The sequence below is a fragment of the Protopterus annectens genome, chromosome 15.part0 (genome assembly GCF_019279795.1).
Source record: "Protopterus annectens isolate FY-2018-M chromosome 15.part0, PAN1.0, whole genome shotgun sequence".
NCBI lineage: Eukaryota > Metazoa > Chordata > Ceratodontiformes > Protopteridae > Protopterus > Protopterus annectens.
Window position 1 is genome coordinate 554,663,967 of NC_056749.1, and position 72,089 is coordinate 554,736,055.

Consider the following 72,089-nt stretch of genomic DNA (forward strand, 5'->3'; position numbering starts at 1 on the left):
CCAAAAGCCAAACAATTGTGTCAGCTCTCAGAGGGCATTGTCATGATTTTGACACCAGTTATTGTTTGGGACAAACCTTCCTGCATGATTTTCAAGTCATTTGAGGATTCAGTAACTACTCCTAACTTGCAGTCATCTCAAACTTAGCTGGCCAAAGCCATTTGGTATTTCCTTTTACTTTTGAGATGTATATGCCAAACAGAAAAAGTCTCAGCACCAAACCCTGGGGGACTCCATTGATGACTGGTCTCTTCCCCTATTTTGATCTCCTGCATCCTGTGAGCAAGTTGGCAATCCAGCTACTGAAGCAAGTGTTTGCTCCTCCATCATTCATCTTTTGTACTGCACCTGAGTAGGGGATTGTGTCAAAAGGCTTGGCCAGGTCAAGGTAATGTGTGAACTGTTTTACCTTCATCCATTGCTTTGGTAACAAGAGTAAAGCTTAACCTTTGCCCATGACTGAGCCCTTCACACTTTCCTCCAGGCTGTTTTCAAACATTTTAGGGTCATGCATACATGTATGCATTCTTTGATTCACCTTCCTGACAGTATTAAATTATATTCCTTGTATAATACAGCACCAGTTGTTATACTGTGTTTTAAATTTGTACTTTTGAACAGTCTTCTAGTAAGCAATGAAACAAAATGTATGAACCAATGACAAAACTACCCATTTCAGAAAATTTCAACTATAAAAGGTCACTCAAAATTCTGTCATTACAATCCACCATTATCAGTAAATATGCAAAATCTCTGCAGAAGTCACTCATCTAAATAATTAAACATTAAAGGGATCTTTAACTAATGAAGAGGTTGCTTCTAGGAAACAGCTTTCAGTATCAGCGATCCATCTGCATAATCTGGGAGTAGAACCCACAGCCTTGTGAATCAAAAGTAAGGCTACAATCTGCCTAAGAACAATGCCAACAGACTCTGAATAAGTAGCACTAAACTTGTCTTCCTCTGAAGCCCTCAGTATTTTTTTTATTTAACATTTGGTTACCAGGAAAGTCCAACTTGGAACAAAACCAATTTTCAGCAGAGGCCCAGGGAAAAATGCTCCAGACGCATGTCTTTGTAACATGGGAGGAAATCAGAGCACCAAGAGGAAACCCACACGAACATAGGTAGGATATACAGACTCCACACAGAAGGCACCCCAGCCAAGAATCAAACCAAAAAACTCTTGCTGTGAGGCGACAACACTACCTCTGCACCATCCACGTGACACAAGTAAATCTCTCAATTTCACAGCAGAAGAAATCTGGAAAAAGACAAAATTTATTTTTTTTGGGGAAGGACAAAGGCCCAAAACCAGGGACGCATTTTAAATATGGTTTGCATAATCTTGGAACATTGCTAAAACAGTGTTTTGTGTTACTACTATGTGTTTCCAAAACAGATAGGAAGACTAAGACTGAAACTTAAAGGGCTATCATTATAGTTCTCAACCAATGAGGGACAAATCCAGAAAAAAATCAGGAACACTTAAATTATTATTTTGATTAACTTGAGGTATTAATAGAATAACAGAATGTGAATGAGTATACATTTCCTGAAGTAAAATAAGTGTGTAACTTTTAATTATTGTCATTATTTATTAAGTATAATTCACTGCATTTTGTTAAAAAGTGTCAGGAGGGATTAAGAGGGGCAGAACTAAAATTTGTGTGAAAATCAGGGAGAGTTGAGAAGTATGACTACAATTATTTAATGAGCTCCATTCTCACTGATTTGCCAGAAAACCACACATTTTAAGAGGAGTATGCAGGCTCCTGTACCTAAGGTACAGAGTTTGATTCCAAGTAATTCTAACCAGCAGTCATAAGTATGAAGAGCTTAGTAAAAAGATAAGCAGGCGTTTCTTTCTTTTCATTCCATGGCTTTATAAAGTACAGACAGATTTATATTAACTAAATCATACTGCATCTATACTGTACCAAGAAAAGTAAGCTAAGGGTTGACTTAAACTCTAGGGGGATGGAGTTTTCCTTTGAGTATAAAAATGCAGTTAACAAGGTCAAAAGAAGAAACCAAGGTAATGTCTATGTTATCTAAGTTGTAAAGATGTCAAGATTTATTAAGTCAGGAAAATCTCCCTGAAGGAAGAAGAACACACACTATAATGGGTTTTATCTTAATTATTGACAACAGGATAGATAACCGACTCAATAAGAAAGCACATAGGTGAGTGTACACATCAGCAGCACACACGCTATAAAAACTAGCTTGTGCACATCCCTGAACTCGACCTGCATGGCATTTAACACCAACAAAGTTAAAACACACAACAAATGCACACATGACAAGGACATTTTAATATTTGGATAAAATGCACACACATCTGTGGAGGCAAGACTCCCTGGCCCATCCAAAACTACTATAACAATTTCCAAGACTGCACATAAATTGGGGCAAAATGTGCTTTGAGACACAGTCACATAATGTCTCTCAAATAGAAACCATTCACACAGCCCAAACAGACTAATAAAAACTTGCCAACACTCACTACATCTCTCTGTACAAAAACACACGCACACACCAACGTCTAAGCACAGAAAACAAAACGGAGCTACTTCTAAGCACAGAAAACAAAATGGAGCTACTTCTAAGCACAGAAAACAAAATGGAGCTACTTCTAAGCACAGAAAACAAAACGGATGTACTTCTAAGCACAGAAAACAAAATGGAGTTGCTACTAAGCAAAAAACTAGAAATGATGCTCCTTACCTCAGCTTCCTTCCAGCAGAGCATGAAAAACATAAATGGGCAGTAGGCTTCGCACGCACTTTTTGAAATTTACGTCACACGCAACTATAGGTTACAGCTGTAAAAGTGGGGGGAGGGGCTCATTCCCCCGCACTCTATGGTTCCGGCGCATATGCAGGAAATCCTTCTGTGTGGCACACCTCATCACTAAGGGCTTTTCATCCAGAAAAAAGGAGGTCATTGTCCCACTGTACTCATCCTTCATTAGACCCATTATAGAATATAATGCCCCATTTGGTATGTACATCACAAGACATCCTCAACAACTGGAAAGGCTGCAGAAATACCTCACTAAAAGAATCACTGGCCTAAAGCAGATGCCCTATGCTGACCGTCTAAAAAAAAAACTCCACCTATATTCCGTCACATATCATCTACTCAGAGGCAATCACTGCTCAACATACAAGGCCATGTCAAACCCAGAGCTGTTGGACATGCTACACTTAAAGAATTCCCAATTCCTCAAAAAGACACAGTCCAGGGATCTAAATCTTGTCATCACAATCAACAAAACATGCTGGAGGGGTAGATTCCTATCCCCAGACTCTGGAATAGACTGCCCATACATGTCAAGCAGAGCACCTCTTTGGCCCTCTTCAAAAGCAACCTTGATGATTGGATGGGAGATGGGAAATTCACACCAGGGATCATGTCAGTCGCCCTGCTAGACAGGGATCCAGGGAAGTAAATACTGTGGGAAAAAATAGCCAGGGAATTGTTATGGCTAGGCTTGTATAGGCCCTAGGGCCGATAGCCTAGTACCAACCTATGAACATGTGAAAATCCACCTCCAGCAAAAGGCCTTCAACTAGTGGTGTCCTACAGAGCTCAGTCTGAAACCTCCACTGTTTGGACTATACTTCCAAGAGGTCAAGGCAAATGTAAATGACCTTTGGCTAACCAAATTTGCTGATGACTGCAGGTTTGGTGCAATTCTTGAATCTCACAAAAATGTAGATATCCTCCCAAAGGTCTAACACAGGCAAATAACTGGTGCCAAAACTATGGCTTAAAACTCAATGTAAAAAAATGCATAATGACTACCCCTGCAAATTACAACACTGATAATACTCCCCTAAGAGTAAACCCAGTAGTAAGGGACTTGGGAAATCAGCTTGACAGTAACCTGAACTTTGATTACCATGTATCCTTGGGAGTAAGAAAATCCTTCTACATGGCACAACTTATAAGTAAAGGCATGGCATCCAGATCTAAGGAGATCATAGTATCACTATACCTCATTAGACCAATAATCAAATACAATGCACCCGACCAGTATTTGTAATAACTGGAGTGGCCACAAAGTTTTCTCACTAAAAGAATACAGGGTGAAAATATGTCTTATGCAGACCACCTCAAAGCTCTCTGTCCCTGTGCTTGGTCTCCTACAGACTACTGAGGGGTGATCTTTGCCTAACTTACAAGGCATTCTATTATCAAGTCCTAATATATCTGCTACACATTCATAAAACAAACCGCACTAGTTACCCAATCTAAGGATCTAAACCTTGTCTGGGACATAAAACATGTTGGAGGGATAGGTAAGTGTCTCAGAGATCACCCCTTCCCTGGAGCAGACTATCCATCCATGTGAAACACAGCTCTTCCCTAAGTCTATTCAAACACAATTTGTAGCAATGAATAGGAAATTGCAAACTTACCCCGGCTTGTTGCCTGTGGCCCTAATGGATAGGGGCGATTTGTCAATGTCACAGGCATATATCAAAGCTATTCTAGCCCAGGGGAATTGATAATTGGATAATTTGGGGCATGAATAGTTAGGCAGAAAAAAAGCTGTAGGGCTTAAGCCTAGTAACCTCCTATGATTCTATGAATAATGGTCTCCACATCAGCCATGACAATGTTTTTTGATGTTTCAAATGGTTCATTGCTTCATCACATTTTGGGTAGAAATACCATATCCTAAGCAAGTTGGCTAATATAAGGGCTGTTCAAAAAGAAAATTACAGTAACAAGTAATTTCACTGGTAGAATTTTTGGCCATGTTGATATGTGCAAGATCTTTCAAAACATTAATTTATTCCTGTTTTAATGAATATGCTGTGCCATGCATAGCAATGACTTCTTCTGCTTGGAGGCCACAAAAGGTTTAGAAATGGAAGTGTTGGCAGACAATCCATTTTCAGCTATGACCAATCCTATTATAGTATGTAAAGTGCGTCATTAATTTTTAATTAGGTGTAAAACAGAAGAATAATTTGGAGAGCTATAAGCCATATGAACTAGATTAGAAACTCTCTGTACTGTAGTTTTTATTACTGAATGTCAACTGTTTTAATCATTCTCTGAAGCAAGATGTTGTTGTTTCTTTAGACATTATTTTAATGTAGTCTTACACAAAGCAAGAATATTGTGTGTCCTGATTTCAGCAGGAAGTTGTTTCCAGATAGCGGGTCCAAGTACAGAGAAGGGTCTTTCACCTATAGTAATTTTAAACAGTTGCTTAAAGAGAGTTAAACTTTCATTTGGATCATCTCTGAAGGCATAAGATAGGTAGCTAAATACCTGAATAGTGAATATTTCATAATTTGTTATAAAGCTTGGCTGCACAGTAAAGTTGCAGGAAAACAAGATGAACTATGACACAGAAGATTATGAGATGGTCTCTGATCCTCTTTATGTGTACAAAAAATTGAAATCCAATAAATTCATTTTGAGAGTAAAGCTTATGAGGTTTATCTTGACATTTGTTTTGGGAAAAACAATATGTTGGTTTGGAAAAAGGAAATCAGATCATTATTTTTGAAAAATGTGGATGTTTACAAGTTCATAGGTTATCATTAGGCTAATGGCTGTTATGGCCTTTACAAGTCTAGTTAAACACTACAAACGCATTTGGGTTCCAAGTATCATGAGCGAATATATGGGAGCAGGAGGTAACTAACAGATATATGGAGAAGGGGTAGGATAATGCTTTTCTTATTGAATGTCAGACTGGGGGTAAATTTATAGTTTCCAATTCAACTGATTGAACAGGGTGTGGGGGGGGGGGGTGAGCTCTGTTTTACATGGATAGGCAGCCCATTCTTCAGCATAAGGATCCTTTGGGACACATTTTTGTCTCTCCAGCACATTCTGCTTATTTTGCAAACAAAGTTCAGATCCCTGGATCTAGTGTTTGTTTTGTGCTTGTTTAACAGATCCATGAGGGCTGAGTTTGAGGAAACCCTGTAAGCCAGGTAAATATCCTCTTTCTGTAGAAGAGTGAATACAGTGATATTGCCTTTAGACAATCAGTGTAGGACAGGGTATTCATGCCTGGAGCTCCCCTGGTGAGAAGCCTTTGTATTCCAATTGTTACAAGTGTCCGGTTGGGTATATGTCAAAGGGGGATTATGGTCAATGTGATGTCTGATATGGCCAAGTAGAGTGATATCATAACTTCCTTGGACCTGGATGCCATACCCTTACCTATAAGTTGGGCAAATTAGACTGATTTTCTTACTATCTTAGCTACGTATTGGTCATAGGCCAGATTGCTGTATAAATATGTTCCCAGAGCTTTAACTTCTGGGTCAACCTTTATGGATGTTTTATTGAATGAGTGACTCAGGTTTACAGTTTCCCAAAGGGCGTTATAAAATGTTTTTGGCATTGAGTGTTAGGCCATGGCTTTGGCACCAGTCATTTGTCAGTCTTTCAAGATATTTCTGCCTTGGGGGAATCTATAATAGTTTGCAGTTTACAGTAATTTCTGAACTTGGTAAGCCAGAGGCCTTGAACATTAGCCTTACATTCTGAGATGTAGATGCCAAACAGGAGCAAGCCCAACACAGACCCCTGGGGTACTCCACTGATGACCAGTCTCTTGGTGGAGTTGGTCTCTCGATCCTCACTTCTTGGGTCCTGTCTGTGAGCCAGCCAGCAATCCACTGAGTTATTTAGGAGCAAGCAATGCCAGAGTGGGGTAATGTATTGAATGCCTTAGTCAGGTCAAGATGTGCAGTACGTGCTGTTTTACCTTTGTCTATTGTTTTGGTGACCCTCTTAAAGAAGTCTACCAGATTAAGTAAGCATGATCTACTCTTAACAAAGAAAATTGTGATGGGTCCAGTATCTGTAGGTTACCAATGTTGTTGCCTGTATTCATGATAATTCATTCCATGGCTTTGCATAAACTGATGGTCTGTAGTTCCCTGATTTGGTTGATGGTCCACTCTTCTACAGGGGAATGACTATTGTGGTCCTCAATTCACTTGGAATGCAGCCTGTTTCAAGGCAGTAGTTGAAAGAGTGCCTTAAGTGGTCTAGATGGGTTATGTTTTAGACTTTTCAGGATGCAACCAGGGATGATGATGGGGCCCACAGAGGTGGTCTTCTTGGCTTTAATGATTAGTGCAAGCACCTGGCCCCTACCGATAGGGCAAGTATGTTTGATGGGATCTCACCTGGACAGCTTGCAAGGAGAAGGCAATGAAGTTTGAGCTGAATTTATCAGCCAGTAAATATTCTGTCACCCTGATCAGAGAAGGTGGTACCATTCACTAACAGTTCAGCACACAACTGCATGCTACCTTTAAGGTTCTGGACATAGTTGAGGGAAGGCCTTGTGATTTCTCATAGCCTGAGAGGCTATCCTGACATTGTAGTTGGCCTTGCTGGACTTTATTAGACCTCTCAGTTTCTTGTTTAGTTGTATAACAGAGCATCATCTATAAGGGAGGAGGAGTTCTTGATTTCTGTCATGAATTTTTTTTCATTTGTTTTATATACCCTGTTTAGGTGAGGATTCCACCAGTCGGTTTTGCTTTTCGTGTTTGTTTTGGATTTACTTCTGGTAGGTTTTCAGCTTCTATGTAGCCAGTCAATTGTTTGTATAAGGACTCTGTGAACAATTCTTCATAGGTAGCTGTGGTCTCGGGGTTATGAAAGCTTTGACTTTTGACAAACTGGCACTTAAGAGGAAGTAGTTTGCCTTAGAAAAGTTCCTAACTGTAAGTAGCTTATCTGGGTTCTCTGAGTTGATTTTTACTTCAAAGGAGACAACTTTGAGATCTGACCTCATTAGTGAGGACATGAAATCGGGGCTGTGCAGTGCTCTCCCATGTTTGTGAGTACTAGTTCCAGTGTGTTTGATTCTCTGATGGAACTATGTACTATTTTTTTTCCAGGGTGTTTATGTTAATAAAGCCTAGGAAGCATTGTGCCTGTGAGTTTGAAGCAGTGTAAGCTTCCTTGTATTAGAGGGGTAACTAGTGACCTATAAATAGGATGTTTGGATGGATGGTGAGCACCTCTAGTAGATGTCAGTAAGAGTGGTGATACTCTAGGGCCATAAATTGTGACTTGTAGCTCGCCATAATATGGTGAGGGACCTTAGCTATGATGACTTGCAAATGGATAACTTCCATGGCATCATTCTGTTTAATCATCTGAAGGTATGCTTGTTGCTAATATATATCAAGACACCTTCACCTTTGGCCCATGTTTGTGCTGCTGTTGATCTAAATGTGTGAAGACATTGTAGCCTTGCACTGCTGGTATACTTTTTATTCCTTTAAACCAGGACTTTTGCACAGATGTCTACATCCTCCAGAGTGAGGATGGCTTGAAGGGTGTAGAGTTTTTTGTGAGCTCCAAGCATTGAGAAGTAGCACCTTAAGGTTGTTTGCAGACTTCTTCACCATGTTGGTAGTTTTTTTCTTTTTTTGGCATTGCCTAAAAAAGGCTCTAAGGGAGTGGATACAGTTTTAGCCAATATCCAAATGCTTGGGTGGGGCAGTTGCAGCCCATTCTTGACAAAGAAATGTGGGCTGTTGACAAGTATCGGATACCACTTGGAGTGACACCAAATAGTAAGCCAATTAATTAAATCAATCATTTTATGTTTATACTGTGACATTATCCATGGTGAAGGCAGAATGTTGCTCAATGCAAGGCTTTTACCTGTCTGCAAAGCACACATTCAAAGAGATCCCTTGTATCTCTTTTCATATAGTACACTGAGGTATGTCTTGGATCATTTACACACTTATCAACTATGATAGAATCATATTGATACCCAGGGTGCAGTGATCTGAGTGCTTGTATGATATTGTGGAATCTGGTTCCAACTAACTGGTATCTTCTCCATGTTTAACCTGGCAAGTAGGACATCTGTGAGTCACACAAACGAGTCCCTAAATGAGCAGAGTATTGAGTATAGTATATGCTTGTTCTATGGGCTTTGCTTTGGGTGTAGACTTATGTGAGATGTTTGGTGTTTCTTTTAGTGAGTGGTTTATTGATTACTGAATAGAAGGTTGCCATATGGTGGCTATGGAAACGTTTATTTGAAGTGCCTCAGCATAAGTGAATCTGTGTATCTGGTGAGCAGAATGTGTGAGGGATGTACTGTGGGTATTCTTTCTGGTGAGCAGAATGTGTGAGGGATGTACTGTGGGTATTCTTTCTGGTGAGCAGAATGTGTGAGGGATGTACTGTGGGTATTCTTTCTGGTGAGCAGAATGTGTGAGGGATGTACTGTGGGTATTCTTTCTGGTGAGCAGAATGTGTGAGGGATGTACTGTGGGTATTCTTTTTTGTTCCAAAATAAAAAAATTATTTTGTTTTCATTATAAGCATATGCAAATGTACATATAACAAATACAATAAAACAATAACAAAACTATTTACATTCATCTGAGATAAACAATCATTTTAACCATAAGAAGTTATCAGTATTTGTTCAAAAAGTTTTTCAATTTTTGCCATGCTATTTTTTTCATGAGTAATGTTATGAGTTTTATAACAAATGGTTTGCAGTTCTTTTTAACAAACAACTTTTGCTAAATTAATAAAATCTTTAAACATCAAATCTTGTTTACTTTTCCAGTTCAAAGTAATAACTTTTCTGGCAATTGCAAGAATTGACCAGAGTAACTGAATCTGAGATTTAGGTATTACATTAGATGCAGGAACATTGAATAGGGGTAGTGCATTAGAAATATGACAGTTATCAGACCATAAAGCCTTTACAAAATATCTGAAGTCTTTCCAGTATTGAACAACATTTCTGCATTAAATGAACACGTGAACCCAGTTTGCCTCTAGTAATTCATCACATTTCCAACATTTACTTTCACTATTTTTGAGTATAAGATTTATTTTATGTGGAGTATAGAAGCTCTTATTCATAAATTTCATTGTATACAGTCTTTAATATAATGAAGAAGAGGTACCATACATAGAATTCAATAACAACTTTTTGGATTCAACAGATATTTGTTCTCCATTAATCTTTACATATTAATTCCAAACATCTGAGTCAAACTTTAGAGTGTCTTCTCTTAGTATCTTATAGATAGGTGAGATACTTAATTTTTGATCATCTGTCTTTTCAAGACACCTAATAAAAAGCTGGATCAAACTAGATATAGATTCAGCCTCTAGGTTGATTGATACTCTCATTTTGTTTTCTATAAACTGCCATAATGAGTGTATAAACAACCAACTGTTTTGACTATTATCAAAACTACATAAAATAGTTTAATGGTTTAATACTCTTATTTTCAATAAACTGATGCCAGAATATCAAGTTATTTTCCTTTAATTTTTGCATCGCATTGATGTTGAAATAATCTAGGCAATCAGGGGACTATGCTATTGGGAATATAAGAAATAGAAATTGTTTAATGTTGTAATTACAATCAATTATATTTTTAAAGTTATTAAATATTTGATTAATGCCATAAGAAAAATTATCAAACTTCTTATTAAATAAACAAATTTCACGTAAAAGTCAATGAACTCTACTTATTCCATATTGTTCCTTAAATTGATTTTCTATAGTTCTGACATCAGTTATATGAATCTCATGTATTGTTTTCCAGCCAGATATATAGGTAATTATGATCCAGTGTAATACATTAATTATAACTGATTTGGGATAAAGATCTAAGCTAGGGAATGCTACTCCATTACTGTTCCGAGCTCTAATGTGCCATTTATATGCAATACTAGGTTTTAAGGGGAACCATAAAAATTTAAGTAGCATGGAATCTAATGTTTTAGATAAGTTTTTGGGAGGGGGGAGTATCAATGACTGTATATAAAACAAAACTTTAGGTACAATTATCATTTTAATTAAAGAGAGTCTATCCTCCATTGTGTAGAACATTTTATTCCATCTTTTGATTAGTTCACTAATGGTGGTTATTAAATTATTGTAGTTTAGTTTAACAGACTCTTTCCATGTGCTCTTTATACTGACACGCAAATATTCTAATACATCATTCTCCCAATTAAACAGGCTATTCTCTCTTAGATTTTTGTTGATCTTTGTGTTAATTAGTAATGTTTTGGATTTTTTGTTAGTCTTTTGGCTTTTCCCAGTTAGAGATCACCACAGTGGAACTCCAGTCCGCTAATGATTGGCAGTGGATTTTTACGGTGCCGAGTTGCCAGCCTGGCACCCAACCTTCAAAGAAGGAGCACCCATTCACACATGCACCTACCTGCATGCCTTTAGATGTCACTCAACCATGGGGAGGACATTATTATGATTAAATTTAAGCCCTGAAGTTCTTTCAAACTTGCTGAAGGTATTTATAGCATCATGCAAAGAACCATTAATATCACCCAACATTAACATATCATCAGCAAATAATTGTATCTTAGGACACTAGTCCTTATTAATTTGAAAGTCTTTTATATTTTGCTAGTTTCTAATATATGTAACAAAAGGTTCCATTGAAAGAACAAACAATAATGGTGACAAAGGACAACATTGTCTAGTTCCCTTGAGGATTTCTAGTGGTGAGGATAGACATGATCCGATTTTCACATAAGCTTGTGCCCCACTATAAATTTTCATTAATAGGTTGACAAAATCTGAGGAGAATTTGAAACCAATCCGAATTCTTTGTAGATCAGACCAACTAATAGAATCAAAAGCCTTTTCTATGTCGAGGCTGCTAATAGTTTTTTGTATTTGCATGCTATGTCTAGTAATGATAGTAATTTAATAATGTTATCTTACACTTTTCTATGAAGAATGAACCCAGTCTGATCATTATGTATTAGATTAGGAAATATTTTCTTTATCCTATTATTTATTTATTTACGTTTGATGACCGGGGAAGTCCATTGGGCCAGAAGAGCCCATTTTCGGTGGAGGATCAGGGAGAAAAACCTCAAAAAATATTACAGTTGCATTTAAATTTACAAATTGCAAGTTACAACGAAAAGAGCAAAGAATTATATATTTCAGTTGCACATTGCAAATTACAAGGGACACAACGAGTAACTGTGCAGAACAAGTTAGACATTTTAGAATGTGTAATACAGTATGTTGAAAGTTCTAGTGAGTTAAGCATTTAAAATATATAGTAACTAACTTATAATGGTTGGTAGAAGTGATCAGATACAGAGTGTCATTTGTAGCAGGAGAACTCTATGCGAGTTGAGATACAGCTACTCTTTCTTTTAGTTTAGGTGGTCTATAATGCATGGAAAGAGTACCAGAAGAGGTTATGTAGAACAGCATGGAAGATAGACAGTCCAAGGCAGCAGTGGGAGACTTATGGAGTTGTGCAGAAAGAGAGAGGGTGGAGAGGGGATTATGTTGGAGCTTCGCATGGGCATTCCAAATTGGATGATAGATGAGATAGTAGCTGGGTTTTGAAATTGTCATGCTTGGAAAATCTGCGAAGGGGGGGATTCCATTTTTGGCTACGGAGTAGGAGAAAAGAAGCTGGCCTGGAGGATGAGATCATTTATGGACTTGGAGATTTTGCTTTGTGGATCTGAGTTGGTTGGGTTTATAGGGTTTTAAGGACATAGCTAGAAAAGGGCAGTTTGCTGGTTTGTAGATAAGTTTGTGGGCAGTGGTGAGTTGTAGGTAACTAAGGTAGTTGGGGAGTTCAAGCCAACTGAGGGCGAGGAGGAAGTGGCAATGGTGGGAAGAGTATTTAGAACTGGTTGCAAATTTTGTGGTAGCAGGATTCAGGTTTGTTTCTTAAGCTGATGTGTATGTTTGTGAACAGGGGGGCACCATACATCAGGGAGGGGAGCAAGAAAGTAGATGCTAGGGTTTGACGGGTAGAGGGGCAGAGGAAGTAGTTTTGTCTATAGAGAAGACCTAACTTTTAGTGAGTTTTATTGATTGTGGAGTGGATGTGTATGTCAAATTTTAGTTCTTCATCTATGATGATACTAAGACGTTTAGTGGTGGGGTCTATTTCAAGGGGAGTGTTGTTCTGGCTTTGTATGGTGAATGAGGTTTTATCGATAGTTGAGTTTTTGCTGGGGCAGAAGCTTATTAGTTTTGTTTTATTTGCATTCAGGGCTAGGTGGTTGAATTGCATCCAGATTTCTGTATTGGAGAAGGCTAATTGTGTTTTTACTAGAAGCTTGGAGGGTGACAAAGCTGAGCAGATGATGAGTCATCTGCATATTGGATGACAGATGAGTTTGGGACAGAGTGGTGAAAGTTATTAATAAATAGGTTAAAGAGTAGTGGGCCAAGAACAGAGCCTTGAGGGACACCTATGGGTGTAGGAAGGAAGAAGGAGGTTGAAGTTTTCCATTGGACTGCTTGTTGGCAGTTGGACAGGTAGCTGGAAAACCAATCTAGAGAGGGGGGGGCGAGAGGTGTAGAGTAGAGAGTTGTGATATGAGAAGAGTGTGGGAGATGGTGTCAAAGGCTTTTGACAGATCAAGGAATAATGTAGATACAAATTTGCCTGAGTCATGTTCTTGGTTGATGGTTTCTAGAAAGGAAAGAAGGGCAGTCATGGTGGAGTGACTAGGATGGAAACAATGTTGGACAGGGGAGAGGAGATTATTTTGGGTTAGGTTCATCATTAGTTGTGCTTGGATGGGTTTCTCAAGAATTTTAGACAGAGGGGAAAGGATGGTGATGGGTCTGAAGTTGGTGGTGTCAGTATTATTACCACCTTTGGGGAGGGGGATGATGTAGACATGGCGCCAGATGGAAGGTATTTATGATTCTTGTATGGATCTATTTATAAGTATGGAGATGTGGAAGCTGATGCTGTCTGCAGATAGTTTGAGGAATGTAGGAGGAAGATTGTCAGGTGCATTGCGACAGGGTTTGAGTTTGAGGAGGAGTCTTTTTATTGTGCTTGTGGGAATGGGCTTAAGGAAGAAGGGTGATGAGGGGTTTAAGTGGTTGGAGAGAGGCATTGTAGTTAAGGGAGGGGGTGGGAAGGAGTTGGATAGTTTGGCTATACAGTCTATGAAGAAGGAATTGAATTGAGAGGTGGTGTTGAGGTCAGAGAGGGTGGGATTGGGACAGGGGTTTTCTTTATTACCAGGGTTTAATATAGATGAAATGGAGTCCCAGAATTTTTTGGGGTTTGTTGAGTGCAGAGACTAAAGTTTGGAATAGTGAGCTTTGCAGTCTTTAATAAATAACTTTTTGGTGGAGTTCTGGAGTTGCTTCAATTCTAGGAGGGAGCTTGGGTTTTTATTTTTTTGATACTGCTTCCATATGTTGCCCTTTGTTGCATGGCAAGTTTAGTTTCTTTAGATACCCATGGGCATGGATTGGATTTGATGCATTTGGTTCTAGGGGGGCTTGCTCATTAAGGAGGGTCAGGAACAAGCGATTGAAATGGGAGACAGCTTAATCTACAGGGAAAGTTTTTAGAGGGGTCCAGTCAATGCACTTAAGGCATTCTGAGAAGGTTTGGGGAGTGAAAGATGACAGGTTGCGGGTTTGAATGTAGTGGTGGTGTTTTTGTAGGGGAGTTGGTCAGTGAAGGCAGGTAAGTGATCACTGAGAGGATCTGGTAATACACTGGATTTGGTGATGAGATTTGGATGTATTGTAAGGATCCTGTCAGTGATGGTGCCTGAGGTACCATCTTTATTTGGTCTGGTACTTGAGTGGATTAGTTGGGAGAAGTTGTATAGGTTGATAGTATGGGAAGGGGCATCTGAGTTGAGGGACCAATTGATGTTGGTGTCACCAAGGATATAGGTTTTGTTATTTATGTGGGATGAGAACCAGGATAGTATGCTCTCAAGAGTTTTGATGTCACCAGGGGGGTATAGAGGGCAGCGATACATATGGATTTGTGGTTGTTAATTTTTAGTAGTGCTATTGTTAATTCAGCATTGCCAAAGTCTGGAATTGAATTGGTATGTCGGTTATGGTATGAGACGTAGGGTAGATTATAGCTTCTCCACCTCCTTTTTTATGGAGCAGGTAGAGCCAAGAGGGTGGGACTGTCCAGAGAAAAATAATCAGTGATCTGAAGTTGGAGAGAAGCTCTAGCCAGAGAGTAGTTTTTAACAGTGTAAGACATTCTATTGTAAACACTTGTAGAGTGTAGATATTATTTATCAGAGGGGAAAAATGAGAATGAGGTGGATGAGTCCATAGGTTCTTTAGCATAGGGCAGTGAGGAAATGGTTAAATAAGTGAGTAATTACTGAGGCTGGCAAGATTTTTTTTTTTTGGTGAGTTTTTGATTACTATTACTTTATATTAAACTTTGGAAATTATGTTCAAACTTTGCTGCCACCTAGTGGCAAAAGAAAGGTTGTACACTGAACATGCAAGGTTTGCAGAGACTGGAAATTTAATATAGAGGTTTTAGTAGAAGTGGTTAGGGGAGTAGTAAGTTAACTTGGAAGGGGGAGTAAATGGCAACGGACTGTAGTAGGCTGCTATCACACTCACTGGGGGTAGATTAGCTAATATTGTCATGAAAATTTTATAATCCGTGTTTAGTAATGACATTGGCCTATATGAATCACAAGATTTGGGGTCCTTACCTTGTTTTAATATGGGGGAGATAATTGAGGATTTCCACAATGGGGGGTGTTGTACATTTTTGCTTAACCACAGTAAAGACACATCATCTTCTTTATTATATATTCAGGAATAATCTTATATAGTTCAGGAATTATTCCATCCAGTCCTAGAGCTTAATTATCTTTTACATTTTTTATTTTCTCTTTCATTAATAAGATTTTTATTGTTTATTTTTTTGGATCTTACCGCTATTTTATGTAAATATTTGGGATTTACAGCATAAGATTGTAATTTCAATTTTTCCAGGTTTATGGCAACCTTTTCTAAACTTCTAAGTATTTTTGATTTAACTTAGTAATTTCAATATGTGCTACTTTATTTGGTTTTGCATCCATTTTTATCATGTCTATGTTTTTCTGTAAGTCTAAAAGTTCTTTGTCCCACTCTCTCCTTTTTTTAAAGTACCAAGATTTTATTCTACCATATATATAAACTTTAAAGGTGCCCCATAATATAGTACCAGTCACTTCACCATTATCATTTGCTTCCATAAACATGTCTATTTCTTTCATTATCCATTCCCTAAAGTCTTTTAACTTAGTTATGTAAGCAGGAATTCTCTGCAGAAATCTTAAATAATCTGTATCTGTAGTTAATATGAAGTTTATAGCATTACGGTCTGAAAGTGGACAAGTCATTATAGATACTTCACTTATTTTTGATTATATATTATTTGATGCAAAGACCTTATCAATGTTTGTTTGTGTACCAAACCGATATGAATAGTGAGTATAGAATAAGGAATAATGTTCTCTTAGACCATGTATATCTTTAAGGTTCATCTGGTTTGTAAAGTAATTTAACTTCATGGCTTGAGATGTTAGTTTTATTTTACCATTTTTAGAAGTATCATTGCCTGATAATAGGCAGTTAAATTCACCTGTTGATATAATTTCCCCTTTTGCATTTAAAGTAATCAGGTCCAGATATTTGTCAACATATTTAGTACTCAGTCCTGGTATCCAGTATGTATTAATCAAAGTATATACTACTTCCTACTGATTTCCAAAATAACCATGCTTAGCATCCCATATTTAACTGAAACTGTATCTATAATTCTTGGCATAGTATAAGTATTTTCCATAGAATAAGAGTGCTTCTTCTCTTAGTCTTAAAACATGAATCAGCCAGAATGGTATAGCCATTGAATGAATATTTTTTGTGGATCTTTTTTTAATAGATGGGTTTCCTGTAAAAAGATGATCTGGGCTTTATGCGTTTTGATATATTTAAGGAAACCAGCTCTTTTGACACTATTGTTCAAATCATTAATATTTAATGATAAACATTTATAAGCCATTGACTATAATGTGTATGTTGTTACTTACTGAAAGACCTTTCCTCCGTGTTAACTTGAAATCTACTGAAAACGTACTTATCATGGATGCATAACGTGTATTAAGCACTACTTTCAAAAACCCAGAAGTATTAACAAACACATACATGAAACATAAAGTTTCTGGTTTAGTTAAAAAGTTTACTAAACCATCCATCCACCATCTCTCCAATACCAAACGACAAAAAAAAAATCCATCTCTGCTTAGAATATGGTATAAAAACAAAAAAGAAAAGCATTATTAAAGCAACTAAAGAAATCTGAATCCATGAAATATACATCAGAATGACAGTGTCCAATATATCTGAAGCTATATGAATATGTCACATATGATAATAGTACGTAGACATGCCAGAAATACACATCAGATCAAACTATGTATCAACATTAGAAGCTGAAGGTTATGAAGATTGTCATTATTTCCAAGACTTTTCAAGAAACCTCATATAATTTAACTATTTTGTCAGTCATCTATCTAACATTTTTCATGTAAGGATCTGTTGAATATTTATATAACACTTATTATAGCATAACTATTATATTTTACAATTATACACATATTACTCATATGTATTAGCAATATCTATGTTGATGTCTTTCATCAGGAAGGGGAGAGAGAGAGAAAAATGGGGGCCTCACAACCGTCTAGTTACTAAAAGTTTAGTTATATAACATAAGTCTGATGTTAATATGCATAATGAGTTTTCTAATGCAGCTCCTAGTTCACTTGATGTCATTTAGTTACTAATAGTGTCATTGAATCTGCAAAATGTATGCATCTATAAGAGAGCATAGGCATTTTCAAAGGAGTTAAACACTTTTATCAGAACTAATTATTTACCATTTAAAATATCTATTGAAGGATAACAGAATTTCAAGAGGAAAGAATTCCAAGTACAACCATTTAACAATTTCAAAAGGTCAAATTATGTCATCACTGTTTCCTCAAGTTGCAGCTTCATAAACTTCTTAAAAAGTATCTAACTAGGCTCATGCACAACAGAAGTTGTTTCTAGTGAAGAAAAAAACATTTTTGGCAGGAAATGCAGATCTTGAAGATTTTAGAGTTTACAGAAAGCAAAAAGAAAACACACTCAAGCTGCCTTGTCAGTTCATGTCATGAATCTCCACAATAAGAACAGTCACACAGACCACCAGTTTCCTCACAAAGCATCAATATCATGAAAAAAAAATAACCCTTGCATATAAAAAACAGCTATTTAAAAGTAACAACAGCTGCCTCAAATCAGAAATAATATTATAACATTTCAATCATTTACCCACCAGTTAACCAGACCAGAGAGAGAGAAAAAAAGGGAATCTAATATATATATATATATATATATATATATATATATATATATATATATATATATATATACACTTATATTTAGCTATCTATAAAACACCATTAATGTACTGTATTAATGTTTAAATGCATCTAAACAAAGACTCTAAAACATCTAGTTCGAAACACTAATTAGAAACCCCTTGCTACCCCACCACTGACCCAGTGTGGGTATTCTTGACAACTTTTTTTGTATGCAATATCTTTGTCTCTGAGGAAGTTTTCTATTTATATCTCTTGCATGCCGTGTTATTTTCTTTAATGATTAACTGGCTGTCTGAGAACACGAGACAATTGCTACATTGCCATAGGATACTCAAATCAACCAAGTAGGTCACAGAGACAATAGAAAATTGCATAGCCATGTTGTCAGGCTTCACCTAGGGTAGTTTCTGGGGTTAAACCAAGATGTTGTATAGTGATGTGATATGGTAGTTCTATCCAGTGCACAAGCTATCTGCTCTAAGCTTAATTCCATGAAATGACACACTGTTTTAGAGATTTTGGACCGAATCCTAATTTTATAGACAAATTTTACTGTCTAGGGATTTGCTACTGTACAGGGCAGTTCTAACAACTGCTGAGTGGTGGCTAGCTCTGCACAAACTTGTCTGATTTAAAGAAGGAAAAAAAAGCATGAAAACATACTCATCTACCCACTAGCCAATAAGCAAACTTACTTTGAGCTTTCCATAGTGATTTTTAACTCAGAGAGACAAAATAAATACCTTCTGCCCCAAGATGGATGATCCTGGAATTTCTGAATGCAAAAGCACAGCAAAAGTAGCTTTCAAGAGCAGAGTAATCAACAAACAACTACCAAACAACTCAGTCCTAGTCTAATCCACCCTTCTACAAGGCACTCTAGAGGCAAATAGAACTAAAAAAAGCAAACAAACACAAAAATGAGTATGTGCCATAAAATTAAATAAATGCTTTAAAATGCTTAAAAACAGAAGCTATTACTGTATAAAGAAAGCAGAAGTACATTAACTAAAGAAAATATTCTAATCTTTCCCAGATAGCTCTGGATGCAGTTGAAACACTTAAAAAGAGTTAGAGAGCTCTGCAGAAGTGAGCCACCTTCAAGTATTTATCAAACACAGAAAGAAAAAGTGTACAAGTTCAAAGTGTTTTACAACTTCTGAAAGCTGTTGCAATACACAGTATTACCATACAAAGAATGGCCAGAACTGAAGTAAACCTTTAATCAACTAACTGCTTTAAGAGCTGTTAGGTCTTTCACTGTGCCACACTTTTTTGGTAGTACCACCTCTAAGTGTTGTACAACTTCCACCAGAACTGAGCACCCAAGCGCATCAGGTTTTTCTGATGGTATTCTGTAGAGAATACTATCTCTGTGGAAGCACAAATATCTATAATAACAGTCTTGAAAAATGCATAGCACAATGATTGGGTCTTTGGCCATAACCAGCTTACTATACATTTAGAAAATGGATGCCAAGAAACTTGCCTCAAGTGTGAAGCTTGAGCATTCAGGTCAGCAACAGATAATAAGGCTTATGACTGGTGAGATCAAAATATAACTTTTTATCATGCACAGAGCTTTATGTATGACATCTACTACCATTTACGGAAAAAGAGAATAAAATGTATGAGTACCAAGTGTTGTAGTGGCTTTTAATGTGTTTGAAAGATAATAAAACACTCTAGGGATGCTGAACTGCCAACGGTCAGAAACATTGTCTCTCTGAAGAATGAACTACTATAAAATCTGTTACTAATTTTCTTCCAGCACACATTTTGTCTGCAATTATGGCAGAGTGACATACCTAAGAGCCTTTAACGTTGTTTTACCACCTACAGCTGTCAACTGTCAGTTCTAGCATGAGACCTGATCTTAACAGCACTTAGAGGAGTTTGGCAAAAACGTATTAAGCACCTTTCTTACATTATAATTGTGCTTAAACAGAAGTATACCAGATGAATGAAGGTCAAGTTAGCACAAAGTGCAGTCCAACAGGTAAAAACAAGCTCAAACACATCTGCTGACATGTATAAAACTTTAAAAGAAAAACAATAAAAAAAAGTAAAACGTAAACTCTTTCATGGCTGGAGTCCATTTCTTCAGACTATAATACTCCATACAAACTGAAGCACTGTTAAAAATACAAGAAATGTGCTTAACAAGTTTACCTTTTCCTGTTATTGGAGCAGCACTGCTGTAGATGCCTTACCCAGCTCAACTGTTTAAAGCTGTCTAGCATACATGGTCTTATTTGTTTGCAGATCTTTAAAAAAGTTTACATGATAAGTACTAAATAAGAATAGTGTATCATACTGTTATACCAACTGGGAATGCTAGTTTAGGAAACAATATGTTACTAGTGCTTGTATTAAACTTTTATCACCTGGACAAAATGAAAGGGCATTTCGGTTTAAAAATTGCACTGATTAAACCTTCCCATTCTAGTAGAAATTTTCATCAGATTTTTATTAGCTTATTAAAATTTTTTTTCCAATTATGAACTTAGCCAAATGACATATGTGTCAACAAAAACAACAGTTTGAGTCAATTACTACAGCACAATATTTAGGTGATTAGGTTGGAATAAAGCCACTGTGCTTTCATTAACATATTTTCCCATGTACTAAAGACAACATATAGATGAAACATTTGGTCTTAATTCGTGGAATGGGACTTTTAATTATTCTGAAATTAAATACTGACTGAACTTAAATGGTTATGGGGTGCTTTTGCTTCCAAAACAATGCTGTGTAACAGGTTTTAATGTGTTTTCTATGTTAAACATTCAAATCTTTTTTTGAACCTAAAAAGGAACTTTCTCATCAAATTTTATTTGTTAAAGAGAACCAACATAATGGAGCATCCTGTATCACATCCTTGAAGGATTTTGGTGACAAAAACTCTTTGAAAGCTGCAGTACTGGGCAAAGTTGTTTCAGATATTAGAGGTTGATGGTCTGCTAAAGAAATGTTACTATTTAAGAAGAGCATTTTATACCAACACATGTTACATTAAAGTCTAAAGGTATGAACACTAATTGTAATTGCTCTGTTGTTAGCCTATTTTTATATATCATTTAAATATTTTTTATTCTTGTGTAATGGTCTTTTTAAATTTATTATTTATTATTTTGTATTTGCTTGATTCCCTATTGAAGACTTAAGGTGAAGTACCAGAAATGTGGTTATGTTTTTTTGTAAACAAGTTTATATTTCAGCAAAAAGCAAACAATTTTGCTAAAATAAAATACTCTTCCAAGTTTTTAAATTGTTGCATCAACTAGCTCAATGCCACTGGTGATGGTCGAACATTTCAGCAGCACCTTTTCAATTGCTGGTTCTGGACAAAGCCTGTTTTTTCTTTAATCAATTCCATCTTGTTTTGGCATCAATGAGTTTAACATATACTTGTCAAACTAGTGAAAACCTTAATATTACACCATTGGTTTTTATTTGTTCATTCTGGGACAATTGCCCAGTTTATCCTAGTCCTATTTGATATGGCACATTCTTGCTTGCAGTCTGCAGTCCTGGTGGGTTTCTTAGTTCTGTCCTCTTATCTCCATTTCTGTACTGTTGTATCTTGCTCAATATCACTTCCTATTATCCAGGCATTTGATATTGTTTGGAACAAATTTGGCACCTCTGCCATTTTCTTTCCTCTTGTTGTGGTGTCTGCAGTCCCTCTAGTCCCCCCCTTTATTTACACCATGCATCTCTCCTCATTTGGTCTGTGCTGCTGATACTTTCCTTGTATTTTGGAGTTCAGTTGTCATTTTCCAGTGTTTTTTCTCTCTTGTGTTTATGTGTTACTGATGGGGGATGCCTGTATCCAAGGTAGTTAGTTGTGCTTGTTTTCCCCTAGTTATAGGTAGTTTTGAAATTCTGAGGTTAGCCCTTCTTAATACCAGCCATTTTTATCTGATTATTTTGGTTGTAGAGAAAGTAATTCGCTAACTGAATATGGCTTAGTGATCACACTCTGTAAAGGTCACAGTGTTTCATTTTTTGCAGTCATTTCCTGTCTGCTTCACATTTCACTTTATTTTTATTTTATTTTTATTTTACATTTGATGACTGGGAGAGTCCAACTGGACTACAAGTCCATTTTCAGTGGAGCCCTTGGGAGAAAAGCTCCAAGAGAACAATTTGTTTACAAAAGATAGTTTTAAGGACAGACTTTTGACATACAACTTCCATAGAAGAGACTTTGACATACATATTAACTAACAGATAGAATACATTCGTTCTCTACAATATAATATAAAATTTTAGAAGATATTACTAAGTTTAGAATTCATGTGATAGATTAAGTAATAACTTATGCAGTGTTTGTCTCCATTCTTTGTAAGTAAAATTTTAGACTTCCACTGGTGACCTGAATACAAACCTCTTCTCTGTTTTGATGTCTGTGCTGAAATTTTCTTTTAATATTAAAAAAATAAATAAATAAAAGTGGATAACATGAAATGTGGTCTTGGAATGAGGAAACGATGAAGGGATTTTAAAAGTGATAACATAATCTGACCTTTGGCATACAATCTCCACAGTATGCTTGTCACGATAAATAACACAGGTGGCAAGAAGCGCATTATGACATTCCATGTGAAAAGTATACAAGAAAGGCATTGAACATCTTGGCCTTGAAACAGGGGGAGCGCAGTCTATAGCATGCCTTGTGATGAAGGTGGAATGGGATCTGTGGCTTTCCAGGTAGTATATTTGAGAGACTGGTCTCTATCTTACTGGAGATGCTGGCAGATAGAGGGGGAGAATAAGAACTCTAGCTGAGAGGACATAAACAGGTGAAGTTCTAACAAGACACACAACACAGATGAGATTCTGATTGCTGGCATATATAGATGTACTGAATATGGAGGGTGGTGTCCAAACACTGGAACACGAGGTATGAAGTGCTGCGGCTCAGGTAAGTACTAGACTGAGTGTGGTTTTGGGGAGCTCTGATTACTGGCATATTGTTCAGTGCTTTGCTCCTTGCCTCTGTAATTTTTGGTAAATAACTCCATTGGTGAGATGGCCAGTCTTCAGAGATCTGCATTCCTTTTTAATCATAGACTGCTACTTCTGCAAGTCATTATGTATGCTTTGTATGCCATTAGTCCATCATTAACTATGGTTTACATGATCCAAAGGAAGGGATTTCCATCTTATTGGAATTACCATACTGGTGTTTTCAATTGCAACAGGACATTCATGAATGCTTGCTTTTGTCTTGCTGTTACAAATATGAGCATACATTATTGTGGCTGTTGGTCATTTATAAACTGAATCATATTTGCTTGGGTTTCATTTCTTGAGTTTGTTATTGCTTGATTTTATTAACTAGCTGCAGATGCAGGTGATATCTTTTTGCATGCATTACAGTGTGATTTTGTTTATCTGATACTGCAAATTTGGGAAGGAAAAGTGTAAGAGCTTTATATTTTTCTTTAAATGATCTTTCCTTCCATGAGGTACAGCAACCTCATAGTTAGATTTATAAAGTAATTTAGGTTGTGGAGGCAAAGCCGACTACATAGGTGCAAAGGCACTTGCCCCTGAGGAAAAAATGTTAGTGAAATTTTATTCTACCGTGTATTTCTTCATACACTAACAGGCATAAGTACATGTTTTGGAGCACATCTGAACTTTTACTGTCAGTTACTTTGCATTTTATCTGTAGAACTGATGTCTAACTTTGTGGAGTCTTACTCGATTCCATTATTATACAAACCAGAGGAATTTACAAGTCTTTTTTACTCTTAGCAGTTCACTGAGTGCCAAATACTTTTAAGAAGAAAAAAATGATACAAATAAAATAAACTGGAAAAATGCTTCTTCTTCTTCTTTCGGCTTTTTCCTAGTTAGGGGTCGCCACAGTGGATCACCTGTCTGCTCATTATTGGCAGTAGAGTTTTACGGTGTCGAGTTGCCAGCCCGGCACCCAACCTTTCACGGAAGGCACACACTCACATGCACTCACACCTAGGGCCAATTTAGTGTGTCCAATCCACCTACAGCATGTCTTTGGGATGTGGGAGGAAACCGGAGCACCCGGAGGAAACCCACACAACCACAGGGAGGGCATGCAGACTCCATACAGAAGGCACCCCAGCCAAGGAACAAACTGGTGAACCTCTTGCTGTGAGGTGACAACACAAACTGCTGCACCACCATGGCCACCTGGAAAAATGCTTATTACTGACCTAAATTATAGCACTAAATTCAAAACAAAAAATTCTATCAAGCTAGATAACCAACACCACAATGAATAATTTTAGCACTTTTGTTTCTGTTTGACTAGAAACTCCTTTAGAGATATGCCTACTCGAAAACATAGGCTATAAAGACAAGCTTGTTATTGGATAAAACAGTAACTTCTGCATCAGTTTGATAATTAATTGAAAAAACACCTCAGTTGTATGTTGTACATCTCAACACTTGTGTATACATATTCATAGAACATGCACAAAAATCTAAAAAAATGTTTCCTTAAGGACTTTGCTTTTAATAAACCATCACTATTGAAATTTACAGTCTCTCTGAGATGTGCCAACGTATTTAATCTAATCTGCCAGAACATCTCCTTTTCCTGCAGTATCTCATCGACATCTTGTTACATTCTACATAATCAAGTGATTTTTTCTTTTTTTCTTTTTTCCTTTTAAATTACAACATAGCATAGAATGTCTGTAAAGTACTTTCATAGTCAATGCGACTGCCATAAATGAGCAATGTTCATAAGTACATAGAGAAAACTCCCTCTTGACTTTGTCATTATAAAATGTATTGGATGGTATGCAAGTAGCTACAAATATACTTCTTTTGTTTGCTTTAAGAAAAGCAGTTGATATAAGCATCTAAACCATGACTTCTACATATTTAAGGTAATATTACAGGTGGCCCCTTACTAATAAACTTTTATGCTTTACAAAATCCATAAGAGAAATTGCCTTGGTCTGTATTCTTTCCACTTTTAACTGTAACATTCTCTCTTTGCTCTAACAGAATCTTGATGCCTTGATGTTTTTACTTCTCTTTCCTGTGAGACTATGTTCAGTTTTCTAACACTGTATGCACATCTGGGGTTCCCTGTATTACTGTTCAGTTGCCGCAAATAATTTCTTTAATACCTTTAACATTAACTCCAATAAATTATTCCTTTTTGATAGATTCAGGTCAAACTTCACCCCCTGCCCCACCAAAGGCCCTTTTGACATCCCCGATACCTCTTCCACACCTCACATCTCCATAGATCAAGTGTTAAAGGCCCTATCCAAGGCAAAGAACACAGCTTCCATGGGGCCTGATAGTATACCAGTCTGTATTCTGCATCATCTCCACCAAGAACTGGCTTTGCCATTGAGCACCGTATTCAACCACAGCCTAAGTACAGACTTCATTCCAGCAGAGTGGAGAACTGCCATTATCATCCCCTTGCAGAAAAGTGGTGCCACTACTGACCCTGAAAACTATCACCCCATTAACTTAACAAGCCTGATCTGTAAAGCCAGGGAGCATATTATTATGGATATCATAAATAAGGACATAGGCAATCTCCAAGCACTTGACCCCACCTAGTTCAGATTTGTCAGGAGCAGATCTTGCCTGCTTGAACCTGGTTGACTTTTTTGAGACTGTCAGCCGAGTCCTGGGATGAGGAAAAGTCAGTACATGCAGCTTACCTTGACCTGGCCAAGGCCATTGACACAATCCCTGACTCGAGCATCATCGAAAAGCCAACACAACGTGGCGTAAATCCCTATCTCATCAGGTGGGTGGCCAGCTGACTCACTGACAGGACCATCATGGTCAAAATAGGTGCATCCATGTCTGATAACTGACCTATCACTAGTGGAATTCCCCAGGAATCTTGTCCTGGGACCCCTAGTGTTTGGCATTTACTTCTCAGAGGTCCAAAAGGCCTGTGGCTGACCAAGTTTGCAGACGACTGTAAGTTGGGTGCTGTCTTTGACTCCCTAAATGATGTTAACATACTGCAAGAGGGTCTTACAGCAACTAATAACCAGAGCCAAAGTCATGGCCTCAAGCTAAATTTAAAAACATATATCATACCATTTGGCAAAAACACGGTCCTTACTGATTACCACATCAATGGCATTCCCCTAAGCACACAAACTGTGGTGAGAGACCTGAGTACTCAGGTTGCTAACAACTTCACATTCGACTGTCATGTAGCAGCAGAGGTCAGAAAAGCCTTTTACTTGGTTCATCTCATGAGTAAAGAGATTGCATTCAGAAAAAAGGAGGTTATTGTCTCTCTATACTCCTTTCTCATTAGACCAATAACTGAGTATAATGCCCCATTTGGTATGTACCTCTCCAAACATCTGCACCAACTGGAAAGGCCGCAGAAAAACCTAACAAAGAGAATCCATGGCTTTCAGCACCTGTCCTATGCAGACAGGCTCAAATCACTACCACTCTACTTGGTATTGTACAGATTGCTCAGGGGTGATTTATGTCTCACTTACAATGCAATCTTGGACCATGCCCTAATAGAGATGCTCCATATCCATAAGTCTAATGCCTCATGCATTACCCATTCAAAAGACTTGAATCTAATATGCAACATCAACAAAACCTGCTGGAGAGACAGGTTTGTCTCCCAGAGGCTGCCCCATCTCTGATTTAGAATTCCCATACACATCAAAGAGAGTACCTCGCTCACCGTCTTCAAGTACATCCTTGATGAGTGGATGGGAAACCACAAATTTTTCCCAGGGGATCCAACTGTTTCCCTTCATTGACAGGGGGCAACAGGTGCTAACTGAGTTTTTTTTTTAAGGGGATATACTCTTGGCTAGGCTTGTAAAGGCCCCAGGGACATTAGCCTAGTAACCTCCTATGATCCTGTTGTTCTGTTTGATAATGGTTTCATTAATATCTTTATAAACCAAACCAGTGGTTTGAGTGCCCAAGATAAAAACTAGTAAACCTAAAGTAAGGCACACACGGAGCTCAGCAAAATGGACAACTGCTTTAATGAACAAGCACAAAAACAATCCACAGCAAGCTAAATCACAGCAGCACAGCACAGCAAACGAAATTGCAAAACACAAGCAACAGCACAATAATGCTGTAAAGTTAATCCACATACGTTTTCATCACAATAACTTCATCAGATATCTAACCTCTCTTCCTTTGATGAATAAATAAACTAATCTAATTCAAATGAACCAATGAGTGAACAAATTCAATTACACATGCAAAATGCATTAAAACACATGAACCTTAAAGGTGAATGAGTCTAAAAGTTAAAATAAAAAGTATATGCAATAAATAGATATAATAAAGAGATATGTGTATATATATATATATATATATATATATATATATATATATATATATAGCTATATAAAATGCTTCAAACATATACCTTAGTTAAAATTGCTTTGTTAAATATAAGTATTACCAGCACAAAACGATACACCAAGCAATATTCGAGTGCAGTTCCAAAGACCACAATGCAACAAATAATTTTAGCACTTTCATTCACTGGATTTATTACGTGAACTTCCTCAGAAGTTTTTTCTGAGAAAGTTCACGTAATAAATCCAGTGAATGAAAGCGCTAAAATTATTTGTTTCATTGTGGTCTTTGGAACTGCACTCGAATATTGCTTGGTGTATCGTTTTGAGTTTGGTCCTTGGTTTTTATTATCAGCACAAACCTGAAATGCTTCTAAAAATGTTTTTTCAAAAGCAAAAGCGAAATTGAATCCAAAATACAATGAAATACCACCATCTTGTGGAAATTAAATTAAATGCATGTTCATCTTGTTAAAAGATAAATGCATATCTTATTATTAAAATAAACTGTAAAATGCTTGCATATATAATATATAAAATTATTTAAAAATATAAATATTATAATAATATACTATAATTTAGCTGATCTCAATTTCAGCACAGGTTTCAAGGATAACATTTCATTTAAACCAGGGGCAGAACTTGCATCAAGAATAATTTGCCAATATAGCTCCCTATATTCCAACCGAGACTCCTATGGCCTTCCCCTGGGGTCTCGTGGGACTACTTCTATGACAAAAAAAGAATAGAATCACCACTTTTGGCAGGTAGAGTAATCTGGTAAGAAGTATTCTTAGTAAAGAATGGAAAAAATTTGCTAGTTTGTCTAATTTAAATCATATCTTTGAAAATCCATTTAAATGTGTATATAGGAAGGGACATAACATCAAGAATATATTGGAAGGGACAAACTTCCTTAACCCCACTAATAACAATAACAAAAAAGGGACACGAAAATGCGGGCGTTGCCCATATTGCATTAATGTCAAGGAAGGTGATTCTATTCTTTTGAAAAAGAGGAACAAGTATATTACTACTTAAGGTTTTGCCAACTGTATTACCACAGGAGTGATTTATATTGCTAAATGCAAAATCTGTGACTCTTTTTATGTTGGCAAGACCAAGGGGAAATTGAGGCAGAGAATTTACGAGCATTTATATGAGATAAGGAAAAGAAAAGATAATAATGCTCTGTTTACACATCAAAATAATTGTGGCAAAGCTAAATTTCAGGTTTTTTGTCATAGAAGTAGTCCCACGAGACCCCAGGGGAGGGCCTTGGGAGACTCGGTTGGAATATAGGGAGCTATATTGGCAAATTATTCTTGATGCAAGTTCTGCCCCTGGTTTAAATGAAATATTATCCTTGAAACCTGTGCTGAAATTGAGATCAGCTAAATTGTAGTATGTTATTATTATAATATTTATATTTATATTTTTAAATAATTTTATATATTATATATGCAAGCATTTTACGGTTTATTTTAATAATAATACATGTATTTATCTTTTAACAAGATGAACATGCATTTAATTTAATTTCCATAAGATGGTGCTAATTCATTGTATTTTGGATTCAATTTGGCTTCTGGTTTTGAAAAAAACATTTTTAGAAGCATTTCAGGTTTGTGCTGGTAATACTTATATTTAACAAAGCAATTTTAACTAAGGTTTATGTTTGAAACATTTGATATAACAAAATATATATATATACATATCTATTTATTATATATACTTTTGGTTTTAACTTTTAGATTCATTCACCTTTAAGGTTCATGTGTTTTAATGCATTTTGCATGTGTAATTGAATTTGTTCACACATTGGTTCATTTGAATTAGATTAGTTTATTTATTCATCAAAGGAAGAGAGGTTAGGTATCTGATGATGTTATTGTGATGAAAACGTATGTGGATTAACTTTACAGCATTATTGTGCTGTTGCTTGTGCTTTGCAATTTCTTTTGCTGTGCTGTGCTGCTGTGATTTAGCTTGCTGTGGATTGTTTTTGTGCTTGTTCATTAAAGCAGTTGTCTGTTTTGCTGAGCTCCGTGTGTGCCTTACTTCAGGTTTACTTCATTAATATCTTCCTTTAAGACTGGCATGTAAAAATCTGTTCTGTCACCTTTTCACATACCTAATCACTTATTTTATGCATTCACTGTCATAACCTCTCTAAATAAATAGATGCTTTAATCTGTTTAACTATTTTCAGAAGATTTTATGTGAAGTAATATGTGTAGACTAACAAATAGCTTGTACTGTTGCACTTTTCTTTACATAGTCAAGAAGACTACAGATATACAGATTGAGCACATTCAAAGCAGAGGGTTTCTAATGATTATAGAATTTAAGTATCTTTCACCTTCATAAACAGATGCACCAGTCCCCCCCCCCAAAAAAAAAATAAATAAATAAATACATTTATGCCTTAGGCATCTCTCCAATAAAGGAAAAAAGAATGTATGCCACAAGTCGTTAGTCTTCCTCAATACATACCCATATGATGAATAAATCCTCAGTAATCTAGGTATAAAACTTAGTCTGTTTCCATTCCTTCATAAAATGGGTAGCAGATGTAGGGAACATTACTATCCTTGTTTCTACATCTTATAACGTTGAAAGTATTTCTTCTGAGAAAAATGGAAAAGCCATTTGTCAGAATCACTTCCAAATGCAAATAGTCTCATTTTCCTTAAATGAAAGGGATGGAATTCAGATAAATAGCTTCTCAACATCTCCACAACTATTCATACATTTCAGGATAGAGGATAAATGTGCAGTAACATCTGCATTATAAAGAAGAAATACTTCCAGTCTAAAATTTTTAGTTGGCAGTGAAATGCTATGAAGTTTTTATACATGGTCTGCTTTTTTTTTTTTTTTTATAACTGCTTTTAACCAAAAATCATCATATATTACTAGTGACACCGTTTACCTGACTTTTCATCAAAAATTGTACTGAATTCATGACAAAGAACTTCTCAGTGTATATTACAGCTATTGGAGTATATTCTGATTTGTGGATATTCGTTCAAAAACAAACATTTTTATAAGAAATAGCGTTACTGTTAAAAATCCCATTGCCATATGTATATTACTCACTCATACTTCATAACAGTTTCATTGAGAAGATTATTCATGATTACTAAGTCGTTACATTCATCAGCTTTCATGTAAAAGAAACACTCATTTCTTTATATTATTGTAAGTAGTTACTAGGCTTGCAGTTCAGGAGACCAAGAGGGAAGCCAAACCCAATCTCCCAATTGCCTCAAAATACTGATTGGTTAAATGACTTGCTCAAGGTCACACAGCAGACAAAGGCTGAAGGGGTCAAACCATGGACCACAGGAAGCATCTCATTAACAGCTATGTGTAACCCTGTGCATTAATTACCACAGGATTATTAGAATAATATGAACTATGCTTTGAAATACAATTCAGTAAACATCCAATTTCATGCTGCTGTAACTGTACGGTTGATGCAAGACAGGTTTACAGATGTTAGGTTTCAAAAGTCTAGTTAACCTGTCAGTGTTCACCTGAGAGATGTTATCCAAAATATGTACCAAGTACAAATTTACAGTATACAAATTTTAACTCTGCAATTGTTTTCTGTAAGTTTGCCCTGTTTTTTGAAGAAAGGCTTTTCAATTGTTAAAACACATTTCATTCATTGTTTAACTTCCCAATTTTAACAGTAACACTAGAGGATTTGATATTGTCTTTCTCTTTAGTACTATAACTTTTGAGCTCTCTTTTTTGAGAGGATACAATGCTCACAACACCCATAGTCTCTAAACAATTCTCATTTTCTTCAGTTGTAATAATAGAGATGGTCTTTATCTTCTCTGTGTAGTTAAAGGTGGAACTATAACAAAATATTAGCATTTGCTGTATGAGCCTCTCCTTCTCATGCTGCTTAATATTTTGCATTCATGCTTTGTTGTCTTTGTCACAGGTTACAAAATAAATAAGTCAAATTCTGTCTCCACTTGAGTAGCTGAAAACTTGTTCTGTGCCTTGCTGAAAACTACCAGTCTCTTTTCAGCCAATCTCTGCAGTCTCCATGGTATTGAAGATTGTTTTGCAAAAGGTGTGGAATCTGCCCTATCAGCCTTTGGAGTTGCACAAATGCTATCAGTAGTGATCATACCTCTTGCAGTCATAGTGTAAACTCATGTGTTTTTGTAAAAAAAAAAAAAAGCACTTTCAAAATGCTTCCTTTCTGTATTTTAATACCATCATGGTCCTAGTAAGTTTGTTATATACTGTTTCCTGTTTCACAGTGTTTAAAAAGCAACTAGTCATTCGTACCAACATAGAGCAATCCTTTTATTTTTTCTACCTTGTTTTAAGTATTAACGTAGTGCATCTAACTAAATTGCCACCAATATACAGCGTGTTCTCTTAAATAATTCTATTACTATGGTATATAAAGTTGCCTTTTTCAGTTCCATTTGGAAACCTCATAAGCATTTTTGTACTGCACGTGTCTAAAGCTCACTTCTAAGGGCAAATCATTATCCTACAATAATTTTATGCTGCGTTGCTTTTCTGTGTCATGGTCTGATATACCTTGCTTTTATTTTCCATGTGTTTTACATTGTCATTATTTTTTTTTATTTTAACCAAATCAAACTCTGAAGAGCTGTGACTCCATATAGTTGTACTGTAAACTTGAGCATGGATATTTGCTGTTCCCGCACTGGTTTGTGCCAGAAGCTACTTGTAATGCCATTTTATCCCACATGACTTCAGCAGAGTAAGCAATGCCACAAACAGCAGCTAAACCACAGAACTATGGGAATGTTACACAGCATAAAAATAAAACAAAAACATTTACATCTAATGCAGTGATCACCACAATAAATGTAGTACTTCCATCTCTTTAGGTAACTAGAAGCTTTTTTGGAAACACACAGTCTCTAAGACGTCTTTCAATACATACTAGTAAAACCATTTAATTGAGTAAATTCATTCAATATCTTCCCTATCAATTTGCTTATTAATTGAACAAATATCTCACTTTATACAAGTGCATATTACATATATTCATAAACTTAAATGTGTGCATTCATAAAATATACACCATTTTATACACCTTTGCAGTGATAACTTTGAAAGGCCCCCTCCTTTGCAGTGAAGCAATTTGCTTAACCACATGGCAATAGTCAGTGTATGTATGTGTGTATGCATATATGTATGTATACACACACACCACACACATATATGCATACACACATACATACACTGAATATTGCCATGTGGTTAAGCAAATTGCTTCACTGCAAAGGAGGGGGCCTTTCAAAGTTATCACTGCAAAGGTGTATAAAATGGTGTATATTTTATGAATGCACACATTTAAGTTTATGAATATATGTAATATGCACTGGTATAAAGTGAGATATTTGTTCAATTAATAAGCAAATTGATATATATATATATATATATATATATATATATATATATATATATATAGTCTCATTCAGAGCAAGACCCTACTGGCCTATTTTGTACTCCACTAGCTCAGGAGCTAATCCCCTTCAGAGTAAGGGTCCATTAGCCTATTCATTCCCCTCACAGTTGTGACAATCAGATACTGCAGAGTATACCTTTTTGTTTCATACATGTAAGTACCTCTCCTGTGGCTGCAGCATCAGCAGTTGCTTCTCTCGAATGGTATGCACATGCTAAGTCCCCTGGCTTATGCAGTGTACCACTGTGCAGCTTGTCCATCACCCTGTCCCATATGTACTACATGCCATTCCCATTGGTGTTTGCATTACAGCAAACCAGGCTGCATCCCTTTATAGGTTGTCATCTGCCTCCAACAACAATGCATTAACACTTGCTGCCACAGAGTCCATCATAATTGTCGGTGCCACCCTCTCCCACCTGGCTGCTTCGGTGCCCAGCTACTAGCTGAACACAGGTTATCAGGATCATAGTCAGATATTTACCTCTCTACTTCAGAGTCTGAGGTGGTATATTTGAAACACAATTCATAAGTGAGTTGTATTTTGGTCAGAGATGAGACATCTGGTTATCCTTTGGGGTTGAAATATTTTTGTGATTGGCTTTTTTCTGCAGCATTGTCATTGTTCCAGCCTTGCCTTTTTTCTGTGGCATTGTCATTGTTCCTTCCAGCCACTGAAATGACTTGTAACTTTAAAAGAGGGTCATGCATTATATATAATCTTTTGGTAAAATGACTGCTTTTCATTGTATGCTGAAAATGACTTCATTTTTAACTTTGAGGAGAAATTCAATTAACTGGGCAATATGCAAATCAAGGGAATTATGTGTTTTGAGGAATGGAAGAATCTGTACAAACATTGCAACAGTGCTTTGAAAAGGCTATTTGGCATTTTCACCTGATGCTTTTGCACATCACGCACTGATGCATGAAGCCTTTGGTGCTGTTGATATCCTGAAAGAGAATTGCATTTTTATGGGGATACTTCAGAGCACTACTTTCTGCTTATTCCAATAGCACGTCTAAAACTTCCAAAGTGCTTCTAGAAATTGTTTCATATGAGTTTTGTGAATATAAATGTTATCAAAATAAATAAATAAGTAAACATGGATCCCATTTTAGAGGGCTGACAGTTGTTTTTTTACAGAAATTAGCAACAACTGTAACCACTGTCTGTAAACAGTGATAATAGCAGCTTTAAAAATGTAATGTCTGTCCTTGCAATACTTGCTTTTGGTTTGCATAGTCTAATCAGCCTGTATTTTAGTTCATATTATGAAAGAATGATTCTGCATTTTTTGACATGATCATCTTCTTTCGGCTTTTTCCGGTTAGGGATCGCCACAGCAGATCACCTGTCCGCTCATGATTGGCAGTGGATTTTTATGGTGTCAAGTTGCCAGCCCGGCACCAAACCTTCCACAGAAGGCACACACATGCATGCACTCACACCGAGGGTCAATTTAGAGTGTCCAATCCACCTACATCATGTCTTTGGGATGCAGCAGGAAACTGGAGCACCCAGAGGAAACCCATGCAACCTCAGGGAGGGCATGCAGACTCCACACAGAAGGTACCCCAGCTGAGAATCGAACTGGAAAACCTTTTGCTGTGAGGTGGCAACTCTAACCGCTGCACCCATAGTGGCCACCTCTTGCAGAAAGGATAAATATTATGCACTGGAGATGAGGCATTTTAAAATTAGGGAGTCAAAATACTGAAGTGTATAACTAGAAAGTGGAAGTCTTCACAAGAACCTACTCTGGAAGAATTCTTGAGATTTATGGAAGAAACAGCAACATTAGAAATCAAGGTGAAGGAATCTAGAATTTCACCTAAAACATGGACAAACAGTCCTTGGGAAAAAATGTTAACTCTTATTGAGACATTAAAAATGAACTCTAAATAATTAATGTGTAACTTTATACTTTATTAATTGAATATTATAACTTTTTGTTACTGATTTCATATATTTTATTATTTTTTTCCATCCTTTGTTCAGGTCAATTGTACATAGTGCATATAAAGGTTTATAATACTGGTTTATTGATGATTGTAATGTTAAACATTATATTGTTTGGAAAATAAATTATTTGAAAAAAAAATACTATAAAACAGCAAAACTCTGTAAGACCTCATTTTTGATTATATAGAATAATGGCTTTAACACGTCCTTTCCCTGCATTGTATAGTTAAGTGCAGTTACATAATCATCTTCCTCTTCTTTGTGCTGAGGCTTGATAGCAAATACCATCGTGGATGTTGTATAACTGATACTGTAATTCTGATAACAGAAAAAGTGTAAAGTCACTGTCCAAGTCTGTTTATATTTTACATGGTCTGGAGAAACAATATTATTTTGTGGTTGTATCACAACATTGTGTGCAACATAGAATAATAACAGATTTAATAAAAGCATACCAAAATTGGTAAACAAGGAATTTGTTGTCCTCATATGATGATCCAAACTTACCTCAAAACCCTCTGTTTTGACGTTTTGAATATTTACAGGTACCTTTGTATCATACTACATGACAGACCAGAAACTTTTCTGATAGTTTATGCTTACAGCAGTCCTGTTCACTACTTTCAGCTTTATTTGTAGCATTCCATTCTGAATTGTACAAACAGGTTCCTAGATTCATAGGTGTATACTAGCCTAATGACCACTATGGCCCTTATAAGTCTAGCCATGCAACCCAACTGTGGCCCACAAATTTGATTTCTATAGAGGATGATTTACTGACTGCCTCTGTCCATCAGAGACAAAGGTGACCATGCACACGTTTCCAGTTACTTATTCACAGGTCCAAGTTGTACTTAAATAGGGTTTGTGAAGAAGTCTGTATTACACGGATGGGGCCCTGTTCCAGAGAACGGGAATTCTATGAGAAACATATCTATCTCCCAACATCTCCTTATGTCACAAGCAAAATGCAAGTCTTTTGATCTAGTAGTTCTGATGTTAGTTTTGCAAATGTCCAAAAGGTTTATCAGAATGGGGTTTAGGAATGCCTTGTATGTCAGACAACGATCACCTCTCAGAAGTCTGCATGATACTGAATAAAGGGGTAATAGGACATTGTGTTTACTCCCTGTATTTTTTTTGTAATGAACCTTGGTGGACATTCCAGCATGTTTCTGCTCAGGTACATTACATACCAAGGGGTGCATTATATTCTATGATGGGTCTGATGAGGGGTTACTACAGAGGTATGTGATGACCGCCCTAGACGTAGATGCCATGTAATAGTCAAACCATCTCTTTAAATAATGGATATAAAATTGAATATTTAAGTGTAAGAAAATTTTAAAGTACAAAATGACTTTGTAGACACATTTTTACATGCAGCACCAATGTGATCTGAAAATGTTCATTTGTCACATTTTAAGATATGCATATCCTTATTCCTTCTCCTCAGCCATATATTCACATCTACAATAAAACAGTGACAAATTTCCCAGTGCCATTTTTATTGTATTTTTCTATCCATGTTTATTGAAATGTTTTGTCTGTAATCTCCTGAAATCTGATTTAGATTTGACTACTGGTTTTCAATCACAGGATCATTTTGCAAGCTTTTAAAACATCTGTGCGCATTGCTTCTGGAAATGTTGGATGACCAAAATGCCATACATGTGCAAAGAAAAGAAACACACTCTCAATCTCAATCCCTGGGGTGCCTTTCAGTTCAGGTAATATTATTTTTCTGGACAAGTCTTAAGCTTAGGGCACTGTTACCTGACATAAACTATCTTTGGATCCCTGCAACTATGAATTTCTTTATCCTCATAGCAAAAAGATTATTCATAATTTTCCCATGATCCAAACAATCCAGTTCTAAAGAAAATATGTAGTGCACTATCTTTTTCATTTTTATAGATGTAACCATTTCTCTAAAATCTCTCTCTTTGAGGTTCACCTTTATATGCATATTGATTTTTGTCTCCTTTGTAAAGGACATCTACATTTACAATAAAAGACAGGCACTTTATCTATCTGTTAAATTTGTCACATAAGTACAAGAATAATAGGCCTATATTTTTTCCTATTGTTGTATAAAAACATTTTGTTAATAAAATGATCTGTGCAAACCACCTTCCATTATTTTGGATAATGAATACTGATAATCTATTATTAAATAATGTTATGATAATATTTTGTACAAGTGTACTTAGGTTTGCAGTTGTACAGTTCTTGATATTAATGATCTCCTGAAACATTACATGCCGTTATTCTTTTAACACAGTTACCGTAATAGTGATACTGATTCCCTGAAGATATAATTAACTTTAGTGTTAATGATATCATAGTTTTAATTTTTTTCCCCTCAAATATGTTTTTATTTTCAATTAAAATAACATTTACATAATATTTTTTAAATATAATTTTAAACGACTATATACAATATTTACAATAGCCTGACTTTCAGTTATATACACTGTATGTTATTAAATATAGAATTAACAGATCAGTTTTCAGAGATACAATATTAATTATTGCAGAGTGTCCAACAAAGATATAACTTTCTTCCAAGGATTATTTACCAATGGTCTGGGATAGATTCGTAGTTCTTTGATTTTTATTTCACTCGATGCAGTTGTCTTCAGTAAAGTGTAGAATTCTTCCAAGGTAAGGGATGTATTTCAATTCCACCTTCTGGTTACGCATTTCCTAGATTTAGCAAGTATTGTCCATAACAAATACATGTCTGTCTTATTCAGGTAGGGACCTTAATTTACATTTAGTATAATCAGTACTTTAGTTAAGGTAAATGATTCATTAAATAAAGCTTTTAAAAAATTATTGATTCTAGTCCAATATAATTTAATTTTATTACATTCATAAAAAATATGAATCCAGTCTGCTTTATTTGACTTTTCACACCTCCAGCAAAAAACATTTATAGTAGTACTTTTTCTTTTTAATTTTATCTGGTGTTTAAAACGCTCTATGTAAGTATTTCCAGTTAAATATTTTCCAGTACTGTGTGTTAGAGGTGTAATTGATCATAAGATGTTAGTTTTAATTTCTTCTGTTAACTGCAATGACTGACCTTTTGTTAAGAACTTGCCGATATGATGGTTTGGGAATTGTTTTATATGTTATTAACATTTTATATAGATTTGAAAAGGAACTTTTTTTTACAACTATTATATATATGAATTCATACAGAAAGCTTATTAGATTTGGAATATCTTTAAATGAGGAATTATTAATTAATCTGCATAAATCTTGAGTGTACATTAGAATGCTTTGTAAGGTTAACCAGTCCTGTGTTGGAATATTTTAAGCAGTTTTTATCATATGCATATCTAAAACATTTAATTTATTTACATATTGAAACCAGCTTAAGAATCCATTTTGTTCCCAGGAGGTTATTGTTTCCCTATATATTTTGTGAGGAAAGTTCTAAGTGATGGTAAATAGGGTTAAAAGGTCAAACCAAAGTGTTAGATTATGTTTGCATTGATATGTTTCCTAAAGGAATTGATGTAATGATTAATCAGTGTTGTTTTAGAAGGTTTTGTTATATTATATTGTATACTTATGCATAGTATGTACCAGGGTTTGTTTGATTTGTCTACTATTAAAATTTTTTTAACAGATTAAATTAATTTGTTAATATAGCCATTGCTAATTCATTCCATTTGGCAAAATAATTTGGGTTCATCCAGTCTATTGTAGTTTTAAGCACAGATGCTTTTATATATTTCTATTTCTGGGAAGTTCAAGCCTCCTTGTTTCCAGGGTCTAATGTGATGAGTTAGAGCTACCCTATTCTTTTTGGGATACCATAAACATTTTATTAAACATGAGTTTATTTCTTTAAGAATGCATCTTTCAGGAATTAATTGTATTGCTAATGCTACATATAGTATTTTTGGCAATAAGACCATTTTTATTAATTGCAATCTGTCTTCAAAAGTTAATATAATTTTGTTCCACTTTTCTATATATATTTTTGTTTCAGTAATGTTTTTATAATTTAATATTGTTTCATTTATATTTTTGCATAACACTATTCCTAAATAATTTAGTGTAAGTTCTTGTTTTCCTGCGATGGATTTATCTGTAACTTGTAGTTCTTTTTTCTTATTTAAAAATAGAAATTTTGATTTTGATCTATTAAAGTGTAGACCTGAAATCTTATAAAATTTTTCCATTACTACTTCTAGCTCTCCTAATGAATTTCTGGAGTATGATAGGGTTAATAAAATATCATCAGCAAAAAGCATTATTTTAGATATGTACTGGTCATAGACTTCTATTCCTTTTATTCTTGGATTATTGCATATTATTTCTGCAATTATTTCTATAGCCAAAGCAAATAAAATAGGAGAAAGGGGGCATCTTTGTTTAGTACGTTGTATTATATGGATAGATTCTGAGGTGAAAGGACCTAATTTAATGTAGGCTAAGTTATTAATATATATATGTTTTTAGTAATAAGATGAAGGGAGGAGGAAATTCAAATAATGCTAAAGTTTCAAATAGATATTCCCAGTTGAGGGAATGAATGGCTTTTTCTATGTCCAATCTGATTACAAGCGTTTCTCTATCTTCTTTATTCACATAATCTATAAGAGTAAGTATCCTTTTAATATTATCATGTGTGTGCCTGTTATATAAAAATACAGTTTGATCATTATTAATTGTGTTTGAAAGTGGGATTTTCATTCTGTTAGCTAGGATTGACATGAATATTTTGTAATCATTATTCAGTAATGATGATTGACATGAATATTTTGTAATCATTATTCAGTAATGATATAGGTCTGCATGAGGTGCAAAGGTCTGATGGTTTATTATCTTTTAGAATTGGTGTTATATGAGAATATTTCCATGAGGGTGGTATTTTTGCTTCTGACTGGACTTCTAGCAAAGTTTTATGAAAAAGGGAGATTACTGTTGAAGAGAAGAGTTTATAAATTTCCGTAATTATACCATACACCCCTGTCACATTGTTAGATTTACTTTCTTTTATCTTGTCAACAATTTATTTGTAGGATATAGGTTTTTGTAGGTCTAGTTTTACGTTTTCGGGAATTTTTTTATATCGATAAGGTGTGTATCTAAGTTTATTTGGTTGGTATCTAAATCTTATTTTTTGAAGTGTTCCACATAATGGAACTGAAATGCTTCAAGGATTTCTCCTGTATCTGATAATATGTCCCTTTCTTTTCATGATATATAATATGTCCCTTTCCTTTCATGATATATACTACTAATGTTATTTGCTTTAGATTGTATTTTAATTCTTGTAGATAAGTTATGTAGATATCTGGGGGGAGATGGCTAATGAGTTTATTTTTATTTTTTCCAAGGCTAGGCAAGTTTTGTGTGTTAGAATTTCATTATATTTTTTATTTAATTCCTCTTTTTCTTTTTTGACTTCTTGACAATTCAGATTTTTTTAGATTTTGCTGTCAAGAGTCTGGTTTGCAAATCTAATGATTCAGATTCCCACTCTCTAACTTTGTTTTTGTATCAGCTATGGGTCTTACCAAATAAACACGCTTTTAATGAGTCCCAAACCATGACTCTACTGATTTTTGTTGTATTATTAATTTCAAGAAATAATTGTAGTTCTGACAACATCCAGGGTCTGAATTTTTTAATTTTTGTGATACATGATGGAATTCTAGTTGAGAAGGATTAAAGGTTTAAACTCTATTTGGAGCTTAATTATCAGAAAGTCATGATCTGAGAACGGGCATGGAACAATTGAGAAGTTGAGGATTTTTGTTTGTAAATCTTGAACTATGAATAATTTGTCTATTCTGGATTGTGTTCAAAATCTATGGTCTTTATGTGAAAATAATAAGGATTTATCATCTTTTACTTTAAAAGTGTATATTAAATTAAATGAATCAATCCATCTTTTTAAGGATTTAGAAATATTTGCTATGCGAAAAGACTTCTTGGTGGTTTCAGAAGCTTCTAAGGTACAATTAACGTCTCCTCCCAGCATAATATTTATTTTATAATTGTTGGAAATACAATCTAGGTGTTATTTAACCATTCCTGCTCCAATTCCCAGAAACCGATATAGATTAGCTAAGGTCCATATTCTGTTATTAAATTTAATTATAACAAATGCTAGTAGAACTTCTTTGTCTTCATATTTATAAATAACATTTGGAGAGACTATGATTTTCTTCCAGAGAATTTATACTCCTTTTGTCTTTGTTATACAAGAAGATTAAGCTAAGACTGTATACTCCTTAGGGTTCCAAATAAAGCTATCATTAGTCTTAAAATGCATTTCCTGGAGAAAAAGTACTTGTGCCTTATTTAGATTTAAATATTTTAGTAAGCTTGATCTTTTATTTGCATTATTTAAGCCATTGGTATTTAATGATAAAAATGTTAAATCCATTTCAAGTTATTGTTGGAAGAAACATTTTGCTTCATTTTTTTTTATTTTGATTATAGTAGTTATACCATATTCTCTGATAACATTGAATGCTATTTTTATGTGTGTAAACTTGGGAGTGTAATTTAATGTTCTTCTTTAAATACAAGTAGGGTAAATTTTTGGTTAGGCTTTAAAAAAGTACTTCTATAACACATTAATTCTAAAGTATCAAATACAAGTAAATATGAATTTCCTATTAAACATGGAATGAAAGTCATTCCTAATCCAATAGATAAAGATAGATTAATTGGATTATCACTCATACATTTAACCAACAATATCAACTGAACTCCATATGTTAAATCATTATATGGAGAATTTTCTTAAGAGATATGAAATTCTGTATCATTCTAATATTGTTCTATAGTATTTTATATATCAGGATGGAATGTTAGTAGTGTAAACAGTTATTATGTTGACTTAGAAAATATCCAGTATTTAGTTACCTTTAAGAGATCCCAAACATGTCAGATATGTCATTTTGGATAAATTAAATGCAACAGAGGAGCATACACTAAGTAAGCCAACAACAATTAGATTATTACTAAAATAATTTGACTAAAAGGATTCTGTATGAGACAATGAGTGATTACCAATGAAATATGAATTTACTGTAGGTGTACTGTCTTCCTTTACTTTCCCACTCTTCAGGTCACCAACTTCAACTTACACTTATGAAAAGACATGGCTTATCAGTGGTATCCTGACTCTGAGTAGAGGTGCCCTACATTCTAGTTTGTAGTGCTTTTACATATTTATAGATTTACAAAGCAGAGTCTAAGAATGAACTATGATCACCCTGGCAATTCCCATCCTGCATAGGGCACCACCTGCTTCCAGAATGGGTAATCACATCAGGTATAGAATGAATGTAGGTACCCATATGGTAATCAAGAGTTACCTTATGTAAGTATTAATCAAATAGTATTTAGAGCATCTTAAAGAGTTCTCAGGGCAGTTAGAATACTCTTAACCCTCTCCTCCCATGACCAAAAGTAGAGATTTCCCTTCCCTTTCTTCCCCTTGTTTTAAATCAGTGCTAATAAAAAAAATTCAGCTAACATAGGTAAACAGAGATAACATTCAGTAGTCCATCTTGTACATGACTCACAATCCATTAAACAAGTAAGTGACTAATATCACTTTAGTAAACATTATAAAGACAAATTAGAAATTATTTCTTGGCTCTCTAAATTTTCTGATAAAGCAGAAAGTTAACAATAAGCTATTATAACTAAAAGTATAAAGCATTTCAATTTTTCCTTGCATGTATACATTTCTGCTTATATTGTAGTGTCAATAGCTGTCTTTGAAATCTGTACAGTACTTCACTTCTTCAAATCATTCCTTTTTCAATTCAGGTTTTGTTTTGTCAAAACAGCAACAATATTTCAAGGGCACAATTAATATTTAGACTGATGTTTCAAATGAATAACTTGTCAGTTACCAATTGAGTTAGTTTAGAATGTATGGTTAGTGCAAATATAGCATGATGCAAAAATAATATGTATGTTTTTGTGTGCTCTGGAGACTGTAATATGCACTTGACATATTATAATGTAGCATATATAGAGCAGATAACTTATGGATTCCGTTTGTTAAAGTAAATTATGCTTATTAATCAGGCAGTTTCATTTAAATTCACAAGTAATTTGGGGCCATTTCAGTTGAGTTTCCAGGAATGTGTAGTCCAATGTGAGTAATTGAGTCCACTTTTCCTCATAAACATATGCCACAATTCATTAAACAACTCAGAGTCTAACATCTGTCTAATAATCATTATACAGACAAAGAATAATAATTTCCTAGCTCTTCAAACTTTCTGATATCGCAAAATATTGACAGTATGCTATTTTAACTGGAAGACTAAAACATTTCGATACTTCCTTGTGAATATATATTTTTACTTTTACTGTAGTGTCAAGAAGTGTCTTTGAAATCTATGCATTACTTCACTTCTTTCAATTCATTCATTTTACACTTCAGATTATATTTTGTCAAAATGTCAAAAGCATTTCAAGGGCACATTTAATATTTAAACTGATATTTTAAATGATTCCACAGTGGTGCAGCGGTAGCGTTGTTGCCTCACAGCAAGAGGTTCTCCCGTTCGATTCTTGGCTTAGGTTGGGAGTGCCTTCTGTGTGGAGTCTGCATGTCCTCCCTGCGGTCAAGTGGGCATTCGAAAGACATGCGTTGAATGGGTGTGCCTTTGTTGAAGGTTGGGCGTCAGGCTGGCAACTCTACAGCATAAAAAACAACTGTCAATCATTAGCGGACCGGAGTTCTGCTGTGGCGACCCCTAAGCGGGAAAAGCTGAAAGACAACCAACATTTTAAATGAATAGCTATCAGTTACAAAGTGAGTTTGTACAGAGTGTGAGGTAACTGCAAAGATAACATGTTGCGGAAAGTAATATAGCAATAACCCACGCCTGAGTATGGGTAATGCGGGATTTACCCACGGTTGGCATGGTTTGGTCCCGAGGGCGAAGCTCGAGGGACCAAACAAAGACAACCGTGGGTAAATCCCGCATTACCCACACCCAGAAGTGGGTTATTGCTATTATACTGTGACATTATTTAAGAAAAAAAACAATTACTTTTCTTAAATAATGGCATTGTATAATGCCTCTTTGCTGCCCTTCCGCAGCTGTCTGGTATCCGCGGCAGTTCTGATGTACTGTACATGCCTACGCAGTACATCAGAGCTGTGGACAAAAGCAATGGAGAAAGCAAGATCTCCGTTGCTTTTTACTGTTTTGCTATGTTAAATGGGTTTAACATAGTGAGACAGCTTTAAAATAAGTGTCCGTTGCTTATTTTAAAGCTGTCTCGCTATGTTAAACCCATTTAACATAGAAACAGTAAAAGCAACAGAGATCTTGCTTTCTCCGTTGCTTTTAAAACCTGTCTCGCTATGTTAAATGGGTTTAACATAGCGAGACAGCTTTAAAATAAGCAACGGAGATCTCCGTTGCTTTTTTAAACCTGTGTCGCTATGTTAAACTCTTTTAACATAGCGAGACAGTGTTTTAAAAGAGACTTATACTAATGGAAAAAGTCTGGGCGACCGGACCTTTTTCCATTAGTATAAGTCGATTTACAACGTGCATACTGGCCAATCAGCGTGCACGTTTTGGAATATTAATGGAGGGTCATGGTATAATATGTATCTTTTCATGTGCACTAGAGATTGAAAATTTTAAGTAACATATAAAATGTAACTTTTACAGTGCAGATAGCTTGTGAAAACATGATAAACTGAGTAATACTTTTTAATCAAGCAGCTACATTTAAGTGCACATATAGTTTGGGAACATTTCAGTTGTGTTTCCAGGAACATGTAATCCTATGAGGATAAATCATAAAATATTTACAAATAGTCCTATTATGCATTTATTTTACCTTGCTTAGGTTGTTTTTCATTTTAACAACTAAACAACATTACTTTTTCTTATTATTTCTAATCTGTGAGGCTAAATGCACTTCGCAGGTTCACAGTGTCCTTAGAAACTGCAGCAGTTGTTTATTGTTGCTATGGCAATGCAAATAGAATGTGAAGAAAGCTTCACTTCTCTTAACCAACAGTACATTTTTCCCTCCTTTATATATATATATATATATATATATATATATATATATATATATATATAATTTTATATTTGTTAATACTAAAAGGAAATAATTCAAAGGACATATGTACATGAATGGAACATTTCAGAGTTAATCACAAACATGTTCCCATTCCCAATAAGCATAACAGTGACTATCATTAATCTAATAAATATTGTAATAATTAAGTTCACTATTCCAATTAGTCTACCTTAAAACTAGATTATTCTAGACTATTATTTATCTATGTATAGATAGTGAGTTATTAAATATATTCAGACTATCTTCTTCTTCTTCTTTCGGCTTTTTCCCAGTTAGGGGTCACCACAGCGGATCACCTGTCTGCTCATAGTATAGTAAATAGGAGAGAATTTAGAAAGGGAGACCAGATGCAGTTAAAATAAATAATGAGAGAAGAGAGAGAAAGAAAAGAGAAAATTAAGAGAAAATACACATATACTATGAATGTTGATTTGCAGTATAAATATTTTATGTGCTATATAACCCTCCTTCTGTGAAAGAAAAGTACCCTATTTTACATACCTGAGGTAATGTGAAAACTCTCATGTCATCTATTTTCAAAAAATATAGATAAAGATTCCAGTAGTTAGTTACCTTTGTTTTAAAATTCCAAGCAGTAAAATTGGTCCTTTAAAGTAATGTTAAAACAATTCATATCATAGTAGATGCTTTGAGAGATGTGGCTGTAACAGTATCAGTCTTTTGCTTCTTCTTTTTGACATCTGTCCAGACATTTGTTTGTTTTGTTCTCTTGAGAGAAGGTGACATCCAATCCATATCTTCTGGTAAAGTAATCGTATTATTAAGTTTAATAAATGAAGAGGCTTCCTCTAAGTCAATAAAAGTCCTCATCTCGTTGGCATACAGTATTCTTATCTTAGCTGGATATGCAAGTTGTGCCTTGATGTTATTTTGTTTCAGAAACGTTATCATTGGCCACACATTTTTCCTTTGTTCCATTATTCTAGATGAATAGTCGTTATCAAATCTTATCAGGATCTGTTTATATTTTAGAGATGCCTTCCTCCAAGCAGATCGTAAAATTAGTTCCTTGTCCAAGTATGAAAGAGATTTGATAATTATTGACCTAGGAGGAGAGTTTGACTTAGTGGCAGGTTTCCCAAGAGCTCTGTGTGCCCTTTCAATGCCAAAGGAAAATCCTTCTTTTAAATTTAAAAAGTCAGGGATCCAGCTTGATAAAAAGGAAATAATATCCCCACCTTCTGTGTTTTCAGGTAATCCGAAAATCATTATGTTATTTCTCCTCTCCCTAGTTTCCAAGTCATCTACTTTATTAACCAACCAAGTGTTTTGTTTAAGAAGCAGTTCTTTCTGTGTTTCCTCTTCCTTAAGCCTGCTTTCTAAGTCATTTAGAGAAACCTCTATTCCTGTTATCCGTGTCTGGTGGTGGTGTAGCATTTCCTTGAGGGTGCCAGCCTGTTTTTGACTGCTTGTTTTAAGATTTTCTAGGTACTCTTTAAAATCATCCATCTTCAAAGACAACTCCTGCAGGGTATATGCCATCTGTTGTAGTTCCTTCATTAAGGCAGTATCCTGGTGAGAATTTCTTGAGTTGCTCATTTTAACAAGTGAATATATCTCCAAGATTTTTGACAGGAAATTATTTGTAAAACTTCATCAAAGTTTCTAATTATGTAAATTAGTCCTTTACCCATAAGATTTTATACTTTGAAGAAAAAAAAATAATATTGTTCCTGTCTTATTTAACTAGTTATATTGAGCTCCAAAATACTGCTGCTTTCAGTTAGCCATTCAGGCTCCGCCCTCATAGTTTTAATTTTTTTTTTTCAAAAATGTTTTTTATTTTTTTTTTTTATAACAAGAATAATAACAGTAATAACATATTTACACCCAAAACTGAAACAAATTATTTACAAAGTCCATAACAAGGAAATACTTCTATATACATTCAGGAAATCATCTAATACTTTTTTAGTAATGATTGTAACTTTTCCCAAGCAATTAATATGTGTGTTAAATTCTTTGTATTCATTTTTAAACTAGATATTTCTTTTTCACACAAGGTCCTGGCTAAATAAATAAATTCATTTCTGAAAGATATGAGAGAGTTAGTTTTCCAATTTTTTTTGTCACAACCTTTCTTGCTACTGCAAGTATTGACCAAAGAGGGTGTGTTTGAGATCTGGGAATGATTTCTGGTACTGGTACATTAAATAAAATGAGTGAACTTGAAATTTCACAATTATCATTCCATAAGGCCTTACAGAAACATTCAAATTCCTTCCCAAATTGGGATAACATATTACATGCAGCAATCATATGAAACCAGTCAGCTTCTGTAGCTTTATACCCCCAACATTTCATATCATTTATTTTGTACATGTTTGCAATTCTTTGAGGTGTATAATAACTTCTGTGGAGGAATTTCCATGTGTATATTTTCCAGTAAGGAGAAATTGTTGTTTTTTGTACTGATTTTAGAAGTAATTTCTTATTTTTAGTAGTAAATTATCCATTATTTATTTTGGTGGAGTATTCCCAAAAAGAAGCATTTGTGGAATTATCAGATCTAATGACTTTATATATTAGGGATATAAATGAGGTGCCTTTCAAAGAACCATCAATTACATTAGTCAAAAGTATAGTTTTAATTCTTGATGAAGCCATCTGCCAAGATATAATAATCAGTACATGCCTGCTGTATCTGGTATGATCCTAAATTTGTTTCTCTGCTTTGTTCCCATTTGGAGAGGGTGTGTCTTTAACACACATTGTGTATGTATGTTATGTTGTGTTCTGCCACATGATTGCCTATATTTGCCATGGAGGCAAGTGGCATCCAGTCCACATTTGGTGCAGTACTGTTTTTATATTTCCTTGATGTATACATCTAGGCTCAGAGTAGAGCTACTGGGCTCCAGCAATTGACTATCATATGGCCAGGTGCTATGTGCCCCACTGTGAGTTTATATGTACAACCTGTCTTAGTTTTGCCTTGTGGCTGCAAGTTCTGTTCCATTTCTCATATTCTTCTTAGCTCTGTATATGTACTAGTGTGTCTGACTTAATTAGTCAGGTGCTTCTAGACCTCTTCATTTATTGAATACACAGCAAGCCCTTGCTATGCAAAGATCTGTGCAAACCTGTGGTAAAGTGCCCATGTCATTCATTATATAAGTATACAGTCTGCAATTTCACACACACACACACACACACACACACACACACACACACACACACACACACACACACACACACACCGTAAACAACATGTCTGTATTGCAATTACACATTTCTGCCAGTCTCACAATCATTAATATTTCAGTACTCTGATCAAATACTGAAAGACACACGTGCACAGAAAAAAAATGAAAAATTGAAAACTGCAGTAAAATAATGCTGTTGTACTATTGATTAAGGACGAGATTCAGGTTGCCATGTTTGACATAAGTTTTACAGAGAGGAATACAGTGTATACTTAATTTCACTGTGTTGGAGCATCAGGGAACAAGATACATGCACTTAGGATGTACTGAGAATGTTTGCTTGGAAAGGGAGAGCCTATGCAGACAGACAGAGTGATATAAGGTGTGGAATGAAATACTGGCACAAAAATGCCATATGTGTCAGAAGACAGTGAACAGTGTCGTAAGAGAGCTAATGGTATTGTTCCCTATTCCTGAAACTGACCTGTAGTGGCTCTGTAGTACAACTTCTTTTATTACTTTACTAGCTGCAACATTCAGGCTATCCTGTTTGACTTACATATTTCTTTACAGAGCTGAAAAATGTGTTCTTAAAAAAAATGCAGCTGTGCAGTAGATAGTGAAATGAGAAGACACTGTGACCCAAGCTATCTTTGTCACTATTCTTTGGGCCATCACATGCCCTGCATGCTTTTTGGGCAGTTAACTGTTAATATATTAACTGACAACATCTGTAGGGTTCTCCTGCAACCTGAAATACACCGTTTATAAAAAAAACATTAAAAGGTGCTAGTATTGTTGAGTTATAAAATGACATACAAATGAAGTCATTTTAATCTTAGTATCTGTTTGCATAGAGCACTGCAATGTGAATTATGTATTTGTTGAAAATGTCTCATAAATGTAATATGTAATATTTTATTAAAGTTATAAACATTGTAACGTTTCAACAATAAATGCTTATAAATATGAAGTGGAATAAAAGAATAGAAGTCATAAAATGTATATATGCATTACATGACTTGATCTCATAATTGTATAAAGCTATAAGTATATATGGTTATATTCCAGACTTAGTTTGTCATAGGTATGAGGAAAGAGTTATGGCCGAATGAGTAGCAGTGCTATTGTAATTTTCCCTCAGTAAAAATAATACTGTTCCAGAAGCATTTCATGAATTTTGGAAAAATGCAGTTGGAAAATTTAACACAATACATTGTCTAAACTTTGATAAATTTTATTTTAACCTACACAGATCCACTTTGTAACTGTTACAGTTGTTTCTGAGTATGTGTATGCATTAACAAAAAGTGTTATATATGCAGTGCATTATCATTGTGATTGCATAACTGTATGCAAATGTACTCTGAAAAAGCTTGAAAAAAAATCTAAAACAAATAGTTTGAAAGCCAAGAAACCTTGTTATTTTGCAAGCTGATCTATTAATATTTACTAGCAGATATAATCACTACTTGCTTCTGCTATGGGCAATGAGACAAAATATAGGTCATACTACACAGACTGTTCTTCTCCGGAAATACTGTTTCTCAGAGTGAGCTATGCTTAATAAAACCAGAAATACATTCATCATTCTGTGTGTGTGTGTGCGCATGACATCACAGATCCACAGGTGAGAGCTGCCCTCTCCAAAGCAAAAAACACAGCATCAATGGGACCGGACAGTGTCCTGGGCTGTGTCTTACATGAGCTCCAAGAAGAACTGAACCCTCACATAAAGTTACTGTTCAATTTCAGCCTTACTACAGGATATGTACCCAAGGAATGGCGTACAGCAACAGTGGTCCCACTCCACAAAGGTGGTGCCACAACAGACCCCGGAAACTATCACCCTATAAGCCTGATTAGCCTGGTCTGCAAAGCTATGGAGCGTATCATCATGGAACTCATAAACAAAGACATTGGGAACCTCCAAACACTGGATCCTACCCAATTCGGCTTTGTTAAGGGCAGATCTTGCCTCTTGAACCTGGTTGACTTCTTTGAAACAGTCACCAAGGCCATAGATGAAGGGAAGGTAGTCCACACAGCCTATATGGACCTCGCAAAAGACTTCGACACAATACCCCACTCGGGCATCATAAATAAGCTCACCAGCTTAAATATCAACCCCTATGTCACAAGATGGGTTGCAAACTGGCTCAGGGATAGAACCCACATGATCAGAATTGCAGGTGCCATGTCAGACTCTAAACCAGTTACAAGTGGCATCCCACAAGGCTCAGTCCTGGGACCTCTCTTGTTCGGTATACATTTCTCTGAGGTAGAGGCTAACACGGGAGGACTATGGCTGACCAAGTTCGCAGATGACTGCAAACTGGTTGCCATAATCGACTCGCCGACTGACACAAGCATCCTCCAAAAGGGTCTCACAGAGACGGATAACTGGTGCCAGAGCCATGGCCTAAAGCTAAATGCCAAAAAGTGCATAGTCATCCCCTTTGGGAAAAACAAAGTGCCCACAAATTACCACAAAGGAGGTAATCCATTAAGTATGGAAGAAGTAATTAGGGATTTGGGGATCCAAGTAGATAGAAATCTCTCCTTTGACAATCACATTGCCAAAGTGGTTAGAAAGACCTTCTATATAGCCCACCTTATCACGAAAGGGTACACATCTAGATCAAGAGAGGTCATTGTGCCCCTCTACTCATCACTTATCAGGTCCATAATTGAATACAATGCCCCATTTGGGATGCACCTTACCGACACCTGCAGCAACTGGAAAGACCCCAAAAGTACCTCACCAAGAGGATCAAGGGACTCAAACAGATGACCTACGCAGTTAGGCTAAAGAAACTCCAGCTCTACTCAGTTGCTTACCGCCTACTCAGAGGCAATCTGTGCCTGACATATAAAGTCATGTCCAAACAGGAATTAATGGACATGCTCCACCTCAGGAAATCCAAATCCCTTAGAGCTACATGCTCCAGGGACTTAAACCACAGCACAGAAATAAATAGGACATGCTGGAGGGACAGATTCATATCCCAGAGGCTCCCCTCACTCTGGAACAAAATCCCAATCCATGTTAGGCAGAGCCCCTCAATGACCCTCTTCAAGAGAAATCTTGACGAGTGGATGGGAGATCGTAGGTTTACCCCTGGGATCCCTTCTGTGTCCCTGCTAGACAGAGGCACAGTAAACTAACCTTAAAAGGGCTATCTTCTGTGACCTACTATACAGAGGCACAGTCAACTAAACTAAAAGGGTGGCGAAAGCCAAACACACTCTGGCTAGGCTTATAAATGCCCTAGTATCAACCTATGAACCTATGTTTTATAGGTGAGGACGGTAAAGATTATAATGCATGCCAGCTATATATAACTGCCTTATGTATGACTACAGTTCAGGAAAAAATAAAAAGTATCTTGCAACAATTTCAGACTGAAACAGTTTGCTGTACTTCCATGTTTTTAGTCATTTTTAATAGTGTTACTTATTTGAACTATGACTGGCAAATCATGTTTACAAAACAGTCTGGATACCAAGCTAAATGCAAAATTAATGTCTTAAGCACAAAAGCAATACGATAGTCTGCCAGTTATAACAGACCCAACTATATTACTTTGAAAGCCTTTTGTCATGGCAAAAGAGGTTTATTTTTAATACAATAAATTTAATGCATGTTTCACTAGTCTGTGATGCATTTTATCATGATTGGATGAACTTTAATCTGAATAACTGCTACTGCATGTACATTGTGGTTAATTAGTAATCAAAAACATCTGTTTTTTACAAAGAATTTAAAACCACACAATACATAGATATTCAAGCTGATATCAAACCCATTACTGCTTGAAAATGGCTAATGTAATAACTTATTTAGGGCTGCATACAGAGCAAGATGTATACATTAATAATGGAATGAAACCCAGTTTTTCCAAAGTATGTCACAGAATCACAGAATAAAATATACAAGGCAAATGCCTTATGGCTTGCTAGTACACACCCATAGACCATGCTTCCTTTTCTAAGGCCAAGGCTAGGGCAGTCATTCTGGGGTGAAAGTATGAATATCAAGCAAATTGTCTAATTCCATCTTAATTGAAGATAGTGTGTCAATTTGCTTAACCTGGAAAGAGAAAAGGGTAGTCATTGCGTGACAAATCTATCTTTCCACATTGGTTTGTTTATTTGTAGAAGCAGATTCAGATCTCGGGTTTTACTGTTCATTGAGCCAATAGATTTGTGGAGAGTCTTAGACTACTGGATCCTTCATGGCCTGGAAGGCAAGGCACAGGTCACCCCAAAGTGGTCTATAGGAAACTGACTACAGGGACAAGGCCTCCTGACTCACTTGGTAGCTCAGGTCCTTTGGCCTATGAACCTTTTGGTCATTAACCTTGGTGGTCTCTCCAACTGGTTTATATGTTTAGTAAGCTACATCCCAATGTGGGCATTCTATTCAGTGATCGGCCTGATTAATACAGAATATGGAGGAAAATGAATTCTTTACATCTATAGGAAATGATCTTTGTGATCATCTGTGCCATTGCCTCCTTGGGAACATAATGATCAGAGTAGAGGGAATTATATACCCATGTGCCATGGTCTCCCACAACATCATTTTGGAGTGGGCTTTCTTCTGTAATGTAAGCTGGGTGGAGGGTTTGTTTGCCAAATGCAACAATATTTCATTTTTTTAACATTTAAGTTTAGCCCATTATCAGAACTCCAGCTATTAGCATGTAAGTTTTGCTTTGTAGCTTCTGCACATCAGAAGAGGATATGCGTATAATACACAGTATACAATCATCTGCATACTAGGTTGACAAAAGTTTACTTTTTCTGATTTGGAGATCATAGAAGTGCATGCTGCATATAAGAGGTCCCTCTAGTACCACACTGGTTACCTTTGTGTTCCCTGAGGATACAATTGTCATGCTCACAGTGTGGGTTCTGTCCATGAGCCAACTAGCTATCCATCTAACAACATAATGATTGGTTTAGAGCACATTTAGGATGCTGATAATGTTGGCATGTGGTATATCATCACATGCCTTGTTGAGGTCAAGGTATGCTGTATGAACAGCATGATCACTGTCCATGGCTTGTGTTACCCTATCCAAAAAATCTTCTTCATTAGACAGGATCTACCCTTAGCAAAGGTCAAACTGCTGAGGGTCAAGTCTTGTATATGATTTTTTTATATCATAGTTTTGTCAGGTCTGCTATGACCTGTTCCATTGCCTTGCATATGAAGCTTGGAAAGCTGATGGGTCTGTAATTCCAGGAGTCCATGGTGGGGACAACCTCGGTGTGGTGCCATCACTAATGCTATGCATCAATCCTCATAGTCAAGAGCATTAGATGAGCTCAGGTTGAATAGTTGCAGGAGTGGGTCACTGTTGTATATTTAGTGTTGTTCAATAGACAGTCTGGTATGTTATCGACTTCCATAACAAATATTTTTTGTTTTTGAAAGCACTATTAACTAATGTTCTTTTGTGATGCTAAGTGGTTTGAGATCCTTGGGTGTATTTGAGATTTATATAGATGTCTCTGGGGTATTGGTAATATGTTTGCAATATCCACTATATGAGAATAGATGGTGACATAATGAATTAGTGCCAAGCAATATTGAGTGTTATTTAATAAATTCCTGATGTAAGTAAAGAAGGATTTGTAATTATTCTTAGCTTCCAAAGCCAGCCTAAATTCATGGAAAACCTGTGCTTTCCTTGATGGACTTTTTTAGTAGCTTGGATCACCTTTAGATAATGACTTTCATTTGTGTCCCTTTAGTTTTGCTATATATTCTAATGAGCTTTTCCCTTTTAGTACATTGTTTATTTACAAATGTGGCCAGCCATGCAGGTTTGCTGTTACCCTCCCCATGTCATTTAGTTTTGCTGGGGACTGATAGATTTATACAACTTTCTAGGTGGGCATAGAATTTATCTGCATAACTACTAGCTTGTTTTAACATTTTGAGGTTACAGCTATACTTGAACTTTTAGACTTTGTCGTAGAATTGTTGGAACTGTGTATGTCTGAAGTATTTGAATGCTATAATATTTGCATCTGCTGTTTGGGGGATTTTGAAGGGGAAGGTTACTAATTTGTTGTCAGACTTGACTAGGGAAGGGTATATCAGTAGGACAGTGCATGTAGATGCTATATTTGTAAGGATCAAATCAGCATCATTGACTATTTAATCCAGCTAATTCTTCTTTATGAAACTCAGGAATTTTAGGGAGTAGTCTACATTTTGAGGTATATGCCTCCCTGTTTATCAACAGTATATTAAATTCAGCCAAGATGACATTTTTGAAGCTCAAATATATATTGACATGATTTTCAAGGGTTATTGAAGGGGTTTTATAACAAGCTATAATCTGATAGTTGCTTTCATGTAAAACGAGTTAAATCTAAATAAGTTTGGTTTGTGGGTCTCTAGGAATCTACCTTGAGGTAACTGGGCCAGAGGTTCTATTAGGTCTAAAGCAGCAGTAAGTGCATAGCAGGTGCAAACCTGTGGTCTAGACGGGATGCTTTCTACACTTTTAAACCTATTTTCATTAAAGAATTTACACATGAATGTGCTGCTGCCTTACAAATAAAAGGTGCAGGGTTTGAGTCTGACATGGGGTATTTGACTTGGCTTAAAATGGCCCAGAAGGGCACTTAGCCTAGTACTAATCTATGAACCTATGCAAATGCAGGAGAGGTTTAAGGCAAAGCCAATCATGGTCATATAGGGCTCTAGACAGGGTGATAGACTAGGGTCCCCCACTCATCCCCAAAGCCATTTTAGTATCACATTACTTAACTAATTTGAATTTAATGTATCGATATTTCTTATTTTACAGCAAAAGCACTGACAGCCACTTCCAACAAAGAACAATCTCACACTAAAAACAGACTTAGCATTAGCAACAGTAAACTTCTCTTCCATTGAAACTCACATCTATTGAAAATGCATAGTGTAACCCATTAAGCTGCAAGGCACATGCTGGAAATCCTAGTTAAACAAGTAGTGAAGCATTAATTAGTGTCTATGTGAAGGGCACAAGAATTTAAGTGACAACCTACCAAACAGATCTTCTAACTCCCTAAATTCTACGCATAACTCTGCTCATTGCATAACTTTATGAATTAGTAAATCTAAGTGTTAAATGATATACTGTACCTATCCAGTCTGTAATTATTGGAAGGTGCTCATATTAATTTTCTTACGCATTTTGTAAATGAAATTGCATTTTGGAGCATCATATTTCTTGCATTATTGTCCTATGTAGTCATAAATGGATTTCTTGTCATCATAGCCGGCCTTAGGCATAGGCCAACTAGGCGGCTGCCTAGGGCGCCGGTCTAGCAGGGGCACTTTTCCAGTATTTATTTGGTGTAGGTATACCAGGATGGGGGCACCAGGTAGTGTGGTGGGGGGGTGCCATGGAGCCCTTTTGCCTAGGGTACCAGTTGACCTAGGGCCGCTCCTGCTTGTCATGTTATCTTTTACACATTTTTTTCTGTACGGAGCTCTTCTCCCAGGGCCTCCACTGAAAATGGGCCTCCAGCCCGGTTGACACTTCTGGTAAACAAAATGTAAAAATAAAATAATAAATAAATAAATGTTCAACCCATTTGCTATGAGATTAGGACAACACAATGAATGCAGATCTCCCTTTTCAGGGGCAGTCTAAGAACACTGCCTGGTGAAGAGACATGGTTAAAGTCGCACAGTAGACAAATGAAGGCTGAGGGAATCAAACCCTGCTTTACAGATGTAGCTCATAGCCTTACTCCTCTGTACAGAGTATCAGACATTCTGTTGTAGCCCAAGACGTTACATCTCACACCTAGCAAAAACATAAAGATAATGTATTCACAGTTAAACTATTAGCATTAAACTCCTAAACTTCATGCTGTCCAGTTTATTCACAGACAAATAAATATACTGTCAGCAGTCAACAAAATTAGGGAAACCAAGAATCCAAATAGCTCATATGATTTTCTGTTTACAAAATTAAATTCTTTCCTTTACACTACAGCTACTGTGGCTTGCAGTAACTAAATATTTATACACTGATACACTAAGCCATCAATAACAGTCACATGCTTGACTCGACATCTTCACTGTCTGCTTGAGAGAAAGTGAATGGATACATCAATAAATAATAGGCCAGAAGTGTATCTCAGCTTGCTGCTGCCAAAGCCATACAACAGAATGCTCTGCATCCCCCTGCCCTCTTAAATTCTTATCTCAAATCAAAGACAAAGTCCCATAAATCAGGAACAGATTTTAAATGTTTCAGTCACATTCTTAGAAAGTTGTTAGAGTAAACAGCTTTGCATTAGCAAGTATTTTCTGGAGGGTACAATATTTAAAACATCTGTATGCCACCATTTAATTATTGCAATCCTCAACAATTTGTCAGAAAGCAATACATTTTACAAAGAATGGACAAAAATAACTCTCAGGTTCTTTGCTCCAGAATTAAGGAAAAAGACAAAAATAATGAGGGGCAAAACCCTACATTTTCAGTATAATTATTTATTTATTTGCTAATCAGGTAGAATCGCTGTACAAATTGTCCCTTTTAGGGATGACTCAGGGTCAATGTTTTGAGTGACTTGCTGAAAGGTACAGGGTAGGTAAATGGAGGTGGAAGGATTCAAACCCCTTACTTTTTACTACAGGAAGCAGTTTTGCAACTCAGATCCTTAAGTGCCAGGCGACTCAAATTAATTTGGAATGCTTTTTTTCTGAACAAAAACTAGGAAACTCTTATGACTATAATTATTGACTGGCTGTTATCCTCAGAGATTTAGCAGAAAATGAAGACATTAAAAAGGTTTGGGAGTTAGTACAGTCGATTAAAGCTATAAGCTCTTGAAGTGCTGTTTCCAAGAGTCAAGAGTTCAAAATTTGACTCTTTTTATAAGAGTGTATGTACTTTCTGAGCAAGAATAGATATGACACACTAATGGATAGTAATACTAATTTGTTGTAATCCTCAATGGCTTACCTGGAAAGGTGCTTGTGTTTTTTGTCTGTAATTATCCTAAAGGGGAAAGGGCTATAATCCATTCTGGTGGATTTGTCAGTAACCATCCTTGGGTTGTAGTTGTAATCCATCTTGTAGGATCTGTAGCTGTATCCTGGAGGGTCAGGGGCTATATTCCATCCTGGAATCTATGGTGGAGCTTGCTAACAAACACACACACACACACACACACACACACACACCCAGGTCCCTTTCCGAGGGACTGCCACAAAACGTACATTTCTTCTTTAAGAACATACTCTGCATGTGTTACATTTCTTCTTTAAGGTTGTATGCAGAGTGTGTCCTTAGTAGCTCCTGTAGCCTGATGCATGCACATGTTAAAGACTGGAGCAGAGTGCATGGAATTCCTAAGAGATGACTGAGCACAGCTTTGGATCTTTATTATGGGAAAGGAGAATTGCCATTCTGACTTTTTATTAAAGGAAACATTGTGATAAATGACAATGAGAAGAGGTGTGCATGTGTATCAAATGTCCCAATTACGGATGTCAGGTTGGTTAATTTATTTAGGCTTAAACCCTGTACCTTGAATAGGGTATCCTATAGCCTGGTCAACAGGTACATTTTCAAGGAATGTTGCATTTGCATGCATTTTCTAAGAAGGAATGTTGAGTTTCAAGGGAAGAGAAGTTTACTGTTGCTCATGCCAAGTCTGTTTAAATATGTCACTGTTTTGTTTAGCAAATGGTCATTAGTGTTTGTTCTATAAATTTTGAAAGAAGAGTTAGTAGCACAAAAGGTACCATACTTGCCTTTAGTGCAGAAGGCTGTGGGTTCTTCTCCCATACTTTGCAGATTAAGTGCTGATATTGCAGTGGCTTTTAAGGGGGAAAGGTGGTAGTGCTGCACTCCTGAGTGTGTCCCTCTTTGGATGAGATTCCTTGTAACTATATGAACCTTTTGATGGTTTGACAGCCATTCCCTATAATATTACCAGATTACCATTTTTTTTTAATGCAACATGGGGAATTTATTCTTAAACGGCAGCAGATATTGAATCTGTACTCAAAATATAAAGTTATTTGTCAATAGCAACCTCTTCATTAGCTGTAAATCTCTTCAATGTGGAACTATTCAGATGAGTTTTAGTTCCACAGAGATTGTGAATATTGACTGATGCTGATCAATTGTAATGACAGATATTTTAGTCCCTATTTATGGTTGAAATGTTCTTTAATGGGTAGTTTTCTCATTATTGGCTCATACATTTTGTTTCATTGCTTACCGGAAAAAATGTTCAAACCTACAAATTTAAAACACTGTCTAACAAGTGGTACTGTATTATATAAAGAATATAATTTAATACAATTAGGATGCATTAAAGAGCATGCTCATGTATGGGTGGTCCTAAACATGTGTGGAAGGGGTCTATAAATTGAAAACAGCCCAAAGGTAAACTTAATCTGCCACTGGATAGATACATTGTCTTTGAATAAGGGTTTCAGTAGTATTTCAATGAATATTAGTTTCAAGGGCAGAGAAGCTTACCATTCATGCTGTATATTTCATTGAGACTGATTTTTTTTTGTTTAGCAAATAGCAATTGGTGTCTGTACTATAAAATTTGAAATAAAAGTTTTAAATATCTCTAATCATTGCAAAGTAAGGAAGAAATTAGTATGCACACTGACAGGTTTGAACAGTATGTATGGTAACTGGGGACAAATAGCCAAGTAATGGGACACTTGAATGGCTGGCGGTGGATGATCCTTTTCCCTGCCTAGGTTCCCATTTGTTTGTGATCCAGCTCTTTACATTTACACCACTGAAAAACTTCTCTTTCACTTTCATCCAAAAACAAATCCAAGATCTGCATGGTTCTGAGAATCAAATCTCCCTATCGATGATTCATTGTATGCATCTGAGTACCCGCTTAATAAATCAAAGATCTGACTGTGTTACTGTTTACTTACATCTCCTGCTTCTGAGGAGGCTAACAGGCTGATGCTAACAGACTTGACCAAGATACCAAGATAGATCAGACCAGCAGAAAGGTTGATTACAGAGCAATGCAAAGACAGACCAGATCAGCAGATTTTTTTTTTATATATATTTTTTAAGCAAGGCAGGGCCCCCTAGGCATCTGGCTTGACTGCCTTGTGTTGGATCAGCTTGTGCTTCAAGATCAAGTAATTTATTGTTTAGACTCCTAACACTGATCAGCTCAACACTGATATTGTCTGGTGCTTCATTTGTTTTGTTTGTATATTTAGGTTTGTAAATCCATCAGCTAGACTCGGTTAAAAAAAAAGTGCTATGGGGGCAGCAAAGGCTCTGGCCAGTATGCTGAATCCCTGGAAAAGAGTTACAAGTTGTCCTTGGCAAAGCAAGCAGTGCTGTGTAGTAGTTCCTCCCATGGTGATATATACACTAGAACCCACCCAAATGACATCAAGTCATTTAACCAATTGTTTAAATTTAGTCAACTTGTATTTGCTCTTCTGCATCAGTTTTGGTAAAAGTATGATTCTGCTCATTACCAGAGTTTTTTCCTGCATGTGTGACATGCATAGAGAGCTCAGCAATGCCTCTCTGCATATTCTATATGGTTTTGTTTACCAGGTCATTTACTCCCACTTGGACCACCACCACCACCATGCTGTAATCAGACTTGTTCGGATTAAGAGTCGTTGAGATGTTAGTGATCTTGGCTAGTGAAAGACAACACAGTATCACCCTGTCTTTGGTCAGCCTTGTGAGAGTAAAGTGTATGCCTTATTATGGAGTCAACAATCATCAGTACATTTTTAAGAGGGTTTAAGCATACTTGGATTGGCATGAGGGCTTTCCTGTTGACTCTCTGTTTTGAGTGAGGAGTCATGTGTTGTAGTTTTTAATTTCCAGTGAGACCTAGTCTTGTTAGGCCTTGTTATATTAGGCAATGACTTTTTACATCCTCAGCAAACTTGCTTAAATACCAAAATATATAAATAAATCAGCAGGCATTATTACACACAAAATAAATTAAGTAGTTTTCTGATTACTGGCTTTAAAATTGGGTCAGTGCACCAATTTTAGGTTTTACAGCATATGTACTGATATCAGTCCTTTGACATCTTGTAGTAAAGTCAGCAGACTAACCTCACTTACTTCAGTATAGCTAAGCTAGGAATTTAAACAAAGCAATGAGGAAAAACAGCTTTTGGCTAGTTTCCTATAAAAAGCAGCAGTTTATCCTGTCTCACTGAATAATTACTACTACCTGTCAGACTGCCCACACACTTTGCTAGCACTTTGTTGTAGGAATAACTAAGTTATAATAAAAATGGAGCAAAACCAGCAGATTTATCTCAGGGAAATGACAGTTAGGTAAAAGTTTGCTATAACAGTAAACAAGTTATAAATAGTAAGAATGGGGGCACACACATTTACCACAGGTAAAAAGCACAAAAATTAATGAATTCAGACAGGTAACTGTATAACAACACTTTGATTTCTAGGCTCCAAAGAAAATGAAATAATATTAGCAACACTAATATAAATACTAGTAAAATGGCAGAAATATTTAAAATGTGTGTGTGGGATAATTTTAGCACAGGGAAACAACACCCTAATTAATTAATTGATTTAGTTATATAACTGTACTATTATAGTACTTCAATTTTAAGCAAGAAAATTTAAATAAAAATGATCAAAACTTGTTTGAATACTAAAAGATCAGAAATCAATAGGTGAGAATAAATGCAGAATAAATAAAGTACTTCCCTGATTATTAGTTTTGCAATGAGGTAAAACACCACTTTTAGTTCTTCCAGCATTTGTGTACTGATATTTGGCCTTTAAATTCTTGTCAATTATTTTTTTTTTCAAAACTGTAAGTTTCTGAGTCACCAAACAAAACCAAAATGAAAAACAATGTACAGCAAAATACAGCAAGCGTATACAAAAACAGATGACTCCCAAGAAACAAGCAACTAAAACTGCGAGCCTTTATTGTGAGCGCTTTCGTAGAGGTCAATGGCCCCACTTCTTCAGACAACTTGCAAGCATCACTTCCAAACCTTATATATGTTTAATTGACATCCTTAATTATTTAATTATTCCTCTAATTAATAATTTACTGCTAATAAAAACCTAAAATAAAAACATATTAGTGCACTACTATATTAAGTATTGGCACAACATATACAAAATTTAAACAAATAACATCCTAGGTAAAACTTATATATATATATATATATATATATATATATATATATATATATATATATATATATATATATATATTTTTTATAAAAATATATATTAAATAAAAATATAAACATTATAAATAACTAACAACTACCTATTATATATTTTTTACACCTTTTCGTATTGTAATAGCTTAACCATTATCTGCATAATGCTTTTTAAGCTTTAAGATACTTTTAATAGACATATTCATTTAATCCAGGAGGGGAATATGCTGAGGTTCTCATTTGCCAAAATATTTCTTGTTCTTCCAAGTTAAGCTGCCAAGGCCCTCCTCTTGGATCATGTGGAATTTGTTGTAACACAGAATATGTGAATTTATGAGTTGGGTGGCCCATAACATGCTTTGCTAAAGCATTATTGGTGTTCCCCCTTGAGTATACTGTATTGGTGTTCATATACTCTTTGCTTAAACTTTCTTTCAGTTTTCCGAAAAAGACGTACGAGTCACAAACCCCAACATATACTGCACCTTTTGATTCAGAGTTGAATCTCCCATTTATACTATATGACTTGTCCCTTATCAAGATGGAAGTCCCTGTTTTAATAAACCTACAGTAATAACATACGCCACATTTTCTCATTCCTATAAAATTAAATTCAGTACCTTTCATATTTCTGATATTTTTTCTCTCTACTATGCTTTTTAAATTTAGGCCCCTTCTGTAAGTAAACTTGGGTCCTGTACCCAATGTTTTACTAATCATATGGTCCTCTGATATGATGGCCCAGTTCTTGATGAACATTTCTTTATTCTCCCTAGAATCAATGGAGAAAGTGGACAGGAAATTCAAAGTAAGGTTATTGTTTGTACTTAATTGACCCCTATTATTCGTACTTTCTTGAGATGATATATCAATACTGTTTAAGTCCACCTTATTATAGACAAGGGGCTTGAAATGTCCAGTTTCCCTCTTTGCTCTAACCTCGAGAATGATGTCTGTCAATGGGCTATTAGGATAGCCTCTCTTAAGGAACATGGTTCTCAATTTTTCACATTCCTCAAGAAAATCTTCATCATCGGACACCATCTGACCCTTAACCACAGCTTTCTTTTGGTGGTAAGGGTGACAACTGGAAAAATGTAAAAAGGTATTAGAATGTGTGGGTTTTCTATAGATTGTAGTTTTATACTGACATGTACTCCTATCCTTTGTTACTTTTACATTAAGATATGTAATGGTGTCAACACCAACATTGTAGGTAAATTCTAGGAAATCAGTCATTGCAGTAATATCGGTTATAAAATTATCTATAAGTTCAACTTCCCCCTTCCAAATCAGACACATGTCGTCTTGATAGCGGGTATACCAAAGGACATTCTGTTGAACAATTGGTTCTTAAATAGACAAGATCATTCCCAGTGGGCCATGACACTATTAGCAAAGCTAAAAAAATCTCTTTATTGAACATAATGTAATTATTTGATAGCACAATGTCAAGCAATGTCTCCACTAAATACACCTTGTTATCCTCAGCTTTGTGATAGAGCATGAACTCCCTTGTCCATGAAATACCCAGTGCTTGAGAGATAACAGTGTATAAATATTTTACATCAATGACCACAAAAATGTATTTGTCATTAAATTCTAACTTGTTTATGTTTTCCAAGAAGCTCCAAGAATCCCGACACAGTTGTTGTTTCTTACTTAATAATGGTTTTAAAAATACTATCTATAAATTTGGCACATGCATAAGTTATCGAACCTCTACTGTCCACTATAGGCCTAAACGGGGGTTTCACTAAACTTTTGTGTAACTTTGGTGTGCCAAAGATTATTGTGATTCTAGGAGCCGGCATAGACGAATACTGGAAGGTGTCTATGTCTATAGACCCTTCCAAAAACAGGTCATCAAACATTCCCCTAATTCTTTTGTAGGCAGTGTTAACTTTGTTAAGGCTCACAAGAGTATAGAAGTCAGAAATCAACTATTGATACATTCTTCTTTCATATTCTGATTGGTCCATTAACACCAACCCACCCCCTTGTCTGGATTCATAACTCTAATATTGCAATAGTTCAACAATTTTATAAAATCCATTCTTCCTTGCTAATATTAGTTAAGTCAGATTTTTTTACATTTCACATCCAGTAATGTTCTTAAATCAATTTCGCACATTTTTTCAAAGATATTTAAAGTGACTTGGGGGGGTGTTGAATACACTGGATACCCTAAGGGTGTTAATTAACAAAGAATTGGTTCCCATTAACACTGCCAAGTTCAATTTACGAACATACAATTTAAGGTCCACTATAGTTTTTTACAACATCACCCCTTTGATCAGGGACAAAAGACAAGACATTTGCAAAAAAATCAGTCATGTTCTGTTCTATATTAAGAACAGTATAATTAAAGATTTTAAAGTCACCTTGCAAACTTAGAAGGATATTAGGTCCTTCCAGTTCATTTGCTGTTATGTCCTCCTCTGGTTCTTGCGATTTTTCTTCTGGCGTTGGTTCTTGTTGCTTTCCAAATTGTTGTATCTTACCCCACTGCCCCTCCGAAAAAAAAAAAAGTTTCTGGGTCAGATAGGAGTCACCACTGTGATGTTGGGGGATTCTTTCTGAATCTTCTGAAGTACCCTGGATATTAGTAGAGAGGGTGAAAAGGCATACAGGAGCATTCCTGTCCAAAGAAAAGAAAAGGCAACTGTCTTCCAGACCTTCATGCATGGAGTCTTGGAGCAGATTTTTTTGAGTTGATTGATTAGAGAGGAGGAACTCCTCATAGATGGATCATATCTTTGAAGACCCCTGTATTTAGTTTCCAATTGTGAGGGTCTGCCCTGGTCCTGCTCAGTTTATCTGACACACAGTTTTGCTCTGACAGAATGTAGGATGCTTGCAGAGTGAGACTGTGCTCTGAAGCTATATCACAAGCTAACATTGCTACTCTTCAAAGGGGGTATAACCTGGTTCCCCCTTGCTTACCAATGTAACACATTACTGTGGTATTGTCTATAACCATATTAAGAGGTGTCTGGACCAAAGATAGTTCAGAGAACTGACTGAGTTGATCAGGGCAAACATTTCCTTGATATTTATGTACTTACATCTGTCCTTGGTGTCCCACACCCCTGCACTGTTATCTCTTCTGAAACGGCTCGACAAGCAAAATCTAAAGCATCTGTGGTGACTGACTGCTTTCAAGGAGGGATCGAGATAGGGCGACCTTGATTTAAGGAAATCTGTGTCTCCACCAAGTGATTTCTCTTCTGACAAACCCCAGTACTAGGATCTGAGAAGATAAAGGGTGTTGATGGTGGGACCAAAGAGATGCCAGATACCTTTACATCTTTCTCAAGTGGAGTCTTGCCAGGGATATCATGAGAATCATAGATGCCAAGAAACCCAAAGTCCTGAAGTATTTCCTTGCAATGTCTGAAGTCTGAGAGAAAAACTTAGAAATGGATCTAAATAATGACTTATTTTTTCATGTGTAAGAAAAACTTTTTGACTTGATGTGAAGAGTTGACATCTCGGGAACACAATCTTGTGTGAGGGAGTCAAGAAAGACTTTTGAATATTCTCTTTGAATCCCAGCTTGTGCAAGAGATATCTCAGCCGATAGGTTTTTGACATTTTGAAATAGATTCTGCAAAGATAAGTCATCTATATACAGAAAAATGTGAATATCCAGTAGCCTTCAATGAGCTAAAACTAGACACTTTGTGAACACACTTAGTGCAGTGGATAGTCCAAAGGGTAAAGCAGAGAACTGATAATGTGATCCAGACAGACAAACCCTAGAGAGGAAAATGAATATGATAATAAGCATATTTTAAATCTAGCATTACCAGGAAACTTGAAAGAGGAAGAAAAGGCAGCAGGTTGTAAAGTGACTTCATTTTGTATTTGGGCGCTATTACAAACAGGTTTAGGATAGAAATATCCAGAATTGGTCTCCAAGTGCTTTTATTTATTTATTTATTTTTTCTTTTTTCATTGGGACGAGGAATATCCTTGAATAAATCCCCTTTCCCATTTGGGAAGGAGGAACTGGTTCCATCACAGCATGTGACGAAGATTAGGTGGAAACAAAACACTCTGATCTGCAAGATGAGGAATGACCCCCCTGTAAAGATAGAATTTCCTCCCACTGCCATCTTTGACCCTAATGATTTTCAGAACCCATTTGTCCAAAATAATCTATTGTCATAGAGAAAAATGAAGATTCAGACTTTCTGAAAGATAAGGAGATCAAGGGCTGGGGGAGGGGGGTCACAAGGTCTCTTGAATGGTCATTCAGACTTGGTGGAGTGTCCTTAGTTTTGGGAGGTTTTGAGACTTGTTTTGGGAACCTCCTTGCTACTTCTTAAATGTCTGATTACTTGAATTCTGCTGAGACTGTTTATTCTGTTTTGCTGAAATTGGATGAAGAAAAATAATCCCTCAGACATTTTGAAAATGTAGGGCTGAAAAATCCTAGAGATTCCCTGGATCAGCTTGCCCCTTTCGTCACACTTTTGATCATCTCAGCAGCAGAGGGATCAAACACTAAATAAAATTTAAAATCTCATGTTTAACATCATCTGGAAGGTTCTGAAAATTCAGCCAAGCAAGCCTCCTTAAAACTATACCAGTGGCCATAGCCCTGGAAGAAGTATCAACAGAGTTGCACACAGACACTGTAAATAATGAGAAGTGACATGTGAAATGGAATAAACTAAGATATTTAAAGCAGATTGTTCTTCACAAGAAGAAACTGTAGACAAAATATTGCACTTACTTCCACATTATGACAAAATAAACTTTAACATGACAGTCTGACAGTTTAAAATTCTGAAATTCATAGTTGCAGAAGTACACACTGTTTCCCATACCTGTCAATATTTTACCATCCTTATTAGAAAGAGTGGGCTTTGAATTAACTAAATGTTTAGCAGCAGAGGAGTCGGGTAAGGCTGTAGCTGCTAGGTTAGATTTGTGAATAGTGTACAAAAGTGTAAAAGACTGAGGAACTTCATATATGCTATCTGCCTTTTTAGTGACAGCTGGAAAATCCTTCTGTAAAAACTCATAGTATTTTCTGAGGGACTGAAAAACCTTAGTGTTCTCCCACTAGAAACACTGGGGCATTCTAGCAATAGTCTCAGAGAAAGAAAACCTGCCATACACAAAATCAGAAGGATAGTTCTCCTCCTCTGATTCTAAATCAGAAACCTGAGGATAAAACCTTGAATCTGTCCATGCATCTTCCTTTTCAATTCAGAATCTTGAATATCTTCATGAAAGGAGACATCCCTTTCACTGTTACCAGAAACTATTCTACAAGAAGATCAATATGCTGAATCAAACCCTGAGCCAGTGCCAGTAAACTACTCCTACCTAAAAAAGTTTGAGGAGGAGTTAGATACCTGCTTGTTTTTACAGGAAAAATGGGGCGAGCTAATTAATGGCAGATGCTGCTTCCACAGGGATGGGCACAGCATTGTGACACAACAGGGAAACCTTCCCTGTTACCTCTAGCAGGACCAAAAATAGGAGTGGTTTTCCCTTGCCCACTCAGGGAAGTACAACAGCTGCAGAGGATGTGGATAACCCTAGTTCATAGTAGCTGAAGGTGCTATACCAGAGGGATCTTGGGTAGAAAATGAGTGGTCTGAAGTACAACAAATGGCAACAGCAGAGTCACCCACGGATGACTGAGATTTCTAACCTGCTGTAGTGACAGAGTCTGTTTCTTAACTTTTCCTTTTTGTGGCTGGAAGGAGGACAGACTGTGGGAACCACACGTGTTCAAGCCAAAAATTGTGCCTCTATCTTGGGAAAAACCAATCAACAATGCCAGTAATACTACCAGTTCTCAAAAGTTGCTTTTGTTTTTACTGAAAAAGCATGGTAAAAAGCATTTTCAAACACTATGACAGCCCCACAACCTTAAAATAAACATAATTTGTTTATTCTGTTTTGCTGAAATTGGATGAAGAAAAATAATCCCTCAGACATTTTGAAAATGTAGGGCTGAAAAATCCTAGAGATTCCCTGGATCAGCTTGCCCCTTTCGTCACACTTTTGATCATCTCAGCAGCAGAGGGATCAAACACTAAATAAAATTTAAAATCTCATGTTTAACATCATCTGGAAGGTTCTGAAAATTCAGCCAAGCAAGCCTCCTTAAAACTATACCAGTGGCCATAGCCCTGGAAGAAGTATCAACAGAGTTGCACACAGACACTGTAAATAATGAGAAGTGACATGTGAAATGGAATAAACTAAGATATTTAAAGCAGATCGTTCTTCACAAGAAGAAACTGTAGACAAAATATTGCACTTACTTCCACATTATGACAAAATAAACTTTAACATCTGAGTCTGACAGTTTAAAATTCTGAAATTCATAGTTGCAGAAGTACACACTGTTTCCCATACCTGTCAATATTTTACCATCCTTATTAGAAAGAGTGGGCTTTGAATTAACTAAATGTTTAGCAGCAGAGGAGTTGGGTAAGGCTGTAGCTGCTAGGTTAGATTTGTGAATAGTGTACAAAAGTGTAAAAGACTGAGGAACTTCATATATGCTATCTGCCTTTTTAGTGACAGCTGGAAAATCCTTCTGTAAAAACTCATAGTATTTTCTGAGGGACTGAAAAACCTTAGTGTTCTCCCACTAGAAACACTGGGGCATTCTAGCAATAGTCTCAGAGAAAGAAAACCTGCCATACACAAAATCAGAAGGATAGTTCTCCTCCTCTGATTCTAAATCAGAAACCTGAGGATAAAACCTTGAATCTGTCCATGCATCTTCCTTTTCAATTCAGAATCTTGAATATCTTCATGAAAGGAGACATCCCTTTCACTGTTACCAGAAACTATTCTACAAGAAGATCAATATGCTGAATCAAACCCTGAGCCAGTGCCAGTAAACTACTCCTACCTAAAAAAGTTTGAGGAGGAGTTAGATACCTGCTTGTTTTTACAGGAAAAATGGGGCGAGCTAATTAATGGCAGATGCTGCTTCCACAGGGATGGGCACAGCATTGTGACACAACAGGGAAACCTTCCCTGTTACCTCTAGCAGGACCAAAAATAGGAGTGGTTTTCCCTTGCCCACTCAGGGAAGTACAACAGCTGCAGAGGATGTGGATAACCCTAGTTCATAGTAGCTGAAGGTGCTATACCAGAGGGATCTTGGGTAGAAAATGAGTGGTCTGAAGTACAACAAATGGCAACAGCAGAGTCACCCACGGATGACTGAGATTTCTAACCTGCTGTAGTGACAGAGTCTGTTTCTTAACTTTTCCTTTTTGTGGCTGGAAGGAGGACAGACTGTGGGAACCACACGTGTTCAAGCCAAAAATTGTGCCTCTATCTTGGGGAAAACCAATCAACAATGCCAGTAATACTACCAGTTCTCAAAAGTTGCTTTTGGTTTTACTGAAAAAGCATGGTAAAAAGCATTTTCAAACACTATGACAGCCCCACAACCTTAAAATAAACATAATTTGTCCAGAGAAAAAAATGTATCAGTTAGATAACACTACTTTTAAACTGACAGAAATGAGTCCTTTAAAATTATATTACAGTCTTGAGACAATCCATTAAAACACACCACTTATTAAAATAAGTTCACTGCAGAAGAAAGTAATAAAACATCAGTAAAAAAATAAGAATGTATCTGCCCAGCTGAGGAAAGTACAAGTCAACCATTGATCCTCAAAAGCCTCCGAGGAGAGAGCCTTTTGGCGACAGTAAAGCTCTGAAAGGCTTTGAGCCCAAACTTGTCTTTTCGTCAGCTCAAGGTGCTTGACAGTTTGGGTGTTTGGAAGGTACCCTGAAGCTTTGGAAGTTGACTGTCTGTTAGATTCTTGGCAGGATAAAACCCATGTAGTTAAAGCTACTGCAGCAGTGATGACTATAAATAACATTTTCTTTCTCAGATAACTAAGAAAGTGGATCATAACTTTTTTTTTTATGTTACAAAATCCTATTCTTTCATATTACTCTTAATACTCTGCTTTTTGTTGGTGCATTTTTCTACATGCACATTATTTTTGGCAGCAAAGCACATGAGTTTGTTTTAGCACATAAAACCTGTCGAACTTTAATTGGCAGTAACTTTTTCTGGCCCTGACATGTCTGCAGTCCATTTTTACAGTTTGATTTTTATCACCACTGTATTGGTTGGTTGTAAAGGTGAAGGTTTTTGACTCACAGACATAAGGTACAGTGTTTGATTCTCACCTTTGGGAGAGAAATTGGCTAGGTGTAGAATGGCTCATTAAGGCAGCTAGCCTAGTAATTAGCTATGAAGCTAGGAATCTAAAAAATATATAAATCCCACAAGGTTCACTTTTTAAGAATGCAACAGTTCTGGAATGTTTTAACTTTTTTACTCCAGAATGGATATGAGACACCATATTTTCCAGTACATAAATGTCTTAACAGAATCATTAGTTGCTCCTGAACCCTTGACTTATACTGGTTCACGATTAGAATGAAAACACTACCTTTTTTCTTTGCAGTTTAGACTGAGTTTATACTGGGTTTAACTGTATTACTATTATTATTATTATTATTATTATTGTTAGAATGTCCTATGGAACAGGCTTCCCATCCATGTGAAGCTGAATTTGTCTGTTACCCAGTGTAAGTGCAACCTAGACCAGTTGATGGAGGAATAGGAAATTTACACCAGGCCTGGCACCTAAAACTGTTATGGACAGAGGTAGCCTATAAATGCCTGGTCCTCAATGTCCTATTTGGCTACAAGACATCATTATTCTTTAAGGAAAACTTGGGTAGGCTTACAAAGCCCCCCCCCCCCCCTAAGCTAGATCACTCTATAAATCTATTAATGTTTTGGTTCCTAAAATGTGTGGTTTGTTGCCAGTCATTGAGATTGAAGTCACTAAATAATGACATACATTTGATTTTCAGACTTTATTTCCTTCAGATAATTCATGCTAACACAATTCCTGTAATTTAAGCAGCTTTATAATTTTCTAAGAGCAATATTTAAAATCTGTTTCTATTTTTGAGTCTTTGTCCCTCCTTTAGTTTAGGCTTTATCCAGATTTCTGAAGGTAAGAGGTATGCAAACCTTGCTACTGCTTCTTCAGTGGTCAATCAATCTCACTCTTTCTCTCTCTCACACAAACATTTGCACTTCAGAAAATGCATGCTAATACAAATCCTGTTACTTAAGCAACTTTAGTGTTTCATGACAGCAATATTTAAAATATGTTCCTATTTTGAGCCTTTGTCCCCGTTTTATGTTTGGCTTTATGCAGATCTCTTGACTGAAGTGGTCAAGAGGTATGCATAGGGTTGCCACCTTTCTACTGTGCCATTTCCTGACAAACAAGCCCTGCCCATGCACAATCAAGCCACACCCATTCCTTTTAATAGCCACACCCCTTTACTCTAGCACCCTTCAGCATAAGTCTTTAATATCACATACAGTTACCAATAAGTAGAAAAATGTGCAACGAGTCAAAAGTAAATAAAAAAAAACTTTATTTAGCAATACTTCAAAAGGTTCACTACATACAACAGTACATCACACACAAGCATGGGAAAACTAAGCCCAAGTCTCATATCACAGGTGGTACTAAAATGGAAATACAATTAGATATTAAAAACACCAGTTCATTCAAAGCAGTACATTAAGGGTTCACCACACACAATAGTAAAAGAAAAGCAACTGTTTAAAGTATCTTCAGTTTTTCTAGAAATCATTGCTTATACTTGAAGCTATATTTGGCATTTGATCTAGCAGCCTCAAGTAATGGCTGGTTATTTCTCACAAATGAATAAAATTGCGAACAACTCATGTTAAAGTTTAGCTTGACCTGCAACTCTGCCTTCACAAGTGACACAAGCATTCTATTTCTTACATCAGTCCACGCATTCCCCATAAGTGAAAAAACCCTTTCCACAAAGCTATTGCTGGGGGGGATTGAAAGAGCAAACTGCACCAGTCTGTAAAGTGGCTTGCAGTCTGGAGCTTTACTAAAAAAAGTCACCCAGCGATCACTTACAGATGCCTCTGTCATCTGTAACAGGGCTGGCAATGCAGCAGTTAAAGTACAGTAGTCTGAGTAAAGTGCTTCAATGTCCACATCCAATTTGAAGAGGTCTGCAACTGTACGCAGTTCTGGCCAAGTTACAGGATGTTGGAGGCTGAGGACCTGCATAGCTTTAAAGGGACTATTATCATGGTCAAACCACTTCTGTAGGTAACAAAGTGCTTTGCTGTAAAAATCACAGAAGGTCCTACATACCTGCTGTGCGACAGCTGGAGTAAAGTGCTGTAAGGCAGATGAAACTTTAGTACCAAAGAACTGGTCATCTAGCCTTCTCTGCAACTCATCTTTTAGACTTTTCATCACGGTGTACAACTCTGGAGCAGAGAGAGTGTTACTTTCAAGTTTTGCTATAGACTTGTGGAATACCTGCAGGATGTAGTGCATGAAATGTATGTAGCACTCTGCCTCAGACACATCCCCACTGATGCCATCCTCATCGGCCTCCACAAATTTCCAGATAAGGGGGTGACAGTCCTCAGGCCCTTGACTAATAAAATAACTTTTAATAGCAGGCCAACATTCTACCAGCCTTGCCACAGCTGGGA